General features: G+C 43.5%; 7 protein-coding genes across 7 annotated transcripts; 5 read left to right on the top strand and 2 right to left on the bottom strand.

Moving 5' to 3' along the window:
- Positions 23,860-25,380, bottom strand: LOC8058607 (cytochrome P450 89A2). Its single transcript, XM_002449638.1, has one exon. The coding sequence runs from the start codon at positions 25,378-25,380 to the stop codon at positions 23,860-23,862; it is 1,521 nt and encodes a 506-aa protein (XP_002449683.1).
- LOC110435527 lies at positions 29,791-30,691 on the top strand. Its single transcript, XM_021461155.1, has 2 exons — positions 29,791-30,050; positions 30,127-30,691. The coding sequence occupies exons 1-2, from the start codon at positions 29,879-29,881 to the stop codon at positions 30,564-30,566; spliced, it is 612 nt and encodes a 203-aa protein (XP_021316830.1). The 5' UTR covers positions 29,791-29,878; the 3' UTR covers positions 30,567-30,691.
- Positions 30,764-32,158, top strand: LOC8059339. Its single transcript, XM_002450906.2, has 2 exons — positions 30,764-31,128; positions 31,340-32,158. The coding sequence occupies exons 1-2, from the start codon at positions 30,799-30,801 to the stop codon at positions 31,898-31,900; spliced, it is 891 nt and encodes a 296-aa protein (XP_002450951.2). The 5' UTR covers positions 30,764-30,798; the 3' UTR covers positions 31,901-32,158.
- LOC8058605 (spidroin-1) lies at positions 42,886-43,542 on the top strand. The gene has a single exon (XM_002450905.2). It carries the CDS (start codon positions 42,886-42,888, stop codon positions 43,540-43,542), a length of 657 nt encoding a protein of 218 aa, XP_002450950.2.
- Positions 49,430-51,050, top strand: LOC8059337 (thiol protease SEN102). The gene is made up of 4 exons (XM_002450904.2): positions 49,430-49,961; positions 50,057-50,292; positions 50,402-50,542; positions 50,683-51,050. Exons 1-4 carry the CDS (start codon positions 49,484-49,486, stop codon positions 50,941-50,943), a joined length of 1,116 nt encoding a protein of 371 aa, XP_002450949.1. The 5' UTR covers positions 49,430-49,483; the 3' UTR covers positions 50,944-51,050.
- On the bottom strand, positions 66,242-68,071 carry LOC8059335 (nuclear autoantigenic sperm protein). Its single transcript, XM_002449634.1, has one exon. The coding sequence runs from the start codon at positions 68,069-68,071 to the stop codon at positions 66,242-66,244; it is 1,830 nt and encodes a 609-aa protein (XP_002449679.1).
- Positions 68,070-71,131, top strand: LOC110435978 (vegetative cell wall protein gp1-like). The gene is made up of 5 exons (XM_021462107.1): positions 68,070-68,090; positions 69,873-70,210; positions 70,299-70,410; positions 70,496-70,717; positions 70,799-71,131. Exons 1-5 carry the CDS (start codon positions 68,070-68,072, stop codon positions 70,895-70,897), a joined length of 792 nt encoding a protein of 263 aa, XP_021317782.1. The 3' UTR covers positions 70,898-71,131.

The raw sequence follows: 71,467 nt of genomic DNA, 5'->3' as shown, positions 1-71,467 counted from the left end.
AATATATATTCTAGTAGTGTTTACCCACCAAATTTATTCTAGTAGTGTTTTGTATATATTATTATTTGTACTATTATTCTAGTATTGTTTTTAGTATATTATTCTAGTGTATTACTTGGCATAAAAGATTCTAGTATTATTTTTATAGCACTACAACACTTTCATTTGTAGTAGTACTAGTAGTAGTATATAAGTCTTTAATATATATTCTAGTAGTGTTTACCCACCAAATTTATTCAAGTAGTGTTTTGTATATATTATTGTTTGTACTGTTATTCTAGTAGTGTTTTATATATTATTGTTTGTACTATTATTCTAGTATTGTTTTTAGTATATTATTCTAGTGTATTTCTTATCTTATATAGAATATTTATATGTATGGTTGCAGACATAGAAATGGCTGACCGTCCTCATGATGATCCTGATTATATGAAAGATGCCACTCGAAATATAATCGACGACGGTAGTCAGTACTTTATTGATTACCACGAGATCATGCAAGGCAATCCGACTGAGAAACAAGAGGACAATGCCCCTGAGCAACAAGAGGGCAATGCTCCTGAGCAACAACTTGTCGTGCAACAAGAAGAAAATACTGGCGAGGTATATGTAAATGTAAACATATATAATTAATGCATCTCTTACATTAGGTTTTAGACTTATTACTTGGTTATTAATTTAGTATTTTTATTTCTATATCTACGTGTAGCCTTCTGGATCGACCTCTACGGGGAGAAGCGTACCTCCACGAGGGCCAAAGAAGCCGTTGGAGGGCCGCTATGTAATCTCTGAGTTTGAGATAGCTACAGGCAGACCACTTGGTGAACATGCAAATAAATATGTTAGTCACTGTGGATATCTTGTGAGAGATCAAATACCGATTAGTGCTCGTGAATGGAGAGAGAAGCGAGGTGCTCCTGAGATCAGTTTTGTCTCTGATCGTGACAAGGAGTTAGTTTGGAAAGCCGTCACAGACGTTTTCACCTTCGACACCAACGATGAAGAGTTGAAGGTGCGAATTTATGACTGGACTATGAAGAAGATGGCAGTACTGTTCTAGAATTGGAAGAAGACTTTGTACAATAAATATGTCAAGAAAAACGAGACTCCAAATTTCAACCTCAAGCAATATGTAAAGCTGAGGGCCTTCTGGGATGACTTTGTGCAGTACAAAACATCAGAAGAGGGCGAGGAACGAGCCATTAGAAACAAAGAGAATGCAAGTAAAAAGACATACCACCATCATATGGGATCAGGTGGTTATAAGAGTGCTGTTCCCAAGTGGGACCGAATGGAACAGGAGATGCTTGCTAGGGGGGTCACACCTGAGACAATAGCAAAGAATTGGAGCGAGCGCTCCAAGCATTGGTTCTACGGTCATGGGCGAAGCGTGGATCCAGACACCGGGGCGCTAGTTTGGGGCCAAGAAATCTCTAGAGCAGCAGAGAGACTAGTCCGTGCATGAGAGGCGGTTCAGTCTGGTGAGTTCAGGCCTAACAGGGAGAAGGATGAACTCACCTATGCGCTTGAAAATCCTGAGCACGGTGGGCGTACGAGAGGCTATGGGGCAGTTCCGTGGCTGCAATCATTCCAAGCCGATCAAGATACCTACAGAAGCCGCCAGAGAAAGAAAGATGAGGAGGCAGAGCGGATCCGCCACCTAGAAGCTTTTGTTCTGCAGTCAGAAGAGCGCGAGAAAGCTCGTGAAGAATGAATGCAGGCGGAGATTCAAAGGCAAGTGCAAGCAGCACTTAGTCAAATGACGAAAGGGCAAGGTACATCACAGCCTGAGGTCAACGTTAGCCCCCTAGGCCAGTTGAAAAGCAGCTGCGCATCCACGAAAGTACCAACCATTCAGGATGACACGAAGCTACACTTCCCCGTGGATGATGTCACAGAGGCTTTTACTACCAGTGAGCTGCATGTACCAGATGGGAATGCAACAAAAAAGGTGGCTATCGCTGTTGTCAACCCTATCGACCGAACGAGAACTCCAAGAATCCATAATCGACCAGTACCTGGTGGATATGCTAGCGTCTCGGTTGATAGGGTTGAGAAAGGTTGTGGCAATGTGCCTCTAGACATAGAAGGGGGAGACGGAGAGAAGACCTTAGGTGAAGCTGAGAAGACATTTATTTGTTCGCACAAGCGCTTCATAATTATTCCTCAACATAGGTTTGTGTGTGATTTTACTTCTTATATTATTTATTATGTATTGGAATTAAAAAAAAGCTTGCTCACAAAACTTGTAATTGTTTTCTTTGCAGGGACTCCTCCAACCTAAGTCCAGTTCTCTCCCCAGCGCATCATAGTGCTGCGGGCGGTGACAATGCTGGATCTCCTCCAACACCTGCGGCGGCCACACCGACCCCGCCACCGCCTCCACCACGGTTTCCACCTCCTCCACCGAGGTCTCCTACTCCTCCACCGCGTTCTCCAACACCGAAAAGATCGGCCCCACCACCTCCACCGCCTGCACCGCCCTCTCCAAAGAGTGCACGGTCGGTCCCCTCGCCTCCAAAGCGAGGTAGTCAGAAGCGGTCCGCCCAAGAACGACCGAAGTCATCGGTCCCTGTAACACCCTAATATTTACTCCTTTTGAAATATAGATAAAATTATTTAATTTTTTATGCTCATGAAAATATAGGAAAAATAATATTTTTCATTAAATTAAAATTTATCATAAGGCTTAGCAATATTATTATGCATACATGCTGGTGCATATGTTTTGATGTGATGCTTGTTGCTCCTTTATGTGTTGATAGTAGGAAAAATATTTAAAATACGTTTAGTAGATCGATCTTCCTTATTCGGCACGTATTTATCTTTTATCTACAACCAAATTTCTTGTTTCTAAGCTTAAATTTTTATTAGGACCTTCCTAAAATATTTTCTTTGTCACTCAAAGCACTTCTTTTAGTTCCTCATCCATCAAGCACTCTCTACAAATTTTTCGGGAATTTTTTCAGCATTTGTTCTCACTTTTCTGTGAGCATGATCTAATTTTTAGATGCTCCAAACAATCTTCTCATGAGCTCCAAAAGCTCTATTCGGGTTCCCAATGTTCTATAATATCTCTGAGAATTTTTCCTGAATTTTTGAAGCTTTCGGAGTATTTTTCATGGCTTAAATCATAATTCTGGACTTTTCTAGGATTATTTTATTCGCCAAATTAATTAATTTCGAAAATAATAAAATCTTTCATTTTATCTCACGCTCAAGCCCATGATCTCAATGGTCAATGTCTTTGTTTACTAATGGGCTTTAATAATTAACTAGGCCTATTAGTAAAGATGAAGGTTGCAAATCACTTAGTACCATATCGCTAGTTGACGTGGAGTTGGGGAGTTTTTCTCCCTATATATATATGTACCAACCCCTTAGGCAAAGCACATCAAAGACTATCATATGGGAAGCCTCTAATTTGAGAATTCCTAAGATAGTAAAATAAAATTTATATTTTCTTTTCTACAACGTGATCGCCATCGTCTCGTCTATACACGACATCTAAGAACGGTCGGCTGCTCCGGCGTTGCTGTAGCTCCAAGAAAGCGTCACTGCCGGTGAATCTACTCCCTGTCCACCAACGTAAGCCCCAATCACTTTATCTTTCAGTTTGAAAAATACAAACAGCTCGGTTTTAGATTAAAAATACGTTTTCACTATTTACAGAATTGCCACTGACTTTCTTTTGGCCATAAAATATTCATTTTAACTCCGATATTACGCATTCAAATTGCGTTAGGTTCGTTTTAATGAGCTCTACATGTTAGTAACATTGTTTTCTCAGTTTGAAACTTTTTATTTTCGTGACCCTAATTAATCAATTACTTTTCTATATAAAATCTTAGAAAATTCATAACTTCTCCGTTTTAGCTTCGATTTTCGTGATCTTTACGTCTATGAAATCGTAGCGATGCGTCGAATCATTTTCAAACTTTTCATACTATTTTTATATGATTGGTGTACTGTTCTAATTGTAGCCTTGTTTGCTTCGTGTATGTTGTCTCCGTTTGTTTGTGTGTTGATGATCGATGATCGAGTTTAGACGGAGAGCAGTTTTCGGTGACCAAGATGAGAGCCTTGGACAAGTGAGACCAGCAGAACCAAAATGATAAGCAAGAGCATTTGGATCAAGGCAAGTATAGCATTCGAATTTTATTTCTGTGACCATGATCCTGTGGCTAGAGTAATGTTAAGCAATAAATGATAAAAATGACTTTTTAGCAACTTGATGATTTATCTGTAAGTGATAACCGGGACAACAGTGCAACCATGAGGGCTATAATGGCTCTGGCTTTAGCTCAGTATGAAGACCTTTTCTAGCTTGTTAGAGGTTATCCGAAAGGGCGGAGGGGCTGAACCGTTTTGGGTATAGTGTGGCCTCTGTCTGTATGTGTATAGGCTACGAGTCATTGTGCCATCGGAAGGGGGGCTCTATATCTGCGCGCAAAGGAAACCTTGTGGCCCTAACATGTTAGACGAACTTTTGAAAGGCTTCATAGTGATCCCTGCCGTCCTTCCTTGGTAGTGGGTTAAGAGGCTGATCATCTCGGACGATGATGATTCTCGTTGTGTTAAAATACTCATTATTTATTGTTTAATGCTCTACATTATTTATGTCACATTGATCATGAGATTGTGGGAGCTATACAATCTAGTTGCTATACTTGTGGAGTTCGACATGGACTCACTCTTGCTATTTCCCCACAAACTTCAGGAGGAGTGTTAGGCTTGTGATCAACCCGAAGTTGGAGTTGTCTATCCACTGTTTGCTGCTTAAGGTTATCTCTGATTTATTATTACGTTATATAACTTATGCATTGTCTTTTGATATTACCCCTTATTTGTAGCTATATGTGAGATTTGGTCTCAAAAACTCACATATGGTGCATATCTGATTTTGTCCTTAAAATCGGGTATTACAGTCCCACCTCCAAAGAAGGCTGCCTCAGCAAAGAGAGCTAAGACACCAGAAAAATTATCTTATGAAAAGAGTGAAGAGAAGTTAATTGCTGCATCCAAAGCTGAGGTGAAACAATTTTTTGATAAATTGAAGGAGGATAGAAAAAAGCGGCTAAACCCAGAAAAGCCGTACTTTTATGTAAACCCATCGGAACTGAGGCAGAAGGTGGCGGACCAGCAAAAGAAGCAACGCGAAGCTCAGAAAAAGCCAGCACTTTCGGACTATGAGCGGTCTCTGGTCAAGTCTTCACAGCCTAGGAAGAGAGTAGGAAAGGGGGTCCCACAGCTCGGAGAAGTATCAAAACCGGTGCCCCCTTTGATTGTGCCAAATCAATACGACTCAAATGAAGACTTGATGCCAAAGAAATCCTTAGCGTTGTCTGAGCTAGACTCGCTTGAGCGTTACTTTGGACAGAGCGGTTTAAATATGGAAGAAATTGCCGCCATTCTTGATGCCAAACATTTGAAAAAGCTGAGGTAGTTGATCAATGGAGGGTAAGATATGAACCAGGCAGGAGTCTATTCGACCCTCAGCGTTTACATGAGCTCGGCACACAAATCTTTGCAATAAACAAATGGTGCATTGAGGCGTCTAAAAGGGGAGAGAATTGGATTTCTGTTCGTATTAGACAACATCACTACTTCTGTTGAGATGACCTCATATACGTGCAGTTCGAAGAATTGCACCAATTATGTCACCTCGACGCTCTCGACAAATCTCTTGTCAGCTGCTTTTGTCTGTAAGTATTTTTTTTCTTTTTATTATACTTCTAACTTCTTTAATTATATGTATATAATCCTTACACACTTGGGATTTGTATGTATATATGCAGGCACCAAATGAGAGAGCTCAGAATGAGAAATGACAATAGTATTGGGTTCGTTGACCCTTATATTGTTTTCAAGGCTCCGCAGGTAGTGTGGACAGCAGCTCATGAGACAGAAGTCTGCACCAATCTTATGAGGTTCTTTGTGAACCAAAAAGAAAAACAAAAAATACTCTTCCCCTTCAACTTTGAGTGAGTTATATAGTTAGTAAGTGCATGCATATTTTATTTTACTTATTATTACTCGAGACAAGTTTTATATAGTTATATATAGGCCTGACTATATATATATGTGTGTAAACAACTTTCACTGGATACTCATGGACATTGAAATTTCCAAGAACCGGTTGATAATCTTTGACTCAATGAGAAAACCACAAGAAAATTATCAACAAATGGTAAACATTATTCAAAGGTACGTAATGTCGATCTCAGCTAGAAAAATATCATAATATGACTCTGTAATTATTAGTTCACGATCCACAATGGCTGTGTGTAGGGTTTGGGAAAGATTCATTGACCGTGAACATCTCAGTGGATGTAAAGCGCCGCTTAACATAATACATCCACAAGTAAGTTCTACTAGCTAGCAAACTTTCGCTAACTTTTAGCGTTCTTATTGTCGTGGTCGTGAATATTTTATATATATATCGTACAGTGGTGTTTTGAAAGCCCTAGTTTGGTTTTGGATAATTGATGAAACCCTAGTACTAACCTCTATGCTAAGTATGTGTAGACTTAATGAGGTTGGTACATGCCAAGTGATGAAGCAAGAGATGATCATGGTGATGATGGTGATGACCACAAGATGATCAAGTGCACAACTTGGAAAAGAAGAAAGAGAAAAACAAAATCCTATGGAGATCAAGGCAACGGTATTGCTTAGGGTTTTGGTTTTGGTGATCAAGACACCATAGAGGGTGTGATCACATTTAGGATAGATAGTCGTACTATAAACAGGGGAATTCTTTGGCTAAGCGGTTATCAAGTGCCACTAGGTGTCATTGTTCATGTGCATGCATTTAGAACCTAGTGAGCTAACTTAACTCCTTCAAAGAAATTGTTTGTGAAAATGCTAACACACGTGCACTTGTTGGTTTACACGTTGTGGTGTTGGCACACTTTGAGAAGGAGGTGGAGTTTGAAGGGTAGAGAGAGGATGGGTTCCTCTCTCCCTCCCGCCGAGCTTGCTCGGCGGGATTCGGCGCTTTTTGAGAAAATGAAGTGCATTTTTTCTATTGTGCCGGTGGGAAATTTGGAGAAGTCGCGGGAGTGTTTTCTCTCTGAGAAACACTCACCGGACGCTGAGTGTGGAGGCACCGGATGCTGGCCTCAGAGTCCGGTGTGCTTGACCCTGCTAGGGTTGAGCACCGGCTGCACTCTGAGAGCGCCCGGTGGTTAGCGTCCGGTGTGAGGGCGTTTTGCAACCCTCTCTGCGCATGAGTCCGGTGAGCACCGGATGCTCAGGGTGCGTCCGGGGGATTGCGTCCGGTGACCGTGCGAGTTTGCGGAGCTCTCTGCGCATGGGTCCGGTGTGCACCGGACGCGTCCGGTGGTATCTTGCTCAGCGTCCGGTGCTCTGCATGTTACCGTTAGATTCTGACACGCGGCTGACGTTGGACCACCGGACGCAGACATCCTTGTGAGCCTAAGCAAACACCTCCCACTCATCTCATTCATAGATTAAACATCTTTGTGAGATTGGGAGTGATTCCAAGTGCATTTGCTTGAGTGATTGCATCTAGTGGCACTTGGGGATCGTTCTAGCTGCGGTTTTCTTGTTACTCTTGGTGGTTGCCGCCACCTAGATGGCTTGGAGCAGCGGAGGAGCATTGGCACGATTTGGTGATTGTTCGTGGCCATCTCCTGGTGATTGTGAGGGGTTTGTGCCTACCTCGCGGAGAGCCAAAGGCAACATTAGTGGATTGCTCGTGTCATTGAGCTACCTCACTTGTGGGTAGATTCTTGTGGTGTCCTAGTGAGGACGAGGTTCATGCTACACCTTTTAGCCACCGAACCACCAAGTGTTGGTCGACACAACGGGGACGTAGTGTGCCGGCAAGCACGTGAACCTTGGGAGAAAAATTGTGTGTCTCCATTGTGATTGTTCATTGGATTTCTCCCGGTGATTGGACTTCATATTATTGATTGGTTCATCCCCTCTACGCGGCGGTATAAAGTTCAAACCATCTCTTTTACATTCCCGCAAACTAGAGTAGCTTACTTACTTGTATAGAAACTTTAAGCAGCTTTCTAGTGTAAGTAGTGACATAGCTCTTGTGTGCCTAGTGATTATATCAACTAGAATTGTTGGATAGGTGGCTTGCAAACACCCCATTAGAGCTAGAGCAAAAAGCTTCGCTTTGTTATTTACTAACCTCTTGCTCTAGTGAGTTTGTAGAATTTTTAAATAGGCTATTCACCCCCTCTAGCCATATTAGGACCTTTCAAGTGGTATCAGAGCCGTGGTCACCATTTGTGAAGGCTTAACAACCTCGGTGCTCAAATTATGGCTCAAATAGTGTTCAACCATGTTGGGGGCAAACCACCATTCTTTGATGGCACAAGTTCCTTTGACTATTGGAAGAGAAAATGAAGATGTACCTTGGATCAATCAATGACAGAGTGTGGGAAGTCACGGAGAATGACTTTGTGATCCTTGACCCCGCCAACCCCACCGACAATGAGAGAGCAAACAAGCAATGCAATACAATGGCTCTCAACACAATCTATAATGGCATTGATTCAAAGGTATTTGAACAAGTCAAAGATCTTGAGAGAGCAAGTGAAGTGTGGACAAGGCTAGAAGAAACATATGAGGGCACTACAACGGTAAAAAGTGCCAAATTGTATATGCTCAAAGACAAGCTTTCAAACTTCAAATGAAGGATGATGAATCAATACCGGAGATGTTCTATAGGCTCCCAGTCATCATCAATGATCTCAAGGGCCTTGGTGAGAAAGTGAAGGATGAGGACTTCATTCACAAGTTCTTGATGTGCTTGCCCAAGAGGTTCAGGACATTGAGAACAATCATCTTTAGAGGTGGATTGACCGGTGTATCTCCCAATGAGGTACTTGGAGATGTCATGACTGAAGATCAATACAATGACAATGATGATGATGAGGTCATGAAGAAGGATGATGATGACAAGAAGAAAAAGAGTGTAGTATTCAAAGCTAGCTCTTCATCCAAGAGCAAGAACAAGGGCAAGGCCAAGAAGGAAGAATCAAGTGATGAGGAGTGCTCCAATGATGATAGTGATGATGAAGCACTAGCACTCTTCGTCCGCAAGTTTGGCAAGATGATGAAGAAGAAGGGCTATCACACAAGAAAGAGAAGAGATCACTTCAAGAACAAGGAGCATGTGAGGCTATGCTACAAGTGCAAAAGCCCCGATCATATTGTGGCGGATTGTCCTTACAATAGTGACAATGATGAGCATGACAAGAAGAACAAGAAGGAGAAGAAAGAAAAGAAAGAGAAGAAGATGGTCTTCAAGAAAAAGAAGAAGGGTGGATCCTATGTTGTGACATGGGATAGTGATGCTTCTTCGGATGATGATTCTAGTGATGATGACAAGGCATCCAAGAAGAAGGCGCTTGCAAGCATTGCTATCAACAAGCCATCACTTTTCGACACTCCTTCATGCTTCATGGCCAAGGGCCACAAGGTACAATATGATGAGAGTGAAAGTGAAAGTGAACATGAACATGATAGTGATAGTGATGATGAAAATGAATTCACTAATGAACAACTCATGGACATGTTTGTGCCTACCTCGCGGAGAGCCAAAGGCAACATTAGTGGATTGCTCGTGTCATTGAGCTACCTCACTTGTGGGTAGGTTCTTGTGGTGTCCTAGTGAGGACGAGGTTCATGCTACACCTCTTAGCCACCGAACCACCAAGTGTTGGTCGACACAACGGGGACGTAGTGTGCCGGCAAGCACGTGAACCTCGGGAGAAAAATTGTGTGTCTCCATTGTGATTGTTCATTGGATTTCTCCCGGTGATTGGACTTCATATTATTGATTGGTTCATCCCCTCTACGCGGCGGTATAAAGTTCAAACCATCTCTTTTACATTCCCGCAAACTAGAGTAGCTTACTTACTTGTATAGAAACTTTAAGTAGCTTTCTAGTGTAAGTAGTGACATAGCTCTTGTGTGCCTAGTGATTATATCAACTAGAATTGTTGGATAGGTGGCTTGCAAACACCCCATTAGAGCTAGAGCAAAAAGCTTCGCTTTGTTATTTACTAACCTCTTGCTCTAGTGAGTTTGTAGAATTTTTAAATAGGCTATTCACCCCCCCTCTAGCCATATTAGGACCTTTCATGTTTAAGACAAGAAGAGGGGAACAATCTATATGCATATTACGTGTGCAAATTCATAATGGCACAAGTCAATCAAACACCCACAGAGACGCTCAAAGTATATTACATGTCTATTTTCATTATCTCCTGAATTATATTGAATAATTTAGATAACTAATACCTTTTTTATTTATTTCAAATTAAATACGGAATGGTTGAGGGAAAAGGTCATACAAAAAGACCGAATCAAAGCTATCCAAGAGACGATAGCAGGATTTCTCCGCGAGCAAGTGATCAATCCAAACGGCGAGTTTCACTTCAACGGCAACGAAACTCTTATTCCAAACAACGATGATCATTTGTATCGTTTGTAGACATCATTGGGAGAAAAAACTCTATGTATATATGTGTTACGAATTTTGTACATATAAAACTATATATATATATATATAAAGCTTTTTACATATCAATTTAATTTTTGATGTGGCCTATTTATTTTATTATAGGCAAAGCTTAATTATTAAGCTAAGCCTATAATTTTCATTTATATATGCTTAATATGCGTGTAATATAAATATATTATTGTATCAGCAAAAACATGTATTGAAAAACCTATTATTATTATATAAAAACAATAAACAGAACCGAAGAAGTAAACAAAAAAAGAAACCCTTTAACACCGGTTGGTATTACCAACCGGTGTTAAAGGGAGGCTTTAGCCACGGTTGCCCGAACCGGGACTAAAGAGTGGGCCTTTAGTCCCGGAAGGGTAGCACCGGCTCAGGAACCGGAGCAACAGGCCGTTTCCGACCGGTGCTAATGCTTAATCCTGCAGCAGTGGTCACGACGTCGGTCAGCTCACCACTACTTAACCATGCAGCACACATAGTCGCATAGCACCAGCAGGCCCTTGGCATATCTAAATGCATGTAATAATTGTGTGGTTCCTATATAATGCCTCATATGTTAATCTCTCTGAACTTTCAACCAACACTCACTCCAGGTAGGACAATTGCTTTCGAGTTTTGACGCATGAGGGGAAGGATATTTTGGCGTGAGTTTGCAATATAAATTTGCTAATGTGAATTGCTTTATCAATCAATTGATGTATTAATTGATTAATTAATATATTTCTATTTTCTTATCGTTCTCTCTCTTGCTTAATAAATAAACATAGAGTAACCTAACAAAGTAGTTTTTTTTAAAAAAATAAGTGAACTAGCTTATCGTTCTCTCTCTTTCTTGCTCAATAAATAAAATAACCTGTGAATTGGCTCTTTTAGGCCTTGTTCAGTTTGCGAAATTTAGCACTTTTGTTTATATGCGACAAATATTATCCAATTACAGAGTAACTAGGCTCAAAAGATTTGTCTCATAAATTACAGACAAAATGTGCAATTAGTTTTTATTTTCGTCTATATTTAATACTTCATGCATGTGTATAAAGATTCGATGTGATGGAGAATCTTGAAAATTTTTAGAAACTAAACAAGGCCTTAATACTGTTTGAGCTGCTCTTACACAAAAAAAAACCCAGCCTAGGCCAAAAATTAAGGCCTGGTTCAGTTGGCGAAATTTTTTAGATTTCGCTACTGTAGCACTTTCGTTTGTTTGTGGCAAATATTATCCAATTATAGACTAACTAGGGTCAAAAGATTCATCTCGCGATTTACAGGCAAACTATGTAATTAGTTTTTGTTTTTATTTATATTTAATGCTTCATGCATGTGCCGTAAGATTTGATGTGATTGGGAATCTTGAAAAAAACTAAACAAGGCAAATTAGGCCTGAAAATGGGCTCCGTAAAGTTGGAAATTAGGCCCCAAATAGGATAAGCCCATGCTTAGAAATAGCTTGGGCCCAGCAAAAACATGGGCGTACTGGTCAAATAGTGGGTGAAATATTATCTTGAGGACCACAGTAAGAAATCTAGAGAGAATGTTTGCGCCCATCAAGATATGTCTCTCGATCTTTTTATCCTGGTCTCTTCCCTCTTAACACTTTTTCTCTAGTCCCATCCAATTCTTTTTGTGTGTGTGGAAGAATAGACAAACCAATTATGTTTGTCCAGTAGACATTTTATTTCTTAATTTGAAGAATTAAATCTAATTTCTGCCTTAGAAACCCCAAAATTTAGTTTTATTATTAAAAATTGACAAATAATCGAGGAACCATGCATAATTTTATTTATATATTTCTTATGAATTTTTTTTTTAATTAGTTGTAGCCGACCAGAAAAATGATCTCACAGTCATTTTGATGCATCGTCAAAAATGTTTTTTTAGCATGCTTCCTAATTTCACGCTTGCGCCCTGCCAAAGTGGAGGAAGAAGACGACTGCGTGCATGCAAGAGAAGCTGACCGGCGTTGGAGATGAGAAGTTTGTCATTGCTTGGGGTAGACGGCAGCTGGCGCGGACACCAGAAGGGAACAACAATGAGGAAGATGAATAGTGCACGTGTGACCCTAACCGGACGATGATGATCTGACGGCTTTGCATTGTCACTCGAGAGAAACCTATTTTTTTTAATGTGCCTCTATTATTGCGATCCCCTTTTTTAAGAGAATTTGGATCCAAAATGTATCTGTTGATGCAAAAGCGGATCTGCAAACACAAAGGGCTAATACCCGATTCAAATGATAAGGCGTGCCAGCCGATTTGACCTTACTATCGGCAAAGGTGGTAACTTGAATACTTTGGTTCCGACAACAGCGATGCGCCCGGATGCCACGGCCAAGAGGTATTCACGCAGAACTTGAGAACACACCGAGCTTAAGTCGACGAATTCCTAAGAACTCGTAATGAAAGGAAAAAGGTATGACGACGTCGTCGAAAATAGATGCTAGAATATGAGTAAAAGCTGGTGTTTGATTGATTGATTGATTCGTTTTTTACAAAGCCCTAGGGTCTACATTTATACCCTGCTCAAAGAGCTACAACCAGACACGACTAGAACTCGAATTCCAAATTAAACAGAATCCGTATGCAAAACGATCTAAATAACTAAGGAAAACGCAAAACTATCCTCACGTGACAAACTAGAACACCCCCACAAGCCGATCGGCAACTTCCAGGCTCCCCCTCCGTATCATCGGCAGACTTTCTTGTCATAACCATCGGCACAAACGCATCACCACTTATGGACTTGGTCACGTTCAACCATCCTTCCATCGGCAATCATCCTCATCGGCAACTCTGTAGATCAAGCACTGCCGTCTTATCTTGCCAACCTACATTTTACCAATCATGGACACGTGCCCAAAAACGGTGTCAACACATGCCCCCAATTTCGGAGTATGAAATGATTAATGCTCCGAAATTCTCTGCAGTAATGATGCCTTTCCGCAATTAACGCTCCCAATCTGGTAACTAACAGCCTTAATTTGAACAACTCTGATCCTATTCCTCTGCAGATTCCTCGAAATCCTCAACCTCCCAAACGGACATTTCCACTTTAGTCGCGCATCGGCAATATTACCGTTACAGGGACTTGCCGATGGACTGACCAGGACGTCCATATCTTATCCTCCCAAACGGCTATCCCCACTTTATTCGCCCATCGGCAATATGACCGTTACATGGCGCTGCCGATGGACCGACCAGGAGATCTCGCACAGTAAAACATCTCTGGATAATGACCGCTTCCTGTCAAATCGCCTGCACAATCCCATGATTACCGTGCGAACAGTTACCACATCTACCTGAGTACCCTCAGATTTCACGGATACGGCGAAGAGATAAGTCAAATTTGCCCTTGCCCGTTTTGTCCTATAAATAGTTCCTTCTCGGGTACTCCTTCTCCATCACATCATTCCACAGCTCCAACTTCACTTTTCCGGCGGCGGCGCTGTTCGAGAGCTCCAAGATCTCCAACGAAGCCCCTCCTTCACCAACTCCGAAGCCTTCGACCACCCTCTTCGTGACAAGATGGCCATCAACTTCGCCGTTCCTGAGGTCAGTTCTTCACTCCACCTTTTGTGCTTTTTCTCGCATCCCTGTTCATCCGCAATCCATTTTACTGAACATTTTTTTTTCTTTCTTTGTTTTTCCTTTACCTTCAAAACCATTAGGATCTATCCAACAAAATTGTCATCCCCACCGATCAACCACACCTCCAATGTCTTGGTCCGTTAGGGAATCCAGATCCAACCGACCTCATTAACGTAGAAACCAACAGGATCCCTTTTAGAGCCGAGAACTTCTCTTTGGATCTATGAAAGGATACTTTCCGTTCTTGGCCCAGTCCTACCGTGGGATGGAAAGACTGGTTCTTGAGGGTTAGCCACTCGAATGAAGTCCAATGGGGCGAGAGAAAACTGGACCAATGCATCAGATTGTCCATCGCCGATATGCATAAGAATGAGTCATTGTTGATAGCTGCATCGTACTTCTGGTCAGACACACTCAATGCTTTTGTCTTCGGCCACGGTCCCGCTTCCCCTACTCTTGCCGATGTGGTTATGCTTACCGGCCTAGACGTATCTTCTGCCGATAGCACCCACTTCTTTGACACTACGCCTAGTGCCAAGGTAGAAACCCGCTCCATCGGCAGCTGGTCCGGGTACATTCAGAAGTACCGCAAAACGGGGTCCGTCGATATAAAGGAACAAACCACCTTTCTGAACATGTGGCTGGACAAGTTCGTATTCTGTGGCCGATCGGTAGGCCCGACCTCCGTCTATCTATCGGCAGCAGAGAGACTGGCTAACGGTGGCCGATTTCCTCTCGGCCGATACTTGCTTGGTGCTGCCTACCATCTTCTCCACCAGGTAGCTAAGAAACTCCTGCTCGGCTAGCCTATCGGCAACTTGGGGGGTCCCTAGTGGTTCATCGACATGTGGCTCAGCCTCCACATGCACAAGCGTCTTGAGTTTGATCTTTTTGCACAGCGTTTTCCAAGGGACATAGCCGAGGACCATGAACTGGATGAAGAAGAATCGGCAACACGTCCTCCCCTAAACTTCGGTGAGGCTGTCATAGCTCTGCCTGGTACAGGAGGTAATCCAGATCAGGTCAGCCGATTCTTCCAAACCTTGTACGAAGGCTTGACCATAGAGCAACGAGCATGGTTGCCTTATGATGATCCAGACACCATGTTTCCTCTGGTTTTCAACCCGTTCAATGACGCTCTCAACAAGGATCATGAAGTGATGATGGCACTGATCACTCCCAGAGCTATACTAGTGAATTTCTTTGGCAGTGAGAAAACCTCCATCCAGACCTATGAGTTTTACAATCCATCGGCACTAGCTCGTCAATTAGCTTTCGGTCAGCTGCCGATCGCACTCTGTTATGCCGATGTGATAAAACCCAGGGAAACCATCACTAGCCTCCTTGAATGGATTCGAGTAGCCTAACTGCCATCAAGTGCCGATACAGATGCAGACTTATCAGAGTGGGTTCCAGCCGCCTTCATCACTCAGGCGTATAAGCAATGGTGGGCAGAATGGAAGGAGCATCTGTTCTATAGATCGGCTCTTACGTACCGCGGCATGATCGATCCCGAGTACGAAGTACCTGACAACACTGTAAGTATCTTCGAACCGAGGTTTCAATTCTCTCAAGGTTATTTCCATCAGTGATTCACTCTTGTATTATTTTGCAGGTTGACAACACCCCTCCGTCGGTCAGTAGGAGTGGCAGGCCGATTGACCTATTCCCACCAGGTCCAATCTCTTCAATCGGCAACAACGCTCCCACCCTGGCCGCCATCATGCATCGAGGTGTGCGTCTCAAGAAAGTCACCACCAAGAGGACTCAGATATCTTCATCGGTAGCTGCTTCTACCTTGGCACAGGCGTTCAAGGTATACCTTCAATTTTATACCGATATCATTCTTATATTTGTCACACTTGTACTTACGAGTCTTTCTTTCTGCATCAGCACACCAGCGCATCGGCAAGGACCAAAAGCAAAGGTGCCGATGCCCCTCAGTCCAGCCAGTAGAAGAGAAAAGGTGTCAAGAGTACCAGAGCACAAACAAAGGGCCAAAGAGTGGCAACTCCCCCTCCTCCTCCGGTATCTCCAATTCCGGTGGAATCTTCTCCTTCTCCTCCAGAAACACAGACTCAGCAAGTACCATCTCCTCCTCAACCGCAAGAAGCACCACAAGCGGAAGATCCTCATCCAGAGGAATCTCAACCAGAAGTACCTCAGCCAGAAGACATATTGGCTGACGTACATGAACAAACTACCGATCCAGCAGGTTCCATTATAGCATCGGTGGTTTCTTCCATCCAGACAAGTACTGCTCTTCCTCAAGGTAACATATTTTCATGAGATTACTGCCGATGAACTTATTTTCTCTGTCTTACAATTATCTTTGTTACTTTTCCAGCTGACATAGTTCAATCGGCAGTCTCAGCAGATCAACCTGTGATTCCATCGGCATCTTCTAGTCAAAGGCGAGAGATCGTCTTGAAGCAAGTAAGCCATCCAGTTTCCATCAGTATTACTTATCAGTATATGATCATGGAATGACTCACTTTATTTTCCTTGCAGGAACAAGACTCTCCCGACAATCTCTTCTCCTTTGTCATTGACGTCTCTGAGGATGAAGGTGAGGAAGCAAGCTCTTCCCGAGCAGTTGGGGTTACATTGGCAGAGATCAGGACAAGGCTGGAAGAACTGTCGGCTCTCCTTCATCAAGACACAACTCAACTAGCTGATGACTCCGATCCGGCCAAAGCTTTATTCAAGACCTTGAGAGGCCAAATCCCCGCCGATGTCGAAGAAATTCTTTTTCAAGCAGCACATCTAGAGAGTCGTCAACTGCAATACCAGAGGGCTGCCCAACGCCTTGCTGATAGAGCCGCTCAGGCTCGGCTTTCTGAGGAGATGACGAAAGAAAAGCTCCTTACCGATGAGAAGCACAAGAACATCGGCACCTTGAAGTCTTTGGGAGACGCTCTGAAGAAAAAGATTTCCGTCCTATCGGCAAGAAGAGAAACTCTGTTGGCAGAACTTAAACAAGTAGAGGACGCCCTGTCCCAAGCTCGACAGGAAGAAAGCCAACTGCCGGAGACAATCAAGCTTCTTGAGCAGGAGCGAAACGTCCATGGTCGCAAGGCACTGCTGCTGAAGAAGAAGTTAAAGCCGATAGAAGGTTCTGCCGATGACGATTTGAAGGAGATAGAGGACGCCAACCAGATCCGTCTGCACGCCATATCGGCGATCCAGGCACTGCTGAACCTATGAGCTCCTCATCGGCAATACATCCTCGCTTCTCTGCTTTCCAGCTTTCCAGACATTTAGTCTAGCCGATAGGACTGTTATCGGCATCTTTTGAAACATTAAGTCCAGCCCCAGGCATACTTTGATCCAGCCGATAGGAGTGTTATCAGCATTTAAACTTCTTATGCATCGACCCATATACTGGGGTAGTACTTCTTCAGATATTTACCATTTAGCGCTCTGGGAAATTCGACTCCTTCGAGAGTTTCTAGAATGTAGGCATTACTAGGAGCTGATCGACTTATCCGATAGGGACCCTCCCAATTGGGAGACCACTTTCCAAATTTCGAACTTTTAGTCCCGATCGGTAAGATTAATTTCCATACCAAGTCTCCATCGGCAAACTCCTTAGCCTTTACTTTCTTGTCATACCATCTGGCGATTCTCTTCATATTCTCTTCTATGCTCATCAAGGCCTTCAGCCGATGTCCTGCCAAATCATCCAACTCGTCTGTCATTAAAGTAGCATAATCATCGGCAGCCAATTGATCTTGAAAAGATATTCGCCTAGACCCAGCCTTAATTTCCCAAGGTAGCACTGCATCATGCCCATACACCAATTGATAAGGTGAAACCTTGGTCGATCCATGACAAGCCATCCGGTATGACCACAAAGCTTCATTTAATAATGTATGCCACCTCCTAGGGTTTTCTCCAATTTTTCGCTTAATAAGCTTGATGATCCCTTTGTTAGATGCCTCGGCCTGCCCATTAGCTTGAGCATAGTAAGGAGAAGAATTTAATACTTTAATTCCCATACCGATTGCGAATTCATCAAACTCTCCCGATGTAAACATGGTACCCTGATCGATAGTAATTGTTTGAGGAATCCCAAATCGGTAGATAATATGCTCTTTCACGAAGTCAATCATATTGGCCGATGTAACTTTCTTCAAAGGAATAGCTTCAACCCACTTAGTGAAATAATCGGTGGCAACCAAAATAAATTTATGCCCTTTGCTAGACGGTGGATAAATCTGGCTGATCAAATCAATAGCCCATCCTCGGAACGGCCAAGGCTTTATAATAGGATTCATGGCCGATGCAGGCGCCCTTTGAATATTACCAAACTTTTGACATTCTTGACACCCTTTGAAATACTTAAAGCAATCCTCAAGTATAGTCAGCCAATAATATCCATTCCTTCTAATCATCCACTTCATCTTAAAAGCCGACTGATGTGCTCCACATGCCCCTTCATGGATTTCTCCCATCAAACTCTTGGCTTCATCATCACCTAAGCATTGGAGAAGAATCCCGTCAATAGTTCGATAATACAATTCATCTTCGAGGAGCACATACTTGGTGGCCTGAAACCGAACCCGTCTTTCTACTTTCTTAGATGGATCCTTCAAATAATCAATGATTTCTTTTCTTCAATCATTGGCACCGATTGCCGATATTGTATTAATCATAGGCTGATACCCCGAGGCATGCTGAGCCAACCGATTGGCCTCTTCATTATGTAATCGAGGAATATACTCTAATCGGAAATTTTTGAATTCCTTCAACAAATCAGTTAACTGTTGCTTACACTCAGGACTTAACTTAGCACTAATAAAAGTAGGTCTAGGCTTATCACCACTACCTATATCTACTTCTACCAAATCATTGGCCGATGTGAACCCCTGGCCTAACTTTCCATCATCGGCGAACCTATCCATTAAAAACATTCGTCAGAACCGACTGCTTGGATCGGTGGAATTTCATAATCAGCAACCTTGAGAAAATCCTTTTCCCAAACTTCTCCTGAAATACACCTAGTCCTTTCGTAGGTGTCTGTCTCTGCCGATGCAATAACATAGGAAGAATCTCCCGGGACAATCTCAATCTTGTCACCTACCCACTGGACCAAGCACTGGTGCATTGTAGACGGGATGCAACAATTGGCATAAATCCAATCTCTCCCTAGCAACAGATTGTAGGCACCTTTCCCACTGATTACGAAGAAGGTTGTCGGCAAAGTTTTGCTGCCGATGGTCAATTCTACGCAGATAGCTCCCTTAACTGGAGACACATTGCCTTCAAAGTCTTTGAGCATCATATCGGTCTTGGTCAAATCCTGATCTCCTTTTCCAAGCTTCCGATACACTGTATAACGCATGATGTTGATAGCAGCCCCACCATCAATCAGAATCTTAGTCATCGGCTGACCATCCACTCTCCCTTTGACAAATAAAGCCTTAAGATGTTGCCTTTCATCATCGGCAGGTTTCTCGAAGATAGCTGTCATCGGATCCAGAGTCAACTGAGCTATTTGATCAGAGAACTCCAACTCATCATCACTGGACGGTGCAAGGAACTCCATCGGCAACATAAAGACCATGTTGACATCCGCCGATGGACCTTCCCCCTTAGGATCTGGTTGTTGCTGATCCCCAGACTGCCCAGAGTTCTCCCCCTTGCTTAACTCTTCTCGCCTTTCACGCTGCAGCCTTCTTTTCTGTGTTCTAGTCAACCCCTCTGGACACCATGGAGGAAATTGCTGCTGCCTCACCGCTGGGCGACGATTTTCCCTTGACTCCACCCGATAAGTGTTGGCATCCCTGCAAAATATGAACTCATCGGGAACCCGTGTATTAGCCATCTCTTCAAGTTCTTCCTGGCTCCTGGGGAAATACTCAACACGATCTCCAAGCCTGTCGTGCACGCTGAGCCTGACCCCAGCCGATCATGAACGGATGCTCTCCCTCTAATCGGCCTATTAAATTGCCGATCATTATCACGATAGCGCCGATCAGACCTGTCGTACCGGTCATAACCGTTGCACTCAGGACAATCTCTGACAGTGGGAAGTTTGATATTCTCCTCCCAACAATGAATGAAGAACGGGCAATTGCAGTGATCCCTATGCCGATTCCACTCCTGCCGGCGTCTTTCTTCTTCCCGGCGATAGTCCTCTTGCTGGCGCCGATACCGATCTTCACGTTGCTGCCAAGTCTCCCGAGGCCTTCTGTGAGTTATCACAATACCAGATCGGGGAGGCCTCCCTGAGTTAGCTCTCTCCTGGACTAGGCCTTTTCCTTTCGCATCGGCGATAGTGATTTGATGCTGAGGATCCACCGATGCACTTCTTTCAGCTGCTTCCGATGTTAAGACCTTGGCCTTTCCCTTAGCATCCAACATGTTTGTTGGGAAAGGATGTTGATCAATCTTCATCGGCTTCTGAGCTTTGGAGCTGTCAAATTTGATCCTCCCTGACTCTATAGCCGATTGCAGCTGTTGCCTAAAGACTTTGCACTCATTGGTGCTGTGAGAAGTTGCATTGTGCCATTTACAATACTTCATCTTCTTCAACTCCTCAGCCGATGGGATCACATGATTAGGTGACAATTTGATCTGACCTTCCTGAAGTAGAAAGTCAAATATCCGATCGGCCTTAGTGATATCAAACGCGAACTTCTCTGGCTCTTTATGCCCAAAAGGGCAAGACATCGGTTTCTTGTTTTTCACCCACTCTGCCAAGCCGATGACCGGTTCTTCATCAGAATCTGAGCTTGCTGCTTCATCAACAAAGGACACCTTCTTGTTTCATGCTCTCTTGGGCTCGAAAGGTTTGATATCCTGATCAGAAATCCTCTGCACCAAATGACTTAAGCTTTCAAACTCCTGAGATGCATACTTGTCCTTTGTGTGCGGCAACAGGCCCTGGAAAGCCAAATCGGCTAGCTGCCGATCATCCAGAACCAGGCTATAGCATTTGTTCTTGACTTCCCGTATCCTCTGCACAAAACCTTCAACCGATTCATCATTGCGTTGCCTCAATTTGACCAAATCGGTTATCTTCTTCTCATGGACCCCCAGAAAAGAAGTATTTGTGGAATTGTTTCTCCAAATCGGCCCAAATAATCACTGAATTGGGAGGTAATGACATAAACCAGGTGAAAGCCGATCCAGACAATGATGACGAGAATAAGCGAACCCTTAACTCGTCCCTGTTACCAGCTTCCCCGCATTGGATGATGAACCTGTTGACGTGTTCCATGGTTGACGTATCATCCTGCCTAGAAAACTTAGTAAAATTCGGTACCTTGTACCGATTTGGAAGCGGGATTAAATCATATGCGGGAGGATACGGTGTCCGATAAGAGTAAGTGTTGACTTTGGGTTTTATCCCAAATTGATCTCTCATTACTTCAGCAATCTTATCGGCCCAATAAGCATCGGCATCTTGCCGATGAGGTGGTTGCGGATCTGACGCCTGCTGGTAAGCTTCCACGTGTCGGTGCGATGCGCGATCTACATAGAACATTGGATTAATAATTTGTCCCCCAATCTGCGGACCACCGAGCCGTTGTGCGCCGATCTGCGGTCCGCCGATCTGCTGGCCTCCTAGATGTTGACCTCCAAATTGCTGACCAGCGATCTGTTGTCCGTGATTCATCGGCTGATTGACTGCCCCTTGGTTCTGGAACCCGGGGTAGATCTGGCTTTGCTGGAACCCTGTAGCCTGATGATTCGGTTGGGGCGTTTCCGGAAAGACTTGCTGCCCAAGCCATCCACAATTAGCATTCATCGGCATAGATCCTGCCGATGACTGGAAATTGGGCATCATCATTGAATTGATGTACCCTGGCTGAGTCACAAACCTCTGTTGCATCAGCATTGAGTCTGCCGATGTATTAGGCATCTGGAACGTCGGAGCTTGAGAATTCCCAGTGTAAGGTCTAGCAGTAGTAGTTGTAGTATACTGGGGACTCTGATTCATCGGCATGCTTGGGGGTGCCGATGTCATAGTAGCCTTGCCTCTCACATCAGTCGTCTGTGATGTACCCGGCGTTAATTCTAGAGGCATACCATAACCCCACCAGTTAGGAGGAGGAATCGATCCCGACATTGCCGATGCCAACAGATCTGTAGCGAGTTTAATCTGCCTATCTGAAGTCAGTGGATTTGTCGTCGGCGTAGATCGTGCATTAGTGACTCCTAACGTGCTTGGAGGAACAGGAATTTCCGTGCCCGCAGCGGCTGTAGCAGCCGATGGAGCTGTGACTACTGGTGACCCTGGCTGATGGTGAGAGGGGCCCACATAATCTGGTGGCAATTGTCCTTCCTTGAAAGTTCTGGCCACGGCATTGAAAACCGTATTGGACAGCACACCAGCTTGGTTGATCAAGGCACGGTTGATAGCACTATCGACGATCTCTTGAAGTTTACCAGGATTGGCTTCAAAAGTAACATGCCGAAGCATCGGCAGCGCATCCTTCTGGATCACCTCGCCGCTCCTGTTTATGCTGAAGGATCTCAGGCATTGCTGCTTGTAATCCTCCATGGCTTTAGCAATAGCTTGCTTCTGCTCGTCTTTGAGGCTATCTTCTGTCACGGGGATAACGTTCTCCAAGTCGAACTCAGTATTCGACATGTTGATCTTGACTTTGAATCTGGTCCCACTAGGCGTGCCAAAAGATGTGTTGATGCAAAAGCGGATCTGCAAACACAAAGGGCTAATACCCGATTCAAACGTTAAGGCGTGCCAGCCGATTTGACCTTACTATCGGCAAAGGTGGTAACTTGAATACTTTGGTCCCGACAACAGCGATGCGCCCGGATGCCACGGCCAAGAGGTATTCACACGGAACTTGAGAACACGCCGAGCTTAAGTCGACGAATTCCTAAGAACTCGTAATGAAAGGAAAAAGGTATGACGAAGTCGTCGAATATAGATGCTAGAATATGAGTAAAAACTGGTGTTTGATTGATTGATTGATTCGTTTTTTACAAAGCCCTAGGGTCTACATTTATACCCTGCTCAAAGAGCTACAACGAGACACGACTAGAACTCGAATTCCAAATTAAACAGAATCCGTATGCAAAACGATCTAAATAACTAAGGAAAACGCAAAACTATCCTCACGTGACAAACTAGAACACCCCCACAAGCCGATCGGCAACTTCCAGGCTCCCCCTCCGTATCATCGGCAGACTTTCTTGTCATAGCCATCGGCACAAACGCATCACCACTTATGGACTTGGTCACGTTCAACCATCCTTCCATCGGCAACTCATCCTCATCGGCAACTCTGTCGATCAAGCACTGCCGTCTTATCTTGCCAACCTACATTTTACCAATCATGGACACGTGCGCAAAAACGGTGTCAACAGTATCTTGAAGAGAAATTGGTTGGGGGGCTCCCACCCAGGGTTCAAATCCTGGGTGCGGCACTTTATTCTGGATTTATTCCAGGATTTTCCGGCGCTATGCATTAAGTGGTAGGCGACGTGCCCGTCGACAGCGAGGCGCCTGTGGTGACTTCGTGAACTTCAAGATTTGCCGGCTCAGTCCTTCGAAGGTGCTCATAGGGGTAGGATTTGCGTACGTGTGTTCATAGGAGTGAGTGTGCGTATGTGTTGAGTGTCTGCGTTGTACTGTGTAATTAAAAAAATTAATCACTACCGAACGTACCCTACGCAAAATGGGGTAGATAGATCGAACCGAATTACCGAAACGGCTATCATTTGAGAACTCCAATTAATGCATGAATCTCAAATCGCATGATTATTCCACACCAACAACGACTAAGACCGGCGTGGCACGATGCGCGCTCGAAGCGGCGACGCCATCACCTTCAAGAACAGCGCGTTGGTGGGCGTGTGGTCAACGCCGCCGCCTCCTCTCGCCGGCGGCGCCCACTCGAACTCGCGCACGAGCGCGGCCACGAAGCACTTGGCTTGAATCACCGCAAGCCCCGCGCCGGGGCAGTGCCTGCGCCCGGCTCCGAACGGCATCATCCTGATCTGCTTGCGCCCTGGAATAGGGCTCACGTCCTCCCCTTCGCCGCCGCCGACGAACCGCTCCGGCCTGAACTCCTCGGCGTCCGTCCACGCCTTGGGGTCCCTCCCGATGTCCTCTGCCATGAACACGAAGCGCACCGGTGCGCCGTTGCGCGGTGGGAGTGCGACTGCTTTCCCAACCGCCGCCGCCGCCGCCGCCGCGCCCTCAGGTAGGCCGACGACGTCGCGCAAGATGAATGGCACCGGCGGGTGCAGCCGCAGGCTCTCGAGGATGACGGCGCGCAGGTACGGCAAGTCTTGGAGGCTCCGCTGGTCGCCGGCGCTGAGCTCGCGGTGGAGCTTCTCCTGGACCTCCGGGTGCGCGACGAGGCGCGCGAGCGTCCACTCGACGCACGCCACCACCGTCTCCGTGCCGGCTCCCAGGAACTCCCAGACGAGCCTCACCATCTCGTCGTCCCTAAGCGCGCGCCGCCGGGCGCTGCCACCGGAGCCGGACGACGGTTCGCCATCTTCGTCGTCGTCGTCGTCGGGTACGCGAAGGTCGAGGAGCGTGTCAACGTATGAGCGGACACCGCCGCCGTCGCTACGCCGGAGACGACGACGTCGCGCCGCGATGGCAGGGACGAAGACCTCGGCCAGGCGGCCGCGCGTGCCGACCAGGTATCGCCACTGCCTCCAGTGCAGGAGCCTCGCCAGCCTCGAGCTCGCCAGGCGCCTGGCGTCCACGCCGGAGTGGAAGAACTCGCGCAGCGTGCGCTGCATGGCGCGAACGTCGCGCTCGCCGATGCCGTCGTCGCCGAAGCACATGCGCGCCACAACCTTGAACACGGCGGTGTACAGGGCGTCGCGGACGGCGACGACCTCATCACGAGCACGGCCCGCTCCTCCTCGGCCCCGGGCGGCGAGGTCCGCGACGAGGGACTCGACGGCGTCGCGCTGGAGCGGCGCGAGGTGGGCGAGGCGCGAAGGGTGGAGGACGCCGGCGGTGAGGTTGCAGCGGAGCGCGCGCCAGAGCGGGCCGTAGGGCGCGCTGTTGATGCTGGTCGTCTTGGGGTGGCCGGCGTCCAGGTCCACGGGGAAGGGCACGGCGGGGTGGTCGGAGAAGGTGTCGGCGTGGTCGACGATCATGCGCCGGGCGGCCTCGGGGTCTCTGACCTCGATTGTTGCCGGGACCGGGACTGGCACGGTGCGGCGGGTGTTGCCTGCGCAGTGCCTGCTGCTGCTGCTGCGCAGGTGAGTGGCGGCTGCGGCGAGGAGGACGAGCACGGCCACGGCAACCGGAAGCCACTGCGTCATTTCTTCCATGGCTCTCGATCGATAGGTCGTCTCTGGCTACTTGCGTTAATTATGTACTCGAGTGAATGCAGCAGTGCACTAGGTAAGGTAGTCCCGTCTCATGTGTGCAAATTGAAAGATCCTAAATATATATATAACTATTCGTGCTGCTCAAATTTCTTAAATTTAACTAGATTTATAGAAAATATTAGAAATATTTGCATTTTCAAATAAGTTTGTTATGAAATAGATTCAATGACATATTTAATAATACTAATTATGTATTGTAAATATTAATATTATATATATATTTGGTCAAAGTTTAACTACTAAACAAGAGAGAATAACATTTATTTTGGAACGGTGGGTGTAGATTGAATATATGACACTACTAGCTAAAATATTTGTAAAGGCGTATAGTCCAACCATTTCTGGAAATCGATTTGTTGGATGCCTTCTAATCTAGCTGCATCTAAAATTTGTATTTTTTTTTGCAGAAATCACAAATCAAGTCTTGAAAATAATAAATTTTTAATTTGATAGTCTAATCGTCACACGTCAAAAGTCACCTGATTTTTTTTTTGCATGAATAAGCGCGTGGGCATTTCCTAATCATTGCACCTCAAAGTCAACTGTAACTTGGGGTAGATACATTTCTATTGTACTACCTGTCACAAAAAACTTACGTTTTAGTTTGTTCTAATTCACACTATCTGAAGTTTGATCAAATTTATGCACTAAAATATTAATGTTTATATTACCAAATAAGTATAAATGGATTCTTTATTCAACATATTTATATAATATACCTATTTGGTGTCGTAAAGGTTAACAAATTTCTATATATATTTGGTCAAACTAAAAATAGTTTAACTCATGACAAAACTAAAATATCAAGTTTTTTTGGGATGGAGTGTTGAAATTAATATTTGGATTTTGAACAAATTTGTAGTATATATTTTTGACAAATTTACTTTATTGAATTTTGGAATGAACATTTTGAACCCTAACTAGATTTAAATGAATAAGATTTCAACTGAAAAGTTGTAGATATCATAGAGTACTCTAACTTTTGTTTTAGTTGCACTACTACATAAATCTTAACGGAGGTAGACGTTTTCAATTTTTGAAGATGGGCATTGCAGCCGCAACCAATCAAAGGTCACGGTAAATATGGATTGATGGAGAGGATTGCTTTGCTAGTATCCATAAATCAATTAAAATAAATAAATAAATAAATAAGAAAAAGCCCAAACAGAGCTAGATATGGACTATGCACAGTCCTAGATCTAGGCCTCACGTCGCCGTCGTCGACCCGCTCACCTAGATCTACCGCCCCAGTGTCACGAGCAACACCATGAGGAGGCAGCTAGGGCACCATCGCCGCAGAGCCACGAGCGTCACCGAGAGGAGGGAGATGGGCCCCATGAGTGCTGTTGGGAGGATGAGGGGGCCGGGGGCCGTGCATCGCGCTAGAGGAAAGGGGGAAGGGGACTAGGGGCCACGCCTCTGCCATGCTGGACAAGAGGGAGGAGGGAGCAAGGGCCGTGCCGCTGCCCTGATCCGGTCTCGCGAGTCGCTATCGCCGCCGCACTCCTAGCACATCACAACCACTGTGCCGAAGGAGAGGGAGGAGCGAGTCGGGGCTGCATCGGCGCCTTGATCCGGGCCCGCGAGCTACTACCACCACCCCACACGTAGGACATCGCGGCCACTGCACCAAAGGAGAGGGAGGAGGGAGCTATGACTACACCATCGCCCAAATCTAGGCCTGTGAGCCATTGTCGTGCCCTCTCGCCTAGCACGCCATGCCCGCTGCATCGGAGGCGAGGAGGGAGGGAGCCAGGGCTATACCACTGCCTAGATCTACGCCCACGAGCCGCTACCGCCGCCCAATGCCCAGCACGTCGTGGCCTCCACGCTAGGAGATGGAGGTGGGGAATGGGGGCAAGCTGCCACGTAGATCTAGACCCTGCGCATCGCTATCGTGGCCCTACACCCAACACATCGCCATGACTGGTGGGTGCTGCCCCCTGCGCCACAGAGAGAGGGAGAGAGAGGTTGGCATCGAACAGAGAAAGATTAGGGCGAGTAAGGGAGAGAGAGGTGTACACCATCAAGTAGAGAGAGAGAGAGGGGGGGAGCTAAGAGCTTGAGAGAGAGGATGGAGAATGAAACCCTAAGTCTAAGTATATATAGTGTGAGTGGGATATTGGGCTAGGCTGGGACCGTATGCTTGGAGGGGGGGTGTTATAGTGTGCTCGCCTCCTAAAATAGATCTATAAAGGCTGACGTTTTAGGATGACCTCCATTGTAAATCTATTTTAGGTGGCAGTCATTTTTTGACTGCCCTCCGTAACTAGATTTTACGAGACGAACAACTTTTTTGACTGTCTCCTTTGTAAATCTATTTTAGGAGGTGGTCAATTTTTTGACTGCCTTCATAAATGAAAACGCCTACCTCCGTTAATCGTCTGGTAGTTTTGGAGGCAGCCAAATTCTGTGATTGCCTTGATTAATATTTAAGCACCGTCTTGCAAAATCATTTGTATAGTAGTGTTACTTTCCTATCCAAGATTGTTTAAAATTTTGAAGTTTAAAAATGTGATAAATTCAAACAAAATTTCCTCTGGATAAATTATATAAATATAAAAATTGTCAACTATAATATTATGGAGCTGGTCTACAACTTTTATTTTAGTTGTTTCTTCATCTGAGACCTTTCCACAAATTTGAATTTTAAACTGTGAGGACTTCAAACCGAATTTCGGGATAAAAGATGATCTCAAATAAAAAGTTGTCAACTGCTTGGTTGGTAGGCCTTACGTAAAAAAAGTTATAGATCCTTTTGAGATCTTAACTTTATGGTGATTTCTCCATACGAGGTTGTTCGACCAATACAAAAAATTGAATTTCAAAATGTTAGAAATTCAAATGGAATGAACCTAAATTCAAATGAAAAAGTAATCCACTACAAAGTTGTATATCTGATATCTTGATCTAATTTTGTTTAAAAAATTATAAATTTTATTATATTGCATGTATCAACAAATCATTTTCATGGTAAGCTCTAGATTCAACCGCCTGTAAAAATAAGACATCATTAGATACAGCTGAAAATACCAGTTATTTCTAAAAAAAGATTTATATTAGAAGGGGCTGTAAATACGACTCTTTAAAAATAGAATTCTAGATGAGGACTTTTTAAAAAACTATTTTTAGAAACACGGTATTGGGCAGAGAGCCTCGTCTACTATTAAGGGGGTGTTTAGGACAGCTCTGCTCCATGTTTTTTTAGCTCCGCTCTATGTTTTTTAGCCAAATGGTTTCAGTTCCACGCACTCAGTTCGAGAAAAAAAGATGTCAGATGGAGCTGCTCTACAGTGGAGTTTGTAGAGCAGTCCCAAACACACTCTAAAAATACAAATGTGTTGCTACAAATCAATTTTGCATAATGCTCACAAGGCAAGTACGGACAAACACGCGTTGAACAAAAAAGGGGGGAAAAGCTCTAATCATCGTGATCTTGCTTTGCAGGCCACCAAAAAAGATTTTCCAGATTTGCGATGGTGGACATGTCGGTGGTTGAGCAAAGGCTAGCTCGATCGGGTAAGCTCGCCATGTGCTAGCGAGAGTGAGATGACGTGGTACCTTATTTTACTCTAGGTCGCGGCTAGAAATGGAGAGCGTAGGCTACTTTGGTTGGTCGCTCGGACATCACGTGACACGTGTCTTTGATCATTAATAATTAATCAATTAGTCTTCGACATGTGAATGAGATCCTCCCAGGTCCCAACCATGATTTTAATTTCGTTTATTTCTGCTTTCAAATTATGATACTCCCCGTCATAGGCTTGTTTAGTTCACTTGAAAACCAAAAACTTTTTAAGATTCTCCGTCACATCAAATCTTGGAGCACATGCACGAAGCATTAGATATAAATAAAAATAAAAACTAATTACATAGTTTGTCTGTAAATCACGAGATGATTTTTTTGAGCCTAATTAGTCCATGATTGAATAATATTTGTCAAATAAAAAAAATGCTACAGTGTCGAAATTCGAAAAAATTTCGGAACTAAACAAGGCCATAGACGTATATGCTTACAAATTTTTGGAGTTCAAAAATATTTTATAAAATCACACGGAAAAAAAAGGAGCTTCTCTGGAAGCTCAGTCCAATTGTTGCCCCAACTATAGCCAAGTGGAGCAACTGTAGCCATGCGGAGCAAAGCACACAGCGGGTAGTGGGAGTTCCAGAGGATTGCAAGACACATGCGCCTAAAGAAGGACAGAAATGGGGTGCAAATCGAAAAGGCACGCTAGATTATTACCCTTCACGCCTTGGAAAGTTGGAATCAAATCAAAAGAAAAAAAAACATGTAGGCCCCGGTCGTCAACCTTATGTCATATTCTAAATATATTTTTTGCCAAACCTAATTGACCTAATCTTGACTTCTTTGTACATCACATAGGATTGTATAGGAGCACTTGATGGTACAGATATTAGAGCCACTATTCCAAAGGAAATGCAGCATGCTTTTCGTGGTAGATACAAGCATTGTACTCAAAATGTACTGGCAGCCGTAGATTTTGACCAAAAGTTCACCTATGTGTTGGCCGGATGGGAGGGGACAGCACATGATGCACTAGTTTTACGTGATGCTTTATCACGTGAGGGTGGCCTTCGTGTGCCACAAGGTAATAGATTAACCTATGTCTTGTACATAAATTTGGTCTTCATTGAGATGTAACCTAACTAGGCATCATATGATAGGTAAATATTATCTAGTTGATGCTGGATATGGAGCGAAACCAGGATTTTTACCCCCTTTTCGGGGTGTACGATACCACTTGAATGAATGGGGGAGTAATCCGGTGCAAAATGAGAAGGAATTGTTCAACCGTAGGCACTGCTCATTGAGAATAATAGTTGAGCAAGCATTTGGGGCACTGAAAAGGAGATTCAAAGTTCTTGACGATGCCTCTCCATTTTTTCCTTATGAAACTCAAGTTGATATTGTTGTTGCTTGCTGCATTATTCATAATTGGGTGATTGAAGATGGGAGTGATGAGTTCAATGTCCCAAGTGACAACGATGAGGACACCCAGCATACCACATATGCTGGGACAGCAAGTGAGAATGCCATTATGCTAGCTTTTAGGGAAGGCTTGGCTGACCAAATGTGGGCAGATCGTCTAAGCCATGGAAACTAGTGTTGGTCAATGTAATTTGTGTTGTATTTCATTTGTTTGGACAATGTAATCTTTGTATTTGACGGCTGAAATTGTATTTGAGGACATATTTGTTACAAATAATTGATTGCTTCTTGTTGGCATTATTATTTGAGGACAGCAAGTGAGGATTAATATTTGTTGGCATTATTTGTTACATTTTTTAGGATTAATATTTGAGGACATATATTGCATTGTTTATTTTTGTAGAAGAATGGAACCAGAAGGCAGTTCAGGGACCGGTGGACATGCTACTTGGACTTCAACTTGGTCAGGCTACATGCTCGAGTACCTTGCCAATTTAGTGGTTAATGGCACCAAGACTTCATCCACCTTCAAGATGGTTCACTACAATGGATGTGCAAAGGCTCTCCAAGAGAAATTTGGCATTGTGCGCAGTGGTGAGCAGGTTAAGAATCACCTTAAGACATGGCAAAAGAAGTTTCGAAAAGTCTGTGACCTTCGTGGTTTGAGTGCTGCTGGTTGGGATGAAGATACCTTCACTATAACTCTTGATGATGAGCACTACAACAGCCATATTAAGGTATTTGTTGAATTATTAGTGCTCAAACATAGTTGCTGAATATTATTTGTCAAACATAGCTACTGAATTATTATTTGTCAAATATAGCTGCTGAATTATTAGAAACATAGCTGCTGAATTATTAGAAACATAGTTGCTGAATTATTAGAAACATAGTTGCTGAATTATTATTGCTCAAACATATAGCAGCTGAATTATTCCTCTATTCTAGGATCACAAGGCTGATGCTGATTTCCTAAACAAGCCTATTCAACACCTTGAGGAGATGCACACAATATTTGGAAGTACCATGGCTACCGGCAGGTTTGCAAAGGACTCAAGTGTACCTCTAGGTACACAGGAAGAAAGTACAGATGACTGGGACAACGAGGTGCAGAGGATGGAGGTACAAAGTGGTAGTGGTATAGGTGCAACTCAGCAAGACAATGCTGCAACTTCATCGGCTACCAAGGCCACCAATCCTAACAAGAGGGACAAGGGCAAGAAGAGGGCCAGGCCTGACCATGATCCATTGGTGGCTCCAATTAAATGGGGAAGTACCAAGTTAGCCAAGGCGATAAAGGTAGCAGGGAAAGCAGACAATGATGTGCCGGCTGATTTGTATGACAACGTGATGGCTTTTAAGGGTAGTTTCAATGAGACTCACTTATCCTTCTACCATTCCTACTTAGTCCAACATCCTCACATAGCTAGAGCTTTCAACTCCTTGTCTTTTGAACATAAATTCAATTGGGTTGCAAAGCACATTGCAGACAACTATCCTAGGCAGTAAGGGTAAGTTGGATGCTTGGGATGGTTCTTTTGTTAGTACCACATAGAACTTTATATTTGTGGTCTAAGTATGCTTGTACCTTGCTATGTGGACGTCTTGAACTTGCTATATATTGTGTAAGACTTGAACTTGATGCATTGTGCAAGCATCAGACTTGATATTGCTATGTGTAATGTACCTATGGATATGGCCTAAGACTTTTATTGCTAATATGGCAAGACTTTTTATGTGGTTATATTATTTGTTGCGTTGTTCCTTGATGCATGGTGCAAGCATGGAAAATATTGCTATGTGTTGAGCACAAATTATATGTTGGTTGCTCAAATGTTTCGAGTTTGTGATAAAATTACCATGTGTCATCACTTGATCGGTGTGCTGTTTATATTTGTGAGAATTATCATACATTGATGAGGGTAACCTCACCATTTCAGTCCATAGGTGACTATATCCAGGTTCTGTTCGAATCCATCCATCCAAACAGAAAATGGGATGGATCCCACCCCAGCTCATTCCTCCAACCAAACACAGAACGATTCCAATCCATTCTCGCAACCAAACAAAGCAAGGGTTGGAGCCATCCCCAAAACGTGGGTTGGAGTGGCTCCAACCCAATGAACCCAGAACCAAACACACGGTAGGATTAGCGATTAGGAAAAGTTTCAGTGAGAATTGCTAGTCAAATTATATAAGTTTTCAGTAGCCTTCTTATCTGTCTCACAGAATTTTTAGTTCTTGTGTATAACTTGACTATAAACCAGCTTCTTTTGTCTCTTTTCTTCTCTCTCTTTCACGTCAGCATACAGACCACTATAACCCCTTATTTTACTTGCTCTTATGATGATTATATTTAAGGCTACAAATCCCATTTATTACAAAGCAACTAAGACTGTCTCTAACCATCATTTGTGCCGCCTTTTTGTTCCATTTGGAGACACAAATGAATTCGGGGTACTTACCATGTTCCTGTGATTTTGTCCATAGTTTAGGGCTGCGGATCGATTATTGTTTTCTCCATATAGTTTTATTTGTATAACTGCTGAAATTATTCTATTTTTGCACCCCTATGCACAGATATTTTCAACAAATACAGTTCATAATCAGATGAATGTGTCTGGACCATTCGTTGGAAGAAATACTTCAGTAATCCCGTAGGTAAAGATCAATGAATTTTGGTCAAAGGTTGCTCCCATTACCGGAATTGGGCTCTTTTACGAGTGTCAAATGGTTCGGGCACCTCAGCAAAGAAGAAAGAAGCGAGTGTAAAAAAAAACATCCAGCAAAGAAATTTTCAAATTGAATTTTGAAACCCTAAATAAATAAAATCAAAAAATTTTCAACTACAAAGTTATATAACTTCTCAAGATCTAGAATCTTTATGTTTGTTATTTTCTTTATATGATAAAGTAAAAATAAATTTATTTATAAATTTTACATATATCTCTTGTAGCTTAGAAACTATAAGAGATATATAAGTTTTGTGAAAAATATTGGAATCACCATGTCAGATGAATAAATGACCAAACAACCAAAATAAACTTTGTAGATCTTGAGAAGTTATGAAATTTTGTAGCTGATAAACTTTTTCATTTGAGTTCATCGTGTCATGCAAAATTGTGTGTTTATTTGAAAATTTAAAAATACGAAATTTTCAAATGACCTCAGATAGAAAAACTTCCTAATTAAACTTTATAGATCTTAAAAAGTTACTAAACTTTAAAGTTAATAACTTTTTGATTTGAAATTATCTTGTGATACAAAAACTACTTTTGAATTTCTCAAATTTGAAATTCAAATTTTATAAACGACCTCAGATGGAGAAACTCCCTAAATCAAAATTATAGATTTCGAAAAGTTATAAAACTTTATAGTTGTCAATTTTTGATTTGCCTGAAATAATTAATTTACATGTGGTTTGATATAATATATGAGGAACCGAAATGCCATATAGACACAATTGATTGTGTGGTGCAATGATTCGGAAGGGAGATGTAAGATAGGGAGGTTACGGGTTCAAATCCCACCAACAGTGTATTTTGCATGAAAAATGTCACGACTATGACTTCATCACCATCATGCGGACGCTAGCTGTTGGGGGCTTCCCTTTTTTTTTGATTTTTTATGTTTTTTTTTGTTTCAATCAAAGGCTTTGCTAAGTGCCTGAAAAAGAGCACTCAACAAAGAACCGCTTTGCTAATGAAAAACTTTCTGTGCGAAAGATTTTCCGTGCGGTCTTTGCTGAGTGTGACGCTTGATAAAAGCTTCGCCGAGTGTATTTGGGCCTTTGGCACTAGAGTCCGGTAGTGTTCACTAGCCATGCCAATTTTATACTCCTAGTTAGCTAAACTCCACGATCTAATCTCTCAACATGCAAGCTGTCCAACTAAGAACTCACTATCATATATAATTAAAAATCAACTATCCCATGCAATTGTAGTGTCCACGCACTACACCACAACCATTAATCAGCGACTGACTTGAAGTTGTTGCAAGGGGTGTACAGCAATAGACAGTCCGTTGCTAAAAGTTATAGCAACGGACCCTAGCAGATGCTGTTGAAGCCGTCGTTGTAGGTATACAGCGACGGACTTTATCTTTAGCGACTGACCGTCCATCGCCCCAGAATTTAGCAACGGACATGCTATTTGTAGTTTTAGCAACGGATAGTCCATCGCAGTAATAACTTTTAGCAACTGCTAGTCCATTGAGATCAATTAAATAAGAAAAAAACTCCACATATATTTACAACTAGACCACGTTCAGAACGAATACAATATTGAATGACATACACAAATGGACAAATCAATCATATTCTCATTCATCTATATCAAATGAGTACATATATAATCATGTCACTAGCTTAAGCTTCTTGACATAAAGTCAACATACAAGCATGCATATATATAGTAGTTGAATGCATAATCTAGCTAAGTTATCATCCAAAAGTGATCCAATATTATGACCATCAGGTTCGAGTCCACAAACTAAGTCCACAACCTAAAACTACCAGATTGTAGACCAAAAGCAATCAAAGATAGCATCTTGAGAAGATCCTGCTGCACCCTTCCTGCCAACAAGCTAGCTTCGCCTAGTGTCTCCTGCTGCACCTTGAGAAGATCTCTGAGAAGAACCAGCAACCCCCTGAGATCTTGGTTGTTGACGGCAAGCCTTCAGCTGTCACAAGTATCATAGTTAGAAACTGTAGATATTACTCACCCCATATCAAAAAAAGAATAGAATCAAGTGAACATTACCCGATTAAATGGCCAGGTAAGCGGCATCTTTAGAGCATCCCCTATAGTCTTGATTTCAGCATAAGGGCGTGGCACTAATGCTTCACGTTGGATTACAACATCCACAATAACTTCACAAAATTTGGTTCCAAGAGCCACACCATCTAGCTTATTGTTTGGATTAACTGAAACAATAGTTGCCTTGGCCACTTTGTCATTACTGGACATGGCAAATAAGATGACCTCATTTCCAGCCTGAAGTAGATTATAAACTTATGAGAAATAGATAAATGCTAGGTTCATTAGCTATTAATTTGCAAGTATAAAATCTGCATGAGAGGTTAAGAATATTACAAGTGCATCATGTGAAAAGCGCTGTCCATCATTCCTTGGTGATGTAATATTCATGGCAGGCGAGGCTGTAGGGGTTGTAGCTTGCTGATTGGCCTCATTATTAGGTTCCTTATCATAGTTGTCTTCCTCTGCATACTCATCTTCTTCACCTTGAACATGCTGATTCGCCTCACCAACTTCTTCATATCTTGGGCTCTACATCAAGCATAGGAAGATCATATTAGTATATGCTGAAAATTTAGATTTGTATACTAGAACCATGCTGTGAAAAGGCATTTTGATGTAACTTACCATTTGTTGTCTTGAGTTAGAACCATGTTGTGAGATTGTTTCGACATTTGCAGATTCTAGCGCCTTCCTTTGCTCGTCCTTTTGTTCCATTTCCAAGACACGTTGTCGTAGCAATAGATTTTCAGATTCCACTTGTTGACGTGCCAAAACTTGTATTTGGAACCTTGTCGATGTGTACTTCTTAACTCCAGAGGTACCAATATCTTGAGGAGTTGGTCCCAAACCCAAACAACGGACTCGCCCCTTTGGCTCCTTTACTCCACAAACAACAGAAAAAGCATCTCCTTGTTGGATTGTCTTATCCATCAGCTCCGGATAGACTTGAACAATTTCTTTCAGCTCACCCTAGAAAGAATAATAGATGTACAATGCTCAGATGTGATATTGTAGCCACTTGTTTTACTATTGAAAGGTACACTACAGCATCAAAATCATAAGCGGCCTACCATGTGCCTTTTTACTTGTAGTGTGAAAAAACATCTGGAATCTCTATGTCTTTTATTTCTTCTAAAAAATCTAGGGAATGATATGAATACAAGTAATGATTCTAATTCTAAGAACATCCAGATTTATATCGATTAATGTTAACAAGCAGCAGCCTAACAAGCTGTTCTATTTATAATTCGTGGAAAATTAATATAGCTACTTGCACCAAAAAAATTTAGCTAAATAATAGACTCAATAGTTGATAAAAAGGGATAAGTTAATACATGTCTGAACTAATACATGAGCAGGCAACAATCATGATAACTTAACAGGCTCCAAGATGATTTTTATGAAGAAAAAGCTAATGCACGCCATGCTGAAAAGAGAGAAAATTCAGAGTCGACATGTATATAAAATGTAGCCCATGACTGTCATTCTAGATGACTATAAGGCAAGTTTTCATGTCTTTCTAAAATCACAAAAACTTACAATTGTTGATGCTGCAGCACTTAAAGGCACTCCATTTTTTCTTGTATGTGTTTTTATATACACTTCATCTCTTCGAGGAGGGCGTCCAAGTTGCTTACCCTACAAGTTGGTAATTTGCACAAACCAAAAGGCCCCAAGAATGATCAATTCAACTGAGATGACAATGATATATTTCCATACCAGTTTATGTGCAGTAGAAGCATAGCTCACACTGCCTGATGTATGAAGAAACTTCAGCTTTGCACGATTGTCTTTTCCTCTTGCCGTCAGAGCCTATGATAAGAAGTGTTACATTATATGTGCATGTATATTGAAAAACTAGCCCAATTGGCAAGTAACTGGAAAAAACAAAAAACAGATTCATATCAATTAATCCTTACTTGAGACTCAGGAGACCTCCAAATTTTGAGAAGAGCACCCAATTCATGAGGATCTATTCTATGACCATGTAAGTTCTTCATTTCCTCATCAGTCAATGTTTCATCATAAATTTGTTGCTTAAGTTTTGCCTTATATTGCTTCCATTTTGCTCCAGCACTAGATATAACCCAGTCCATGGCTTTATCATCTATATCAAATCGTTTCTAGAAAGTCAAGAAAAAACAATTTGTGAAGAATTGTATTGGAAGCGGCAGTACCTTGGACACCACCAGCTAGCAAAACTAGGAAAGTTTAGTACCTTTATGTCAGTCCAAAGCGCTTTTTTCAGTTCAACATCCACAAGCCTCCAATCAGAGCACCCAACTGGCAACATTTTTCGTGTTTGAACTCCAATACAACAAGAAAGCCGCCTATAATTTTCTCCAATAGGCTGCCCTTCGTTATTTAGTTCTATTTTAATTTTAGGGATGCTGCCATGTTCCTTTAATAATATATCATCCATTCTAGTGGCTCTCCTACCTCCTTTCCTCCTCTTTTTGGTACTATTATGCATATCTGCAACTGTAAGGATAATTAGGAATTAGCTACAAGATCATAGGTAGGGTAAGCTACAATACATGCTACAAACATCACCTTCATTGTCACTTAAGAAGTCTCCAATTGTTTCACGGTCAGCAATTTCCTCATTTGTAATTGCAATCTCAGAACTTGGTTTTTCAACCCTAGGCCGCAAATTATGAGTGTTAGGTGGTGCTGCACTTGTCTCCTGAGTTTTCTACAAAAATACCATGTGATTGTGAATTAATGATCTACAAATCAGTAAGTGTTGTACCATGACAATTCATTATAGGAGGATTAGGCTAACCTTTATTCTTTTCCTAGGTTTTGCTGCTGTAGGGCCTTTGCACAATGTGTTAGTTTCATTTCATCAAACTTCTGTTTGTTCCTTGCACATTGTGCCATTTTCTGTAGCTCATACGGATTGATAAAGGCTTCCCTATTGTTTCCTCTTGCACTTGACATTTTCACTCCTGAAAAAGGAATAAACAAGTTAGCCAAATTTGATTATGCAGACATAAATGCAACTATTTTGCAAGTAAAGAATAACAAAAACATGTAGCCACATTGTGCAAAGAAGACTTACTTCTTTGTTTGCTTTCTAGACTTTTTTCTATCAACAAGTACACCATCTATATCTGTTCTAACAGCAGGGATAATCCCATTAACAACATCCACAGTCACACCAATATTTAAATCAGGCAATGGCACAACTAGTCCATTGCCACTTTCAATGTGCTCAATCTCCAAATTATCAATGTCATAGTAGTTTCTTGGTTTTGATTGATTAATAGAAACCCACTCAGTATCAATTCCATCAGGAACATAGAAGACTTGAACTGCTTGTGATGCTAGAATGAAAGGCTCATCTGAAATTTTTTCACCAGTATTGAATAAATGCTTAAAGTTGACACTAGTGACCCCGAATTGATCGGTCTTAACCCACTTATCTTCCACTTGGTTGTCAACCCAATCACACTTGAAAAGAACCACATTACCTTCACGTGAATAGTTCTGTTCAACAATATCCTTTAGTAATCCATAGTAAGTTTTCTTTCCCATTATGAAGTTATTGTTATTTCCACTTTCAAAGCATGTTGCCTCTGCAACTAGAGCAACCCCACTATTTTGAACAGACCTACCTACATCATAGGAATCTGTGTGGAAATCAAAACCATTTATTCTATAGCTACTGTACTTTCGTGCAGCCATCATGGGCATCCTAGCTAAAATTTTAATCTGATTTGGTGCTTCCTCACACATTTCTTTGACCTGAGGATAAACAAAATACTTTGATTAATAACTAAGCTAGACATGAACTAGGAAATAACATGTGTCATGTTCTTTTCCTACTTACATGTGACCTAAACTACTCATGGAAGGATTCATGCTGCATGCGGCTGATATCTCGTTGATTTCGAACTCCAATTGAGGTTAGATAATGACAATACTTACTGCAAATGTCAATTTGTAAATTTACTATCCATGACAAAGTAAACATGTGATGTCAAGTGAATTAGGAAACTTACTCCAAGTAAGGTTCTATATTAGCATAGTTGAATAGGACATATCTATGTGCTTGAAGCCAAGTCTTGTTGTCTAAAGTCATTGTGCTTTTCCCAGCTAGACCCCGCCCAGTGCTATGAAATATAGTTGTACTTGAATTTCCTATGTGCAGCCCCTCATTAACTATAACTTGTCGGTAAAATTGAGTCGACCCATGTAAATAGTGAGCACAAAGTGTAAAGGCTGTCGTAAAACATAGAACCCTCCATGATTGATCCCTCTAGATGGCTTTTTGTACGGACACTACCCTTAGTCGCATAAAAAACCTATAAACATATATAATAGCCTCATCATGTTGTAAAATTAATATGTATTGAGTTTGTTTCTTAAGTTTGAATCTGCCAAAGAAAGTATCTCTCAATAGCTAGGCCACATGCTACGAAAATGTACTGGACCAGCCATTCTTGCTTGGGAAGGAAGATGAACCATCAAATGTACCATGATGTCAAAGAAGGATGGAAGGAATATGGCCTCAAGAAGGCTCAATGTTTCAGCTATATCAGCCTCTAGATTATCCATGTCACTTTTACGAAAAACAGGTGCAGAAATCATCTTAAAAAAATGACTAACACGAGCAACTGCAGCACTAACTATCTCTGGTAATATTTTTCTTACAGCTTGTGGTAGTAAGTCTTGTAGAACAATGTGGCACTCATGACTCTTTAGCCCAAATACCTTTTTCTCATTAACATGGATGTACGTTGTGTCGAATATCAGACGCATAACCAGCAGGAAACTTTACCCGTTTTAGTATTTCACAAAATAATTTCTTCTCATTAGTACTCATTGAATATGGGGCAGGTGGTATATAAAATTGGTCATCAATTTGAACAGGGTGAAGATCACTTCTAATACCAAGAGCTTGAATGTCCAAGCGAGAATTAAGATTATCCTTAGATTTCCCATCGGTGCCCAAGAATGTATTAATAAAGTTTTCATAAACATTTTTCCCTATGTGCATGACATCAAAGTTATGGTGCATCATCAAATATTTCCAATATGGAAGTTTGAACCAAATAGATCTCCTCTTGAAAATGACTAGCGGCTCCCCTTCCTTCCGTCTCTTGCTTGTTGGTTTTTTCTAGATGGATCCTTGCCAAAATTTGTCACAAGATCTTTAGTACACTCTAAAATTTCCTCTCCAGAAAGTGGAGTTGGTGCCTATCTAATCCCGGTTGAACCAAATTTCTGCTGATCAAACCTAAATGGGTGCTCTCCATGCAAGAACCTACGATGACCCATATAGCAAGTCTTGGTGCCATTACCAAGTCTAAAGGAGCATATATTAGAGTGGCAATCAGGACATGCTGCTTCACCAGATGTAACACAACCAGACACATATCCTAGACCTGGGAAATCTGTAATAGTCCATAGTATTGCAGCACGCAACTAGAAATACTCTCCCTTTGAAGGATCATAAGTTCTAACTCCTTCAACAAACATATCTAATAGATCCTCAATAAGTGGTTCAAAATACACATCCATATCATGACCAGGAGCATGCTTCCCAGGAATCAAAAAAGAGAGGATGAAGTTTGATTGCTTCATGCACATTAAAGGTGGAAAATTTAATGGTATACATATACCGGGCCAAATGCTGTAACTAACATTTTGGCCCCTATATGGATTAAATCCATCTATAGCAAATGCCAGACGGATATTGCGGCTGTCCTTAGCAAACTCCGGATGTTTATCATCAAAGTCTTTCCAAAGTGGAGAATCTGCAGGATGCCTAAGAAAATCATCTCATGTTCGTTGTTCATCATGGCATCTTGTAAGAGCCGCTGTTTTCAATGAAAGAAATTGCCTTTGTAGACTCTTCTTTATTGGAAAGTAGCGAAGAACCTTCTTAGGAACCTTATAAACATGCTTTCCATCTAAATTTTTCCTAACTGATTTCCACCGTGAAACCTTACACTTTGGACAGGAATCAGAAGCATTATGGTCCTTCCAGTAGAGAATGCAGTCATTCTCACAAGCATGGATACTGATGTACCCAAGACCTATGGATTTAATCAATTTTTTAGATTCATGGAAGTTTCTAGGTAGTGTTGAACCCTCTGGTAATGCATCATTAAGAAGATCTAGTAGTAGGTCAAAGCTTCTATCAGTCCATCCTCCAAGAAGCTTGATGTGAAGCAATCTAATCAAGAAACACAGTTTCTTATATTTCTTGCAAGTAGGGTACAACTCTTGGCTATTGGCTTCTACCAACTTTTAGAGGGCTCGTAGGTCATCACTAGGCTGCACATCAGAATTTTCATCTTCAAAATCCACTCCATCATCTAGACCTCCAGCTAGGTCCCTAAGCAATTCAGATACTTCATCCTCTTCGGCCTCTTCAATAGGGATAGCACCATCACTATTCCTAGGATTCACATCAGATGAACTAGTTTCTCCATGGAGGTTCCATGTTGTGTACCCCCTTAAAAACCCATCACATAAGTGTTCACGTACATCACATGCCTCTCTCCAAAATATGTTTGCACACTTTCTGCAAGGGCATAATATCTTGTTTCCTATTGCTGAATTTTTAAATGCATAAGCTATGAAACCATTCACACCTTGTATATATGCCTTGGTGTGCCTACATGGGATTCATTGTGTTAAATTCCATGTTAATACTAGATTAAGTCTTAGTAGTTAAGAAATAGTTCTTGTGTTTACCTAGGCTCATTCTCAATCCATGTTTTATCCATAGACTTTTGTTGGGATAGCAAGAGGCTTTGTTTATATATATTCTGACACTACAATATCACACAACAAAATAAATACAGGGCACATCATAAGCACGTAACAAGGTAATCAGGCACTCATGAACGCAAATTGGTTAAATAAATCTCACCTATCACAAGTTCCTTGGATCAACAACTTTGAAGTGATGAATGGCAGCTCATATGGTTGTTTCAGCTATCACTCTTTCATTTGTCCGAGTTGAAAAACTCAAGGAGATACGAACCTGAAAGCTGAACATGAACAGATAAATTGTTGGATACACTAAAACCTGAATATAAATAGATAAATTGTTGGATACACTAAATTCCAGGTAGACATCACTCTTTCATTTGTCCGAGTTGAAAAACTCAGGTGTCCCTCTTTTGCATTGTTTTATTCCAAACCATATTGCAGTCAAACAATACAAAATCCAAACAGCACTGCATTTTTTTTGCATCATCCACAAAGATTCATTAAGCATATGAACACTACTTGTACAAACTGAATCTGGATCTGGCAGTACAGAAACCTTGCCTGAACAGTAGCCAGCAGAAGCACCTATTTCGTTCAAGAGCAGCAAAAAAGTAGTCTAGACACTACTAATTAAGGTGCTATATACTGGTATGTGATGTAGAAACTCCCAATATAAAGTTGTAGATATTGAATTTGTTTAGGGCCTCAAATAATCTATGGATGCTCAGTTTAGGATAATATACAAGGAACCAAACTCTAAAATAGGCCTAAGTGAGTAATGGGTGGAGTGGTAGAGGAGGCTACGCGCAAGGGGGAGGTCGCAGGTTCAAATCCCATTGGCCGCGTAGCACGCGATTTTTACGCGAAAAAATACGCGACTTGCGACTTCAAGGTGAGTTTTACTGGTCATAGTCATTGGTCACATGGTAATCACAAACCATGTTGGATTCACTGGATTCGCTACTGCAGACGCAAATCACAAACCATACTACAGATCTAGACATGTACAACAGGATTAGAGAACGGGAGAGGAAGACAAGCACCTGGCCGGCGGGGCGTCTGGGGCCTGGCGTCGTTCCGAGAGCGCGTACGACTGGGGCTTGGCGTCGTTCCTGGGGCCCGTGCGTCGGTGCACAGTCGGCGTCTCGGGCCTGGCCACCGGCGGGAGGGCCTAGGTCGTTCGCGTGCGTCTGGGCCTGGCCACCGGCAAGAGGGCGTGCGGCTTCGAGGCACAGGGCCTACGGCGGTGGCAGCGGATTTGCGAGGTGGGGGCACAGGGACCGGCGGCGTGGGGACGCGGGCGTTGGTAGAGGGTGGGCCTGGCCACCGGCAAGAGGGCGTGCGGCTTCGGGGCACAGGGCCTACGGCGGTGGCAGCGGATTTGCGAGGTGGGGGCACAGGGACCGGCGGCGTGGGGGCGCGGGCGTAAGAGGGCGTGCGGCTTCGAGGCACAGGGCCTACGGCGGTGGCAGCGGATTTGCGAGGTGGGGGCACAGGGACCGGCGGCGTGGGGGCGCGGGCGTTGGCAGAGGGTGGGCCTGGCCACCGGCAAGAGGGCGTGCGGCTTCGGGGCACAGGGCCTACGGCGGTGGCAGCGGATTTGCGAGGTGGGGGCACAGGGACCGGCGGCGTGGCGGCGCGGGCGTTGGCAGAGGGTGAGGGCGTCGGGGCTGAGGGTGAATGAGCGGCGGCAGTGAACGAGCGTCGGGGTTGAGGGTGAATGAGGGTGAATGAGCGGGGCTAAGTGACTTAGGGTTTACAACATTTTGGGCCAAAATTACAGCGGGAAGGGCCCAAATTCCGCGCGCGAAAGGAAAATTTCTTTAGCCACGGACCATGAGATGTTGTTCATGATGTATAGCAACTGTCCGTCCAATGCAGAATAAAACAATTATAGCAACGGACCGTCCATCGCCCTATCAGGTTTTAGCAACTGACCGTCCTTCGCTAAGTTTAGCGACTCACTGTTCTATGCTGATTAACAACTTTTAGCAACTGTAGTCAGTTGCTGATTAAGGGTTGTGGTGTAGTGACGTCAGCAAGTCACTATATTTCTCTTAACATGCAAGTTGTTCAACTAAACAATGCATTATCACAAATAACTAAAATTCACTAGCCATACAATTGTAATCTCTGCGTCAGCAAGACACATAAGTATTTTGTTTGTCCACGTCATCATACCACGTATTCCACTGTATTCCTGCAACAATGCATGGAGTATTCTCCTAGTTTCCATTGACAGTGAAGATGGTAACAAAGTCCCACGGAGGGGTTAAAAAATTGCAGAAATAATATACACAGTTAGGATATGGCTACTCTCTGAAACAAACACAGGGATGCTAAGTGTTTGCCTCCTGGTACACCCCAAGTTCTTGCTTGCTTTAGTACCTTCTTTGTGACAATTGCTTCTAATCTCTTCTCTATTATCCAGCTTTCAGATTTAAAGAACTGCTGATATATACCAACCAAGCTGCCGCTCTCTTTTCACTAGGCATTGTACTACTATGCACTCGCCTGCCATATGCACAACGTGATATACTTTTTTGGATATATTTATTGATTTGTCAGGGAAATCTATAGAAATTTGAAATGTGACTAAACTCTCCTTGCTAGTAGACACTATTCTTGACACAGTATAGTGTAAAGTAATAACTCGAGATTCTCATTAAATTTTGAAACTACGCACATGTCACTTTTACTCTTGTTTTCTTCAAATAGTTTTCAGCCAAGTATGTACTTTTTTTCTCGAACACACGGGAGAGCTGCATGCCATTTCATCAATAGCTAGAAAATGGTTCGATTACATGCCGAATCCACGGCTTGGATAAGGGTTTGTTACACTCGCACTCTTATACATATGGAAACACAAGTGTCCTATGTGAACACTCAACCTCTCCCCCGGCTTGACCCCCTAGAAAGGATGGGCACAAGATGGGTGCCATCAAGTACCCTGATAGAGATATGCATGCTCCACTCACTACTACAATATCTTTAATGTAGGCGGGCACTTTAGGTTAATGAAGGCGAGCATTGAATTGCGTCCAATCAAAGGTCACAGTTAATGCCAGATTAATGGAGATGGTTGCTTTGACTGTCTCTATAAATCAAATAGGAAAAATCAAAAAAATTAAGCTGCTCGCCCAACCATGGGCCTGTCGACCCCATCCACAGGTAGTCGTTGCAGCCGCTTGTCGGTGCTAGAACCATGTACCTGCTCCCAGGATCTGGCCACAACCGTAGCCATCACATGCGCCCTCTCCCATCGCATTCGGAGGTGTCGAGGGGGAGGAAGCCATTGCTGTTGTGAGGAGGAGGAGCATGAGCCAGATCCGCATCTTTGGAGGGAGAGGGAGCCCGCCATGGTGGATAAGAGGAGGAGCATGTGCCGGATCCGACCACCTCAGCCGCACCACCACCGAATCACGGAGGGGTCGAGGAGGAGCGCCCGCGCCATGGTGGATCTGCGGCTTGGGAGAGAGAGGGAGCCCACCATGGTGGAGAGGAGGTGGACCACACGCTAGATCTGGTCTTCCCGGCTGTGCCACCACTAAATCCGAGAGGGGTCAAGGAGGAGCGCTCACCGCCATCGTGTGGAGTAGGAGGAGATGGAGGAAGGCCCTCTGTCAGGGGCATGCGACCACTGCGACCAGGCGTACATGCCACAAGGAGAGAGTAGAGGGAGGGAGAGAGCAAGGAAGAGAGACGACACATCTAAGGGAGAGCATTCGTGAAGAAGGAGAACATCTAAGGCCACCGCTTCTGAATGCTAGGGAGAGGGAGAAGTGGAGGGGTGAAACCGAAACCCTAACTCACCCGACATAATATTGGGCCAAGGTATAGGCAGTTTGGGCCACTATTTTTATAGAGGGACATATAGCATGCCTGCCTCCAAAAATGTATTTTAGGACGACCGCCTCAAAAATAGATTATTTTTGGAGGCGGACATTTCCTGACTGCCTTCGTAAATAAAAATGATTGTCTCCTTTGATCTTCATTTTCAGAGGCGGATTTCCTAAGAAAACCGCCCCTAGAAAGACATTTTTAGGGGCGGTTGAAAGCCCATAGAAACACATTTTTAGGCGCCGCCAGTAAATAAGTTTTTCTATAGTAGTGCTAGTCGATATACGTGTTAGTAGGTACATGTTGGTTAACTATCAATTTCTTTAACCATTGCTTCCTTGTGGATAAATACAATGCCTTGGAATACTCCTAGGTAAAAGCTACAATAGTCTCCATGCGCTTGCAGCTTTATCTATTTAGGTTAACGTATACCAACAGGCAGGTCCATTGCCTAACCTATGCTGTGCTTGCCAACCAGTTCACATTGACCAACAAAAACTATCATCGTGTCTTCTACATGTGCCCCTTACTTTGTGAACCCTATGTTTAGCATATGGAAAAAGCTCACTTACCCCATGCATTGTTGACTGCCCACAATCTATATGCAGAATGTTAGACTAGGTGGTGTGCCACTAGCTTCCATTAACCTCTCCATAAACCACTGCTAGTTCTCATTTGTTTGAGAGTCAATGACACCGGCAACATCCGGAAACATCTAACTATGCCCATCAGTTGCACAAGCAATGCACAACTTTCCTCTAAACTTTCTATTTCAAAATGTGCCATCTACTCCCAAACAAGACCTACAATCTCAAAGGAAGCCATCAACGCAATTATACCACCAATCCCTTTGTAAGGACCGTAATGCCTAAGAGGAGGTTGAATTAAAATCTACTTCTAACTATGGCCTGTAATTCCGACCTAAGCATAACCTATGCAATAAATAAACTAACTAAATGTGTAATTATGGTTTTGCTAGGTGTGTTGCTATCTCTACTTCAAAAAGGTTATGCAATCTAGGTTCCAATACTGTCAACTAGCCTATTAACTAAGCTAGGAAAGTAGAGCACACAACCAAGATATCAATATAAATGCTGAAGCTAAATATGAGATAGAGATGCAAACTAAATATGGGCTAGTATTTTTACCAAGGTATCCAAAAGTACACAAGCTTCCACCTAGTCCTCGTTGGAGCCCCTCACAAGAAATCCCTCGCAAGGGCCAAGCTATGGGTTAGGGTAACTCCATGGATAGCCTCGGGCCTTCCCCACATGCAAGTAAGTCTCCGATGTGCCTTCCGTAAGACTCTCCAGCACCGCTTTCTGCCGTCTTCACTATCAAACTTCTAGACAAAACACGGCGAGCCTTGTTCTCCTTGGTATATTGTGGCGGCCACACCACAAACACGGTCGGTGTGGTCTCACAAGACTACAAGCCCCTCCAATATAGAACAATTGTGCACGCAGGCATGGAGTGGTAAGAGGTGCCAAAACCTCACTAAACCCTTGGCCTAAACCTAGCAAGCACATCTAGAGAGCTTCAAAGTGGTGTACCAATACCCTACTATGTTCCCTCAGCTTCTCCGATCCACACCTGTTTTGGCCCGGTTGGGGTGGTATTTATAGTCCCAAACTTGAGAACTAGCCATTGGAGCCAGCAGGCTTTTTTGGTTATCATTGAATAGTCCGATGCTTGGCATCGGACAAATGACTTCAGTCTCTGAAGTATCACAATGGCCACGTGTCAGAACTAGCCATTTCTGACTGTTGGCGCCACATCCGGCATTGTCCATTTGTCCGGTGCAAGCCATATGTACTTGTTTGATGCGCTTTGTACCTCTCTGGAACCTTTCTAGAGTGCATCAGACACAGTTGTCCATTTGTCTGATGGTCATATATGCCAGCATCCGATGGTTTATTTGCACCTCCTGTTTTGACTTGTTTCTTTGTGATCCTTGCGTTCAGCTTGGTTCAACTTCCATGGCTTCATATTTGCTTGATCATGTGGGTCAATATGTCTTTTATGTGAGGTGTTGATCTATACTGTCTTTGTTCCATCCATGTTTGCGTCCTATTGGACTACAAAACAAACACTTGTAAACTCGTTAGGCCAACTTGGTCTTGTTGATCCCCAAACACCAAAATCTAAACAAAATGGGTCGATGGTCTATTTTCCTTACACTCTACTTGTGATGCCTACGCGGATTAGTGGTCGACCGTCCCATTGCTCATTGGTTTGTTCTGTATGGGCCATAAAATAGCACTACTAATTAGCGCATGTTGTTGTGCGCCACATGACATCACAGTTATCTTTATAAAAAGGAAAAAATTAGTTATAGACCATTGAGGATGCATGGGTGGTTCTAGAATTGAAGGAAACTATATATATTGTCCAAGAAGGCAACGTAAATCTATTGACCAAACTTAAGGAGATTCAAGGCTACTAAAATGTCAATGACATGGAGAAACCAACATGAACAAATGAAATTTTCCTCACCGTCCATGCTCCAACAATTTTCTTTCAACATTAGCAGCAGCTGTGAACATATAATTTATGTGAACCATATATAGAAAAACAACGATAACACTGGTATATCGAGGCATGGATAAGGATAGTAATATGAAATGTGGCTCACCACTAAAGGATTCAGGGCATTAGATCCAATCTTGTTGCAAATGTTGATGAATTAAAGCTAATACTAAATCCTATGCATATAAATGTAGATGCAATATAGCCAATAAACTATATTAATTAGAAATAAAGGTGATTTTACTATAACATATTGGAATAGACTAACGTATTAGATTGGTAGAACACAACTAATGGAGAAGATACGATAAGCCCTCTACGCACTTCCATGATTGACATTTAATTGCTTTTTCTACTTTGCTACAAGGCTAATAAACATGCAAAACTATGATGTCATCTTTTACTTGGTTCATAACTTTGGTCTGAAATAAATAGTTTTGTGTAGAATTTGAGAACCATTAGAGATATGGATTGCAATGTGCATGGGCAAAATTGGTAATAAATATAATGTTTCTATACCTGTCATATTTTTCAATTATATGGATCGATCTAACTAAATGTATGTATGGTCTATGCTCGTTTCAAAGTAATGTAGAAATTGCCACTTGGCATGTTCGGTTCAGCTTAAAAACTGTTAGTTTACCATCCAAAATAGGTGGAAATTAAAAGCTAAGCTATGTACTTTCTGTAATTTTTTTCTGACCGCGCTGCTTGACACAACCATCATTTTGTTCTAAAACACAAAAACTAGGTCACACCAGCTAACCTTAACCATAATTTCCCTCTATCTTTGTAGCTTCTTAAGAAAACACTCCCAAGAAAATCTGTATATAACAAACAGGGACAACCATTTTGGTAGCTTTTCCCAGCTCTCATGCATCTTCCTTCCTATCACAAACACGCCGCGCCTTATCCAGTTACCAAAAGGCAACCCTTTTCTTATTTGCATTTATTCCTGAACTTATCCCTACCTCAGAAAGTTCTTCTCTTCCTTCCCGCCATCTCTTACCGCCCATCATCTATTCTTTTCCTTCCCGCCATCTCCTACTGCCCATCAATCCATCATCCTCTCCGATATCCTGCCAGCCTCACCCACACTTCTCAAATGTTCATCATCTCTTGACCCACACTATACTGGTGTCCTATATATATATATAGCACACGCATATTGCTTTAGATTGCATGCACATGATCCACCTCGCAGTTTGGTCTGAACAAAATACACACCACCATGTTGAGGTGCTTGGTGCTTGCTGCAGTGTCGTTGGCGCTACTCGTGCTGGCTCCGCCGGCACGGGCCGGCATCCCGTTCACAGAGAAGGACCTGGCGTCGGAGGAGAGCCTGCGAGCGCTGTACGAGCAGTGGCGCAGCCACTACATGGTGTCGCGCCCAGCAGGCTTGCAGGAACAGGACGACAAGGCGCGGTGGTTCAACGTGTTCAAGGAGAACGTGCGGTACATCCACGAGGCGAACAAGAAGGGCCGGTCGTTCAGGCTGGCGCTGAACAAGTTCGCGGACATGACCACGGACGAGTTCCGGCGCGCGTACGCCGCCGGCTCCAGGACGCGGCACCACCGCGCCCTGAGCAGCGGCATTAGGCGGCACGGCGATGGGAGCTTCATGTATGCGCAAGCCGGGAACCTGCCGCTGGCCGTGGACTGGCGGCAGCGGGGCGCGGTCACCGGCATCAAGGACCAAGGCCAGTGCGGTATGAGATCAAAACTAGCACAGTGCGTGTGTATCTATCAGCTCATTATTCTTCACAAACATCTAACATATATAGTGTGTATGTACTTGTTGAAGGGAGCTGCTGGGCGTTCTCGACCATCGCAGCTGTAGAGGGCATAAACAAGATCAGGACCGGGAAGCTGGTGTCGCTGTCGGAGCAGGAGCTCGTGGACTGCGACGACGTCGACAACCAAGGCTGCAACGGTGGCCTCATGGACTATGCGTTCCAGTACATCAAGAGGAACGGAGGGATCACTACCGAGTCTAACTATCCGTATCTTGCCGAGCAGAGGAGCTGTAACAAGGCAAAAGTATGCGGTTAACACGCTTCTTTTTGTGATTCTTGAAATGGATATGAAAACATTATTAACCCACAAATTAACTAACAAAGCATTTTGTGGATTGATCGCATTATTGCAGGAACGATCCCATGACGTGACAATAGATGGATATGAGGATGTCCCTGCTAACAACGAAGATGCTTTACAGAAAGCAGTCGCAAACCAGCCAGTGTCCATTGCTATTGAGGCTAGCGGCCAAGACTTCCAGTTCTACTCAGAGGTCTGAAAATATTTTACTTACTATATCATGGACTTAGAACATTTTGTACTATCTAATTTGCTTTTATAAACAGTAAAATCTCATTTCAATCAAAACTGTGCATGCACTCATGCATGGCTGGTCTTGGTGCCTTCTCTCAGGGTGTCTTCACTGGAAGCTGTGGGACGGAGCTAGATCATGGAGTTGCAGCTGTTGGGTATGGCATAACTCGAGATGGCACGAAATATTGGATAGTGAAGAACTCATGGGGCGAGGACTGGGGTGAGAGGGGCTATATCAGAATGCAACGAGGCATCTCGGACTCGCAAGGGCTCTGCGGCATAGCAATGGAGCCGTCTTACCCAACTAAAATAGCAACGACACACGGTGCCATCATGACTGATGGGCATGCATCCTATTAAGCAAGTGCTCTTTGTTTAAGGAGCAGCATACCATGTTTCATTATGCTATGTAATTTATGCAGAATGTAATGTTACTCAAGATATCGGACTAAATAAATATAGAACTATACTAAGAACTGATTTACCTCCAACAAGGGTACATCGTGGGCGTGAGATCTGTGGTGCTACTCATGTAGTAACTGTACAGTTGTTTATTTAACTAGAGGCTACCAAACAGTTCCTAACAATCACTAAGACAAAAATTTATTCGAATGCTCGACATAGTTTCCCCTGTAATCTGGATGTCTGAAATAAGCAGATATAGGAATTAAGGAACTGAAGCACCCACAACCCCATCCCAACAACCAAATAATGATCAGTTTGCCGGGCTGGCATGGGTTCCTTATCCTCTATACGGTATGCAGTGAATAGCTAGCTTGTTGCATATCTGACAGACAAGCCTGCGGTTACTGGAACCGACATTCACAATGTGGGCATTTGGTCCAAAATGTTGTACTAGATCCATTCTTCCTTTTCTAGTCATTTTTAGTTCGGTTTGCTGGATGCAATAGGATAGAATGTGCTTCAACCACCAACTTGAATGCTTCCTGAGGACCAGCAGAACAACTTTTATCTGGATGAGTTGAAAGTGCAATCCTGCGATATTGCTTGGTTTCATCTGCTGTTTCTTCCACTTGAAGTATTCTGTACAAGTCTTTCTCACCACCCACAATAGATTGTGCCGCGCATATATCTCAGATCATCGATGATCAACATTTGGGACATATTCTCTGCCAGCTCTGGACAAAGCTCTTGAGATTCAAGTATAACCTGTTGGGCATGACGAAAATCATTGTTCTCCATCTTCTCTAAAGCAACATTCTTGGCCTTGAAGGCCTCTTCTCTGTTGTGGTCACTTATATTCTCCATAAATATACTACACAGTAGCCTCACAAAAAGTGCTGTGTGATGCAATATATCGTTCCCGTTTCTCAAACAATCTTATGCCAATGAATCTTTAGTGCATCTGGTCCTGTAATATCCAAAAGAAACGATTCTTAGTAACTGAAGACGCGACCTTATAACAGTATAATTAAGGAGGAATGAACAATAGTAGTGCACAACTAACAGAGTGATAAAAAGAAGTTTTAGTAAAACAATATATTCAAAGGTAAGGTAGAAAGAAAGAAAGAAACCATATTTTCCACATGAAACTGTTGTTCTATTAATACTAGAAATAACACTTTGCTATTTTAAATGAAAGACACTATGGTTATCCATTGAATATTTTTATATACATTCACAACGAATTAAGGTTTTAAGCTCATATATTCATGCTCAAAAATTTGCATAATCTTCTGAATTTGTCACTTTTAGCTGAGTATAAATTTGCTTAAAAATTTTACTCTGTTAAAAAATTTGTCACTTTCATGCTAAAAAATAAGCTCATAAATGTAGACCTTTTAGCTGTGCAATTTATTAAAGTAATTATTGGCAGAGGACACTCCACATGCTGAGTATAAATTTTTGTAATCATCTATACATGAGTGACTGATAATAATTGACAAATAATGTAGTAGACTGTACAGTGTAGCTCACAAAGTATTTTAACGACTGACCACCATACGGTACCGCATTTCAGCCAATGCATTGGTACCAAAGATAGAAAACAGTAAACTTACAGCATGGGTATGGCTAACTTGTTTCAGTGAATTGAAATCGTATGGTATTCCTGGGGAAATAATAAAATGTAGCTTCTGCCGGACGATGCTACAATAATTGCACGGAGTACCAGATTATAACCTGCTATAACACCATTATTTAATAATTTAGTGATCCAAGTGTAAAAGGAAACCATGCAGCTATAGCAGCTACCAATATATGGCTCTACTAGCTTAATAAGGTGGAAAATAAAGGCAGAAAAGAGACATACCACGATTAATAAGAAATCATACACCACCAGAATCCGGCTCTTTCCTGAGTGTCAAATGATTTGCCGAGTGTTTTTTTTTGCACTCGTCAAAGAAGCTCCGAGTGCCAAAGAAAAAACATTCAGCAAAGAGGCTTTTTTGCCAAGTGTAAAAAAAACACTTCTTAAATCAAAAAGTTTTCAACTACAAAGTTGTATAATTTCTAAAGATCTCTGAACCTTTATTTTGCTTATTTCTTTATTTGATAAAGTAAAAATAAATTCGTTTACAAATTTACATATCTCTCTTAAAGTTTATGAAACTACACAAGAGATATATAAATTTTATGAAAAATATTAAATTCACCATGTTGGATGAACAAATGACCAAACAACCAAAATAAACTTTGTAGATCTTGAGAAGTTATGAAATTTTATAGTTGGCAACTTTTTCATTTGAGTTCATATTGGCATGCAAACTTACTCATTTATTTGAAAATAAAATTTGATTTTAAAAATGACATTGGATGGAAATACTTCCTCAATAAACTTTATAGATCTCCAAAAGTTATGAAAATTTATAGTTGGCAACTTTTTATTTAAGTTCATCTTGTCATGCAAAACTGTGTCTTTTATTTGAAAATTTGTTTTTTCAAACAACCTTGGATGGAAACACTTTCAAATAAGCTTGGAGATCTCAAAAAGTTATGAAACTTTGTAGTTGGCAATTTTTTCATTTAAGTTCATCTTGTCATGCAAAACTGTGTCTTTATTTAAAAATTTTAATATTCAAATTTTGCTAACGACCTCGGATGGAAAAAGTCCCTAAATAAATTTTGTAGATCTCGAAAAATTATGAAACTTTGTAGTTGACAACACTTTGATTCGGATTTCTCAAATTTGAAATTCAAATTTTGTAAACCACCTCGGATGGAGAAACTCCCTAAATGAAAATTGTAGATCTCTAAAAGCTATGAAACTTTGTAGTTGACAATTTTTTAATTTAAAATTTAAAATTGTTTATGATCTCAAATAATAAATTTACATATAGTTTAGTATAATATATGAGTGATCGAAATGCAGTATAGACATATGTGATAGTGTGGTACATAGAGACAGGCAGGCTCTAGCCAGTGGACGTCTCCGAAATTAAAAAATATTTCTATTTTTTTAGATTTTTTCAATTTAAAATTTATCGAGTGTCAAATCGGCACTCGGCAAATGACACTCAATAAAGACGGCTTTGCCGGCAACTTTTTTGCCGAGTGCCTTTGCTGAGTGTGTCACTCGGCAAAGTCTTTGCCGAGTGCAATATGAGCTTTGCTAGGGAATCGCGTAGTGAATACTTCTGTTTATGAGAATCTCCGCTCGACAAACATGGTACGTACTCTTCGCGCTGAAACTCCTATGTTTGTCAAAGTGCTAAGCCAAAGTATTTGCCCGTGAGTCATGAAATAGGCAAGGTTAGGATCAACTCACATCTTGCTCCTAGAAGGCACTACTAAAAAAAATTTTGCAAGGAATTTCGAAATATGCCTTGGAGGCGGGCAGACATTTCAACTGGTTAATGTCTCAGATTAACCGAGATGGTTACAGTCAACCGCCTCACAAAATCGATTTATAAAGATAGTTAAAAAATAACTGTCTCCAAAAATCTATTAACCGAGATACCCTCTATTTTAGGAGGCGGGCCATTTCCGCCTCGGTTAATATTCCCGAGGCCCAATGAAAAGCCCATATCCAATTCGTACCAGGTTTATATATATATATATATATATATATATATATATATATATATATATATATATATATATATATATATATATATATATATATACACACACACATATACGGGGAGTTAGGGTTCCCATCACTCAGCCGTCTCTCCCTGTCCCCATCCTCTTCCACCAAGTTGTCCCCATCTCCCAGTCCAACGCCCCAACCCTCCCCTTTCCATCCCGCCACCAGCACCCCTCCCCTCCCTATCCTGCTGCCAGCTCCCTTCCCTCACATGTGACAGCGTCCCTTCTCTTCCAAGCGACATGGGTCGACCATGCGCGCGGGGAGGCCCTCTCCTTCCACGGCCGTTGGATGGCACGCCCCTCCTCCCCTCTCCTCTCTACAAGGTGGAGGCCTCTCCTTTAGCGGCGGCGCACCCCTCCAGGGTGGCGAGTGGCTCAGTAGCGGTGGCGGGTGCGTGGGTGGCTCAGTGGTAGTCGCGAGGTCCTCCCGGTGCGGTCGACCTCCCTTCATGTGGATCCGGTGACAATGACTCTGATCCATGTGGATCAAGGGCAATGGTGCCCCATGGCGGTGGATCGAGGGTAGTGGCACGTCCTTGCGGTGGATCGAGGGCGCCGCTGTCGTCCGACGATGGATTGAGGGTGCCGTCATCCTTTGGCAATCGATCGAGGGCGGTGGCACCCTCACAGCTCCCCAATAGCGGCGGTGGCACCTTTGAGGATGAGATCCAGTTGAGGACGGGTGCTGCCAATCTGAGCGACGGCGGCGGTGCTACTCGTGGATGGGCTCGTTCGGCCTATCCATGGATTTTTTTTATTTGATTAACTGGATCATGCTAAAGAAGATGAACTACCAATCCTTGATGAGCTCAGTAGGCCTGCATATCGGTCTTGTTGAGCTAAACATTTTTTAATGCACAAAATTCTTTGTAGAGGAGGAAAAGTCAACTCGCCTTTGGAAAAACTGATTTACAGACGCCCTCTACATAAGAGGTTGGCAGTTGTGCCTTGCTTGCCGGTAACCCCTCCTTTCATAGTAGCGAAGTCCTTTTGGATTAATGAAAAAGCAATACGCCACACCTTTAAGAAATGTCAAGCTTCCACATCAGAATCCTCCTCCACAGACCATGACCCTAATTGTGCGAGATAATATGGAGCGTGTGACCACCACTTGAGATACAACTCCATGGAGACAGCAACAATGGCTTGCTTCTTTAGGGTCTAATTTTCTTCATTTCCTGTGGGCGTCTGTTTCTCCATACAAGATTTTGAAAACCGTAGCAAGGAATGAAACTCCTTTCTAATTTTGTGCCTTCTTAGTGTCTCTTGCAGGCACCACTCTATGCACTTGATCTCAGGTACCATGCAAGAGTGGTCGTACTCACTAGCAACCAGGCGGTCGCCTCTGCTGATGTCAGACCCGTGCTGCTTGTGTGCCTCTATGTTGGAGAATTTGAGCTCCAAAGTGTAAATCTTAGCCCATAGCTGCTCCATAGTCATGGTGGTTCAGTGGATCTATGCCTCTGCCTCGATGGCGCTACTCTGCTCGTGCACCTCAATCCTGTCCTGCATGTTGGCGGAAAGCTCATTGGACACACGGATCTGAGCCTCAACCTTGGCGAGCCTAGGCTCACCCGCAACAACCTTGTCCTATAGTCCGGAAATTCTCTTGTCCTAAGATTGATGGTGCGTCTCAGTTTTTGAGGCTTTGTTCTTCCATGCTTCAATCTTGTCCTAGAGCTGTGCCATGGACATGGAGAGGCCGCATGGATCTATGCTTGGGCTTTTGTTGGGCTGTGTGCTTCCAAACCTCGAGTTTGATCTGTGACCACGCTATTTTTTTTACATAAAGGATAATTTATATCCGGCTTCATCTATCGTCCGATAGAATCAGGCCAATTATTATAGAATTCAGCCCGTAGGCTAGCAAACGGGTTGTATAGTGTTCTAACTTACAGCAAAGCACAAGGAAAAACAAAAAACAAGCGTAAAGTAATGACTAAGTAAGGCCAATAAATCTAGTTGACAGCCATCCATTGGAACCAAAGAAATGCAAAGCTGACGTCTCTAGATGTTGCCCAACTAGAGCAAGATCCCGCTGATCATCATGCCGTTGCAATCTTGCCCACTGCCGGAGCCAGTGAGTTCCCCTGAAAAGTACCTGTAAAAAAGATTTTGGTCTACATTTGTCAAAAACCACCTCATTTCTTGTTAGCCAAACTGCCCAGCAAAGTGCTGACGCTGCTGTCAATAACAATGTATTATATTTCTTATTTGCTCTCTTAGACCACCTATTAAAAAGGTCATCTATGCTTTGGGGAGGCGCTATACTGAATAGTAAATGTACCGCTCGCCACAAGAATTTGACAAAAAGACAATCCATAAAAAGATGTTGAATGGTCTCTGGAGATTGACAGAAGCAACATTTCGTGTCACCATTCCAGCGTCGCCTAACAAGGTTATCCTTAGTTAAAATCACACCCTTTTTTAGATACCACAAAATTTTTTTTATTTTTGTAGGGACTTTAATTTGCCAAATATCTTGTGACATTCTCACCCCATTGTTAGTTAACGCAGCATACATAGATTTGACAGAGAAACTTCCTGATGAATGTAACGCCCAGACAAAAACATCCCTTTGTTCATATAAGTTCACATCTTGTAAGGAGGCAACAATTTTGTGCCAATCCCTTAGGTTCGTACCCACTAGATTTCTGCGAAAAGAAATATTTAGTGGAGACGAGCCAAGTATTTGTGCCACAGAGTCTTGTTTTCTTCTTACAATATTAAACAACGATAGAAATCTATCTTTTAGTGGTTTGTTTCCTAACCAAGTGTCTAACCAGAATCGGGTTTGTGACCCGTCTTTCACTTTGAAAGAACCAAGACACATGAAGGTATCTTTGACATTCATCAACCCTTTCCAGAAATGAGAGTCTGTTGGTTTTTTAAAACAGCTCCCTAGAGTCTTATCTTTTATATATTTATTCCTCATAAGTTCTTGCCACATGCCATCCTCATTTAACAATTTAAATAGCCATTTACTTAACAAGCATTTATTTTGTATGTCCAAATTTTGTATACCAAGACCACCTTGTATTTTTGGTTGGCACAAAATTTCCCATTTGGTTAATCTATATTTACGTTTGTGTTGGTCATTTTGCCAATAGAATCTTGATCTATAACAGTCAATTTTTTCCAACACTCCTCTTGGAAGTTCAAAAAAAGACATCATAAACATCGGTAGACTGGTAAGTACCGAGTTTATTAAGACCAAACGACCTCCAACCGAAAGCATTTTACCTTTCCAACCACTTAGCCTCTTTTCAATTCTGTTCTCAATCATTTGCCAATCTTTATTATTTAGTTTTCTAGTATGCATGGGTAGACCAAGATAGCGAAATGGGAAACTCCCAACTTTACATCCGAACAGCTGCGAGTAGTACGCTTCATGATCCCTTGCTTTCCCAAAACAAAAAATTTCACTTTTGTGAAAATTTATTTTGAGCCCCGATAGTTGTTCGAAAGTACTAAGTATCAGTTTCATGTTTATTGCTTTCTCAACATCATGACTCATAAAAATCACTGTGTCATCTGCATACTGGAGGATGGACAAGCCATCTTGAATAAGATGAGGGATGACACCTTCAACTCGCCCTGCTTCCTTTCCTCTAGCAATTAGTATGGCCAGCATGTCTGCCACTATATTAAATAGTATTGGCGACATTGGGTCACCCTGCCGTAAGCCTTTTCTCGTTTGAAAGTATGAACCTAGTTGTTCATTAACCTTAATATTAACATTTCCCCCTTGTGTGAAGTGCTCCACCCATTTGCACCATTTTTGTGAAAACCCTTTCATCCTTAGTGTTTGTTGTAGGAAGCTCCATTTTACCTTGTCATAAGCCTTTTCAAAATCAATTTTGAAAATAACCCCATCATGTTTCTTTGAGTGAAGTTCATGTATTGTCTCATGGAGTATTACTGCACCCTCCATGATATTTCTACCAGGAAGAAAGGCTGTTTGAGTTGGTCTAATAATTTTCTGGGCTATGGTAGATAATCTATTAGTTGCCACTTTGGTGAAAATTTTGAAAGATACATTCAACAAACATATTGGCCTGTATTGTTGAATCACTTTTGCATCCTTCTGTTTAGGTAATAAAATTATTGTTCCAAAGTTGAGACTATTTAGTAGCAAGGATCCATGATGGAAATCTATGAACAAAGCCATCAGATCATCTTTAATTAAATTCCAGAAGACCTGATAAAACTCTGAAGGGAAACCATCTGGTCCCGGTGCCTTATTATGTTCCATTTGGAAAATTGCAGTCCTCACTTCATCTTCCGTAAAATCAGTTGTTAATAACTCATTTTCTAGTGCCGAGACCTGAGGAATATCATCAGTATGTGACTCATCCAAAATAATTGTAGAGTTCTCGGATGGGCCAAATAATGTCTTATAATAATTGGTAATATGCTTTTTAAGTTGAGCATCACCACTTATTATATCATTCCCATCTTCCAGCTGGAAAATACGAGTTTTTCTATGTCTACCATTTGCCAACAAATGATAGTACTTTGTATTTGCGTCACCCTCTAATAGATGTTTCACCTTAGCTCTTTGGTACCATTTAAGTTCCTCCTCACGAAGTAGTTCAGCAAGCCTTTCATTTAACACATGCTTTAAGTTGAATTCCATTTCATTAAGCATGGTGCTCTCTGCCTTTTTATCCAATTCATCTAGTTTATTTAAAAGTGTCGTTTTTTCTTTCTTATAAGCACCACTTATATTTTTTGCCCATCCTCTAAGATATTGACGTAATCTTCTGATCTTAGCTTGCCACCTCTCTAAGGGAGTGCCTTCAGGATGCACACTCTGCCACACTTCACTTACTATGTCGCAGAAACCATCTCTCAGCAACCATCCCAATTCAAATTTAAATTGGGGTTGATAAGATGAGGATGAATTGTTTGTGCAACATAATAGTGGAGTATGGTCAGAAATCTCTCTAGATAGTGCATTTACGGTGGTAAGTGGATACTTGGACTCAAAGTCCGTGCAAACCAGAATTCTATCTAACTTTTCAAAAGTTTGATTTTGTAAGTGATTAGCCCATGTAAAACTTCTTGCTGACAATTCTAACTCTCTGAGATTTAACGTGTCAATCACTGCATTAAACAGGAAGGGCCATCTATCATTATAGTTGCCATTGCTTTTCTCATCGGGTCTACGGATAATGTTAAAATCTCCACCTATTAAAGCTTCTTTTGAACATACTCGCACAACCTCAGATAAGAAATTTGATTTTTGGTCAACCTGAGCCGGTCCGTAAACTGAAATCAAATTAAATTTAAAATCATCTTCTTTATGACGAACTTTAAACCGAATAAAAAAAATCCCCTTCTTCAATCTCACCAATGTCAAAAGTTAATAAGTTAACTCCTAGGATCATGCCACCAGACCGTCCCCGTGGAGCCATGCAATGCCACAGAAAATCAAAGTGGATTGCGGAAAATTGGCTCTGCCAGTCTCTGATAAGACAATAAAATCTAAGTTCTTTTCTTTTGTTAGGTCAGATAAGAATCTGTATTTTTTAGGGTCGGCAAACCCATTGCAATTCCAAAAAATACCTTTCATCTAGACCAATTTGTTTTTTTTTTGTACCTAGCACGTGACCTTTTGTTATGCGATAAAGGAGTCTGTAGACACAAAGGGTCATAACCCCCATCACATAGGTCTTCAGAGATTTCTGAACAAATAAGATTTAAAGCTTCTGCATCTATTTTATCTTCTATGGAGCATTCAGTAGAGGTATCATCTGGCACAAATTTCATTCCCTCCTCTATCCTATTCTGCTCATTCACTCTAAGGGCTTCTAGATCTCTCAAAGAATTTAAAGAAAGCTTCACTGTTTGTTCATTATCCCCAAGAATAACCCCTAGTGAATTAGTTGTGGTTATCAAATAGGAATCATCAAGAGTATGAAATGAGCTTGGAAAATTTTCTTTACCTTTGCCTGAAGAGGAGTCCAAATTTTTGCGAGCTTTCAATTTCATCGCCTTCTCCAAAGAGTCCTGATCTGAAAACATCGCATTTCTTTTGCTGGCTCTTATTGGAGATACTGTCCCACCATTGTGCCTCATTTTATTGGAAGAACCAGAGTCGTTCTGAGGAGTCATTAGATTAGCTTTCAACTGGCAATTTCCATTTGCTATTAACCCACTCTGAGTGAGTACCACCACTATTTTGTTGTTCGCTTTGACACCTGTTGGTGCAGATTTCGCACCTGCCTCCTTGTTCTGCTGTCCACTAGAACCATCACCCATTTCCTCTTGCTGGATGCACCGCCATTGTGTTGTCCAGAAATAGGTAGCTGATTGCTATGGTTGCTAGGTGCGTTATCAAGTGCTAGCTCCTCCCTTTATTTACCATCCTCATCCATTGGATCCTCCTTTTTTTCTCATTGTCTTTATCTTCATCCATGGTAGAGTCCATGTCAATAACCAGAGGCTCACCATCGGACATATCTTGCTCAACACGAAATTGCAGCTCATAAACAAAATCCCCAATCACTATATCCACAAGGTCAGGGATGAGGTTGGGATCTAGCACGGCTACCTTCATTCTTGCACGACCAAACTTCTTAGTGAATTTCATGTCTACAGCTCGAGGAACACCTAAAATGGAGCCAATCGCCCAAATAATAGGAAATTCTCGAAACTCCTTTGGTAGACCACGAAACTGAACCCAAACCTTATCAATTTCATACTTAAAAACCTCATTCTCAGTCCCTTTCTCAAAACGAATTTTACCTTTCACTGTCTTTGTGTCCATTGGACCCCAGTTCACCACACACTCCAACAAATCAGAGGATGGGAAATTAGTGATAAAGGCGTCAGTGCCTTTCTCCTCAATCACCCACTTATTTTTGTCAGGTAGTAGCTTTTCAAGTTCCACTGCCAACTGATCAGCAGTAAGAGAACCCTCCAAAACACGTACCACAGCTGATTTTTCCTCTAAATTCAACTTGGGATTCTCAGCGACTGGAATAAAATAAAAACCCAAGCCTTCGACTGCATATCCACATGGAATAGCAGTAGTCTGCATTTTTTTTATATTTGGGCAAGTTTTAGTAACATGTTCTCCATAGCAAATTTCACAACACAGTGGTGTAGTGCAAACTGCCATTGTATGGCCTTTAGTATGACAGCGATAACAAAATGGTTTACCCTTGCTTTTTTTATTTCCTTGGTGGGAAGACTCTGGTATGTCATTTATCATGAATGAGGTATTTGAGGCATTGGTGTTAGGTGGGATAGTGACCTTGGGAGCTTCGGGTGCAGTTGTTGTCATCGTTGTAGTCGTGGTAAAAGTAGATGCCTGCGTTGCAGCCACCATGGCTGGTGCCTGGACGTCAACGGTGCCATGAGGAGACTGTCCTGCCAAAACCTTCATCTCGCCACGGCCAACTTCACCGCCGCTGCTTTCAGCGGCAGCGTGCGCGCCACCGCCAGCGGCTACCGCGTCACCGCAACCAGCTGCCACATGCTCGCCTCTGCCGCCAGCAGCAATGTGTATGCCACCGCTACATGCAGCCTGAGTTGTCGGGGTTGCGGCTGCAACGTCCACGATCATGCCACCCGTCTGGAAAGGGAAGGATGGGTGTCCTCCTTGCCCTGACGCCGAAGACGATCGTGGGTACTGCCGCCTCTGGATCGGCCAGTTACCACGGCCGCGACCACCACCAAATGCCCCCCATAGGGCCGTCCTCCACGGGCTCCACCATGGTAGCCGTTGTTGTAGCCATTGAAACCATATCCTCCATGTCCTCCAGGGCTGCGCCCGCGCCCGCGAGATGGGAAGAAGTCGTGGCCTCGTCCCCTTCCACCGAACCCCGAATTGAAGCCCGGACGGGAACCCGGGTTGAAACCCGACGCCCTTCCCCCTCCACCACGACCGAAGTTGTCGTTGCCTGAGCCCTGAGCAGCCATCGTCGTCCCTTCACGAACCACGTCCGCGAAAGACTGCGTCGGAGCGATGGATGACAATGACAGCGCGGTAGATGGCGTCGGCGGCGACAATGCTAGGTTTTTTTTTATTTTCCTGGTGCCTGTCCTTCTGAATAGGGCGCACAACCCTTGGGTGGGTCGAAACACTTTCCCAGGCCCAATTTCTATCGTTCGAGTCGCCCGATCCGCTTTTCCCGTGGCCACGCTCGCACTGCACACGGTCAGTTCGACCGGAAGACTCGCGGGGGACAACGGAGGGAAATCCGGATCAGAGTACTGAAGATTGGAGGTTTCAAAAATTTTTGAATTCCTTTCGTATCTTGCTAGAGGTAACCTCGCCGGCGAGCTTGGCCGTCTGGACGATGACGCCAAGGCACCACGAGCACTACCGGCGCTGTTTCCTTGATACCTTGCCACCGGTAAACTTGGCCGTCTGTGAGACGAAGCCTGGGTGCCATGAGCACCGGCACTAAGTACTGTTGCCTTTGCAACACAATCACCAAGAGTTCTCGGAGGAGAAACTCGAGGAGAAGGCAGGGGCCCCTTCCATGGCGCCCCAGCAAACTTTCTTTGAACCAACTTTGTAACAATTGATCTAGGCAGAAGGCGATCTTCGGAGGAAGCATCGTTACCTGACGCTAGAGCTTTTTCAGCTCTAGCCAATTGATCCACCGAGAACCCTGCATCCAGAGCCTCCCTGATGAACTCCGGCGTCGATGGGCTATCCTCCACCAGATCTTCGTCGTCAGAGTCGTCTTCTCCTTCTTGTGTCCAGAACTTCGATGGAATCGCCTGAGCCGGTGAAGCATCGATGTCCCAGTGCCCATGAACTGGTTTCGGCCGACGGGAAGCCTCCACGGCCAGCGCTACAACCCTCGAAAGAGCCTCACGGCCCTGTTTGCAGCATCGATCCTCAGCAGCTTCTCCTTCATCATCATCGGCTTCTACCGACTCCGCCGACAGTGCCCGCAGGGTCCCTGGGGCGAGTGTTAGCCGTCTCCCTCTCATTCGCATCTCTATTCTAATTGTTGTTGTTGGTTAATTTCATTTGATGCATTTGGCAGGGATGTTAAGCAGGGCCTACTACGTGCTAGCAGGATATCTTCCCAGAGCACTACGTCAATCTTAGTGGCCATGTTAGGTGATATCAGCTCGAAGATGTCCCTTGGTCTTTTCTACCTAGTCCTTAGCCTCCTTGAGGATTCTGTCACATAAGATGATCTGATCTGGAGCATAGCCATAGTCACACTACTTGTTTCCTGAGCTTCAGCTGGTCCACACTCCTGCACAGCCATAGGTAGTGTTGTTGCTACTTATGCTTGGAGCGTGGTCTAGTAAGAACCTGAAACATACAGATCAGGTGAGGGCCACGTTTTTTCCCAACCTATAATTGTATTTAACTGCTTTCCTCTACCACTTTTAACCCCACATAAACCACTTTAAGCACCTCCACATATAGCCTTCCCTTCCACCTCACCTCTACCCAAAGTTAGGGCTTGTTGAGTACTTTATGTATTAAACCCCTCCATTCTATGTTTTTAGGGGAGAAGCTACATGAGAACATACAAGGATGGAGTTGCCAGAGCGACGAGGGATATGTGATACATCAATAGGAGAAGGCCCGAAGACTGAGCCGTATGACTACACAAAGGAGCTACGCTAGGACTACTACGATTGGGGCATAGGAATGAGCTTAAGGAATAAGTCTAGGGTTATGTCTGCACTCTAAGTTGCCTGTAGGAATGGAGCCATGATGATATAGAACTGCTGCCTTAGAACTCTAATGTAATATGTAAGGCCAATGACACAAGCTATACAAAATGAACCATGTAATGTGTTTTCCACGTTAGCAATAAAACTATGGTTTTTTATATCAATATTGTTCGAATTGTGTGTATTAGCTATTGATCCAGGGACTAATACATAATGCACAAAGGACCCTAAAATTAGGGTCCTGACACCACTGCATTTAGATAACAATTCCATCATCATTACAATGATTGGGATCATATTTTTTTGGTAGAGGCAAACCCTATTTCTATAAAGCAAACCATGTCTTACAAACACAATTCACACGGCTAGGGTTCCCGACTACAAAGAAGGTTACCACTAGAACAAAATGATCACCCAAGGTGAGACAACTAGCGTCTCCAAATGACTACCCTCAAAAGAAGACTAAGCAACTACTACCAAGAAAAAAGTCAAAGAAGACTCTCCACTTCCAAGTCCTTAGTGCTCTCCCAAAATGCTCCCAGCCAGGCCTACAACATTTAGATCTTCTTATCCAAATATCTGGCATCTTCCTCTCCTTCAACAGCAAGTGCCATTTCTGCAGGAAAGAAAAGATTTTGCATTAGACAACTTTGGAAATTTCTTCTCAATCCCCATGTTCTTACAAATATTCCATAAACCCACAAGATAATAGCAAACATGAACAACTTAAGATGACGATCTTTACAACGCAAGGGATATGGTGTTCCCACACATCTTGAAAGGTAGTTGGAGTTCTATCCTAGCCCAATGCTTCCTTTAAATCACCTCACTGACTTAGCTACATGACATTAAAAGAAAATATGATCAACTGTTTCTCTTAGCTCACAAAGACAACATTTCAAACTGCCTTTCCATTTCCTTTTTTTTTTTTGAATTCACCCTTGTCTGGATTCTATCTTGTATCACTAGCCACATAAAAACCCTTAACTTCATAGGTACCTCACTTTTCCATAACTTCCTCATTCTTCTATTTACCACACCCCTAAAGGTGAGTCTTCTGTACATAGATTTAGTTTTGTATTGTTGTGATATTTCTCTAGCAGCCAGCTAAAAGTCAATACAAGTGAGTGACTGCGGGGATCTCCACAACAGTATTAATTTTGCCTTAAATACCAGTTAAAAGTGTCATCTTCTTCATTCAGAATACAGTCATCCAACAAGCTAAGTTAATCAGTGTTTCTGATTCTAATACATCATCACTCTAAAGATCTTCTAAACTCTTTGACATTCACCATTTTAGTGTCACTGCTAGTACTGAATAGACTAGGAAATTCCAACCTCAAATGTACCTCCCCAATCCAACATACTCCCAAAACAAAATATTTTCCCATTATCCACCACTGCTTTACAACCCCACTAAAGAATGTTTCTAACCTTAACCACTCCTTTCCAAAACAGAGAAGCATTATCCCTTTTGCACTGAACAAAAGCTATATATTACTTAAATACTTCCTTTTCAGGAAGTTACTACATTGGGATCATGTTCAATTGCGGCTATTTAGTTATTTATTTTATATATCATGGAATATGTTCCTAATAAAAGAGAAATGGTGGCTCCATCGCAAATGCTAAATTTACTGTGCTGACACTATACTGTGATAGATTTATCCTAAGTGTCTTTTGGCAATATTCCCTATTTATTAGATGTGTAAGTAATGTATCGCAAACAATGAAATGTGTGCTACTAACATTTCTTGTAGATGCCTGTGGCTAAACTCAAATTGCAGCTATGTGGATCTGTGCATGAAATATTTGTGTTTCCATCATTCTAAGGTGTGGTGATTCTCTTAACAATGTCACTCGCTGCAGTCACTGAGTGTAGCACTTGAGAAAAATGATGTCATATTAATTAAAGAGCAGCAATATGTCATACCTCTAAGAATTATCAAGCTTCATCAGAATCCTCCTCCGCAGTCTGTGACCCTAACAGTGCTGGCAAATGTGGTGCTTGTGACCAACACCTGAGAGATAGCGCCTTAGAGGCAGCTTTAGCAGCTTGCTTCTTAAGAATCTCCTCGTTTTCTTGATTTCCTATGAGCTTTCTTTTCTCCATTTCAGATTTGTAAATTTTATCGTAGAATGAAACGCCCTTTTGCCTTTGTGCCTTCATAGTGGCTCCTGCAGGCACCACTCCATGCAGCTCGATCTTGGGTACAGTACAAGAATGGTTGTGCTCATGAATAGCAACTGTGTGGTCACTTCTGCTGATGCCAGACCCGTGTGCCTCCAAGTTGGCGATCTTGAGCTCCAACATACTGATCTTTGCCTGCAGGTCCTCCTCGATCTTTGTGGCTCGGTGGATATGTGCCTCCACCTCGATGGCTCTATTCTTTTCACTCGCCTCAATATTGTCCTGCAGTTGGGTGGCGAGCTCGTCGGAGACACGGATCCGAGACTCAGCCTTGGCGAGCTTACACTTGCCCTCTTCAACCTTGGCCTGCAGCATGGCAATGATCTTGTCCTGAGTTTCAAGACACATCTCAGTTTCAGATGCTATGTGCTTTCTTGCTTCGATCTCATTGCAGAGCCGTGCCACGGTCATGGAGGCTTCACGGATCTGTCCTTGGGCTTCTACTACACTATGCTTCCAGACCTCGAGTTCTGTGACTGCACTGCTACGAGCCAACAAGATCTCATCCCAGAGGACTGCTTCAGTCTTAGAGGCTTTATCCTTGCACTTGGTGATTTCAGCACAAAGACGTTCCTCGGTCTTTTTAGCTCTATCCTTAACCTCCTCGAGCCTTCTCTCGTGTAAGATGATCTCTTCTTGGAGCCTAGCCACTATAGCCTCATTTCTTTCGTGAGCCTCAACCTCGATCACAGTCTGGACCTCCTCCAAAGGTGGTGGAGTTTCTGTTGTTTGGAGCGTGCCCTGTGCAGCATCCGCAGCATCATATTCGGACTCCCATGCAGCAACTTGAGCTTTCAGGATGTCCAGCATCTTCCAGCCTTGTGCTTCTGTGAAGTGTAGTTCCTCTTCCGTCTCTTCAACTTGACTGTCACTGTTGGTGTCACTGTCCTTGGAGGCCACACCCAAATCACCAGCGAGCTTCGGCTTCTTCTGCAAAGGTTCTTCTTCCTTCTCGTGAGATACAAGTGCAGCCGTTGGTTCCTTCTTTCTCCTGCTGGCGACAGCCTCTGAAATCTCCTCACGGGAATCCACCGCTCCTGCCTGCACCACCTCACGGGAATCCAAAACGACCCGCTCTAGTGCCCTCTCCTCAGCCAGCTCGTCCGGCATCGAGCTAGCAGCTGGGAGTGTGGCGCCAATCTTCCTCCGCGGGGTACGTCTTGGCATGTTGTCCCCGACCTCGGCAGGCGTGGCGTTGATGATCTCGACAGGAGTGATCTCGCCAGCCAGGAGCTCGGGCACAACGACGGTCTCGCTGGCCGCGAGGTCCCGTGGCCGGATCTCGCCACCCATGAGCTCGGCAGCTCCAATCCGGCGTTCCAGCGCGCGGATCCTCTCCCGCAGGCCAGCGGCGTCCACGTCGGCCTCGCGGATCCGAGCTTCCGCCTCGGCGAGCCTGCGCTCGCGCACGGCGAGCACGAGCGCGACGTCCGCGAAGTCGGATCCGCTGCGGTCGTCGCGGTGCAGATGGACCACAAGGTCCACGGCCGGCAGGAGCGCGAGGTCAGGGTTGGTGAGGGTGTCCAGAGCACCGGCACCGGCGACGGCGCTGCCTTGGCCGCAGCCACGAGATCCGGAGGCCATGCGCTCGCACCTCGCAGTGGTAGCTCAAGGGGATCGACACGACGTGAAGCCGGACAAATCCTCTCGGCGGCGACGGCGAGCACGTATAGGAGCTGGCCGGATCTCTTGGGGGGTTTTGGATGGATGGACGCAGTGCGGAGCTTGTTGGTGGTGGCGTGGTTGGTGGCTTGGGGATTTGCGGCAGGTCGCCGGAAATGAAGACGGCGGCGGCTGCTCCTGCAGGCTGCTGCTGTAGACCTAAGACCTGCAGTCACTACCGGACAGCGGCTCTTTGCCTAGCGCCGCGGTATTTCCCGAGCGCGGAAAACAGAGCGCTCGGCAACGGTGGTCTTCCCCGGTGGCCGGACGAACACCGCTCGCCGAAGACACGCGCTCGGCAAAGACTCTAGTTTGCCGAGCGACCGCGCTCGGTGCAAGTCCACGCTCGGCAAAGGTGACGTTTTGCCGAGCGGTCGCGCTCGGCAAACCTAGTCGCTCGGCAAATGATTGACGGTCACCAACGTCGGCCCGTATCGTGTCCTCTGCCTAGCGCCCTGCCGTTCCCCCCTCGGCAAAAAAAAAAATTCGCCGAGCGCTTCATATATCCCACTCGGCGAAACTTTGATTTGCCGAGCGGCCACACCGGCGCTCGGTGAACCCAAAAAAAATTATTATTATTTTGGCTCCCAATTTTTTTCTGTAGATTTGGTATAGATCTATTGACCACATATTGAAATTGTAGCTTTTTTCCGTACTTTTTGCTATATTTATAGTGTTTATGTCTATTTTTTGAATTACTTTTCGAAAAGAGAATTTGAACTACAAGTCATTAGAATCTTTGGAAAAGGTGAATGGAAAATTAATATTCTTCTTAGGGAGCGTAATTTGAGGCGCCATGCAAGTGCTCACATGAAATATCGAAGGCCTAGTTCACGAGCCACGACGATTTAGTTGCGGGTGGATGGTTTTAAAATTCTAAATAAACGAGACCAAGTCCGGAAAATTTGAAACTTGTCCACTTGTCTTGTTATGGTATGTGTAGGCTATGAAAAAATTTTGAGAACGTTTCATTGATGTTTACGTTTAGGATTGTTGAAACCCAAGACTTACCCACATGAGTTCTATAACTTATGTGAAGATGTTCAGGGTTTCAACATTCGTAAACTGAAACGTCAACGAAATGTCCTCAAATTTTTTTCATAGGTTGCAAACACCATTCGAAGACACCTGAACAAATTTTGGATTTTTCGGGAAAGTTTTTGTTTTTTTAGATTTTTAAAACAATGCACTCGCAACTAAACAGTCGTGTTTCCTAAACTCGGGATTCGATATTTCATGTCATGACTTCAATGAGGCCTCACATGACCATCACTAACAACATTATCATTTTTCCAATCATAATTTCCACTCATGCAATGGATTTGTAGGTCAAATTTTCCTTTTGAAAAAAAAAATCAAGAAAAGGATAAATATCTTTTAAATATATCAAAAATTAAAGAAAAAATCTAAATTTTCAATATGATGTCAATAATGATCTTTAAGATCCACACAAAAATTTCTAGATCGAAAAACACAAAAAAAATTAGAAACATTTGCCTAGCGCCGTTAAATACGCTCGGCAAACAGATCTGCGCTCGGCAAAGGAAAAGTGGCTGCGCGGGCGATTTCCCGCTGGAAAAATTTCACCCCGAAAAAAAAAACGTTGCCGAGCGCAGGTGAAAAATGCCGCTCGGCAAACAACTCCAGTGGACAAAAAAAAAAAAAGAAGTCAACACTCTAACACACACAGACACTCACTCACTCTCTCATCTCTCTCTCCCAGCTCTCCCCGTCGCTCGCCCTCCGCGCGCCCTCCCCGTCGCCGCCGGCCCGCGGCCGCCGCCGGCCAGCCGCCGGCCCCCGCTCGCCGGATCCGCTCCCCCCCCTCCACTTCCCCCCGCCTCCCCTCGCCGAATCGACGCCGGCCGGCCGCCCGCCCTCCCCCCGCCTCGGCCCCCCGTCCCCGGCCGCCCGTCGCCCCCCGCCCCGGCCGCCCGTGCCCCCCGTCCCCGGCCGCCCGTCGCCCCCTGCCCCGGCCGCCCGTGCCCCCCGTCCCCGGCCGCCCGTCGCCCCCCGCCCCGGCCGCCCGTCGCCCCCCGTCCCCGGCCGCCCGTCGCCCCCGTCGCCTGCCGGCCCGAGGAGAAGGGGACTGTGGGCTGTGGGGAGCGCCACCGCCGTCCCCCACCACCTGAGGGACCTGGTCGAGCAGGAGCAGGCAGGGCCCTGTTCCCGTGCTCCTCGTCCCCCCCACCCCGGCCGCCACTGACCCACCCATACGTCCACGGGTGAGCTCTTCACAGCACCAGGTCGATGCACTCCAGGTTAGTCAAGGGTGACTTGCTGTCCATTAATATTTACACCTTAGTTACGTTTGGAAAACTGAAACTTTGGTACTATCTGTTGTAGGCCGAGCTACAAAATGAGAAGAAGCAGCGTGAGGAGACAGACGCGAAGCTTGTGGCCACAAGTGCGACGGTGGAGGCCCAGAATGCGGCGCTGGCAATGCAGCAAACAAGGCTAGAGGAACTAACGAAGTTCCTAGCAGCTGTTGGCGAGAAGTCCGGTTTGTCCTTGCCACCAGAGCTCCTCCATCCCCTCCCTTTGCCGGTGCCTGTTCTACCTACTCCTGTGAGTATAATAAATCGATTGCTTTCGCTTCTTTGCACAAATTCTTTCTGACAAATTTAAGCGGATCTTTTTGTTTTGCAGCAACAGTCGGCGGGTTCGAATCCTACTCCTGCAGCAATTGCAGAAGGCATACCCTCACCAGGCGTTCAGTACCCACCAGGCGGAGCCCCAACGTCTTGAGATGCAGTGGTAGTGCTTGTTGTGAACTTGTGTTGTGAACTTGTGGAGACAACTATGCACTTTGTGAACTTGAGCCGCACTTTGTGAACTTGTGGATGTGAACTTGTGACATTTGTGCTATATATGTTGTGCTTGTTGTGGTGAATGTGCCAGTGGTTGTATCTATGGTCTGGATAACATATATATATGTGTGTGATTTTTATTGTTTGATCAGGTGGATTGGAAAATAAAAATAAAAAAAACTGTTTTCTGTAGGTTTGCCGAGCGCAAATGACCATAACGCTCGGCGAAGGTAGAGATTCGCCTAGCGCCGTTATAAAAGCGCGCTCGGCAAAGTTACTAGATTCGCCTAGCGCCGTTATAAAAGCGCGCTCGGCAAAGTTAGTAGGTTTGCCGAGCGCGCAAACACGGCGGCGCTCGGCAAAGTTGTTTCTTTTGCCGAGCGGGTTGACGCTCGGCGAACATTGTAGACGTGACGTCGACGATAACGTTAACGACTGTAACGACGTAACGGCGAGGATACTTTGCCGAGCGCGTATGTCGCCGCTCGGCAAAGTAGGCACGAGAGAA

This window comes from Sorghum bicolor, chromosome 5, assembly GCF_000003195.3.
Source record: "Sorghum bicolor cultivar BTx623 chromosome 5, Sorghum_bicolor_NCBIv3, whole genome shotgun sequence".
Lineage (NCBI taxonomy): Eukaryota > Viridiplantae > Streptophyta > Magnoliopsida > Poales > Poaceae > Sorghum > Sorghum bicolor.
The sequence above is the reverse complement of the archived record's forward strand: the minus strand, read 5'-3'. Positions and strand labels throughout refer to the sequence as shown.

Coding starts and splice junctions, on each gene's coding strand:
- LOC8058607 (XM_002449638.1), bottom strand. CDS start 25,380: ATGGAAGAAATGACGCAGTGGCTTCCGGTTGCCGTGGCCGTGCTCGTC.
- LOC110435527 (XM_021461155.1), top strand. CDS start 29,879: ATGCAGCATGCTTTTCGTGGTAGATACAAGCATTGTACTCAAAATGTA. Junction 30,051..30,126: donor TGGCCTTCGTGTGCCACAAG/GTAATAGATTAA, acceptor ATCATATGATAG/GTAAATATTATCTAGTTGAT.
- LOC8059339 (XM_002450906.2), top strand. CDS start 30,799: ATGGAACCAGAAGGCAGTTCAGGGACCGGTGGACATGCTACTTGGACT. Junction 31,129..31,339: donor ACTACAACAGCCATATTAAG/GTATTTGTTGAA, acceptor CCTCTATTCTAG/GATCACAAGGCTGATGCTGA.
- LOC8058605 (XM_002450905.2), top strand. CDS start 42,886: ATGTACAACAGGATTAGAGAACGGGAGAGGAAGACAAGCACCTGGCCG.
- LOC8059337 (XM_002450904.2), top strand. CDS start 49,484: ATGTTGAGGTGCTTGGTGCTTGCTGCAGTGTCGTTGGCGCTACTCGTG. Junction 49,962..50,056: donor CAAGGACCAAGGCCAGTGCG/GTATGAGATCAA, acceptor TACTTGTTGAAG/GGAGCTGCTGGGCGTTCTCG. Junction 50,543..50,682: donor ACTTCCAGTTCTACTCAGAG/GTCTGAAAATAT, acceptor GCCTTCTCTCAG/GGTGTCTTCACTGGAAGCTG.
- LOC110435978 (XM_021462107.1), top strand. CDS start 68,070: ATGCGCTCGCACCTCGCAGTG. Junction 70,211..70,298: donor CCCGGCCGCCCGTCGCCCCC/GTCGCCTGCCGG, acceptor CTGGTCGAGCAG/GAGCAGGCAGGGCCCTGTTC. Junction 70,718..70,798: donor TGCCTGTTCTACCTACTCCT/GTGAGTATAATA, acceptor TTTGTTTTGCAG/CAACAGTCGGCGGGTTCGAA.
- LOC8059335 (XM_002449634.1), bottom strand. CDS start 68,071: ATGGCCTCCGGATCTCGTGGCTGCGGCCAAGGCAGCGCCGTCGCCGGT.